Below are 72,089 nucleotides of genomic sequence, written 5' to 3'. Positions count from 1 at the left end.
TGTTCAGGCCTAAATGATGCAGCAGTGTCTCGTCTACAGTCAGTACAACACACAGCAGCAAAGCTCCTACACACACTGAGGACAGTGAACACATCACTGCAGCAGCTTCATGTTCACTGCAGAATCCAGTTGAATCAAATCTCTACATGTTACAGCTGCACTTTATATCTCAGAGCATCTTCTAGCTGAGACCCTCAGACCAGAGAATAAATGACTGTTTCAGGGTCAAAGGTCAGGGTTCAAACACAGGACTGGGTTTCACAGTTTCAGCATCAACACTGTGGAACAAACTTGCTGTCACTGTGAGATCAGCACAGTCAGTAAGGTGCAGTAAACTCCTCTGGATGAATCCTGCTCTGCAGATTCATCACTGTGGTCGGCCTGCCGCCAACAGCAGCTGGATCGCTGCTTCATGTTTGAAAGGAGCTTTATCAGTCACTTCATTATAGGAACAAGAAGGAAAAGAGGAAACACACTCGTATAAATGTGTGAATGAGGCGAGTATCAGAGTGCTCAGAGGAGAAAAGCTCCATATAAGAACCATTGTTCCCATTATTATTCGAAACTGTTCCAGCCTATGAAGCTGAACTCTGTGTGAACAGCTGACCTGTGTCATGTGACCAAGAGCACAAACATGATCTACTGTCAGATCAGGACACATCACAGTTACTGTGTTACTGTTTAACAGCACACTGCAACATTCACACGTTCATCTAACAAACTGGATTATTAACAGCTGCACTTTCACACGTTTCACTTTGATTCACTACAGATTCAGCAGACAGAGAGAAGTTGATGAGGAAACAACAGTTCAGTTCATTTCTGTCCTGGTTGATGAAAATGGCAGCACTGCTGAGGAGCAGGAAGTGGGGATCAGACTGAGTGAAGAGCTTTAGAGAGTTTGAGAACATCTCCCCTTCCTAAAAATCATCTCTCTGAGTATCTGCTGTGTTTGTGGAAACACTCCAACACACACCGCTGCACATATGAACATAGAAATGTGTGCAAAACAGAGCTGAGCTGACATTAAACATGATGGAGGATTTATTCACAAACACACAGCAACATTTACACACACATTACCTCTCTGCAGGACGACACACGCCTGATTTAAAGTGAACAAAAGCACCTTTAGACTTGTCACTCTGTAAGGACACAGAGCTGGGTGGAGGTCCAGGCTGGTTCCTGTGAATAATGATGGAGCAGTGATGTGAGTGCTGAGCTGTGACATGGAGAAGAGTCATGGACAGTTAGAGATGGTCATCTCACCTCTGAGCTTTGGTCTGGCTCTCATGTTCCCCACACAGAGTGCTTTTAGAGGGAGGGACTCCCTCCTCTCTGTCCTCACACTGATCCATGCTGCTCAATTCAGCTCACACACACTTTCTACCTTCACCTGCAGAGGAAACACAAATCATTCATGTGCACATCAGCTGAAATCCTCCTTTCCATCATGTGTGCTGTCCAAATATCAGCTGCTTCTTTCCTGCTTCATCTCAGTGTCAGCTGAATGCAGTCAGACAGCAGTGTGAGGCAGAGGAAGCTGCCATCAGCTGCTCTACTATCAGTCCACTAGATGGAGCCGTGAAGCATACACGATGCATTCACCGACACACACTGATTCACTGTGACTGGAAGCTTCAGTCAGTCCAACACGTGTGAACCACATTTTAAACATTTCAGCTCATCCTTGATCCAAAGAGGATCAGCAGAGTTAAAAGCTTCACACTAATTATTCCTGCTGAGTTTGCAGAGAACGGCACACACACTGATTCACTGCTAATGAGAAGCTTCTTCCATCCAGTAATTTATCATCCATCAGCTCTGCTGCTGCTCTCAGTCCTGGATTCTGATTAAACACTGAAAGCAGCTTTTTAACTCTTTAAGACCTCTTAGCGTTAGCTTAGTGTTAGCTTAGCGTTAGCATGCTGTGTGGCTAGCTTAGAGCTCTGCAGGTGTCTCGTGTGTAAATATTCGTAAAGGAGGTAAAAGGCTGTGACGTCATCACGTAGGCTTCGTCCTCTGTGGACTCTGAGTGAACTCACAAAGTACAAACTACAAGTACACAAACACGAACGTAGCTCAGAGTGGCGGACACACTCGGCCTCGTTGGTCCAGCTGTGAGTCCGTTACCGTGAACTATGGAGCGGCAGATTTGTGCTGAACTAAGCTGCACACAGCTGATGTTAGCCAGGAAAACATTACACACTTTAATGGAGAGACCGGAAATACAAACACACACAGTTTGTTGTGTGAAGAAATCAAACATGAGCTGAACAAACAGTAAAGTTCCTGAAGACAAACTGTTAAAGGAGGAAACAAAGCAAACTTACACTTTCGTCACACACCAACAACAAGCTCCACTCCACACCTGGACACTAAACACGGACACACAGGTGAGCTGCTTCCTGGAAGGAGGCGGGACTCCACCTGAAGCTCAGCACAGGTGGGAGGGCCTCAGCTGTGTGTGTTGATGTGTTAACTTTAAAAATATGCCGTCTGACTGCTCAGACTGAGTCAGAGTAAAGTTTACATGCTGACGTGTGGAGACATGAAACCTTGTTGTAGCTGCAGGTGTGAACACACTGATCCCAGATCAGCTTTTAGCCAAAATCCCTGGCCTGTTTTCATTCCAATTGTGTTAACCTCTTCAGCCCCACGCCCCCGGCATTGGGGGCAAAAAGGAGGAGATCACGTTTAATCGGTTATAACGCCGGTTGAGAAATATAAATCCAGACATGTGTGGTATCCACAGAAACCTCAGTATCTCAGCTAAAATGTCATATAAACCACTTCTACAACCACCAAACACACCGAAAACAAGCCGCGATTAAACGAGCAGTTACGTAAATGCGCAGAAGTCCGCTAAACAAACAAAACCGAACCAGAAATCCTTCAGACTTCATGTAACCGGTTAAAGATAGGCTGGTTAGCTCCCAGAGGTATCACTGACTGCACACACCAAGTTTCACCACGATCAGACCAAAATTCACTGAATGAGCCGCAAAAGAAGACCACAAAAACACACAGCGGCGCAAATGCGCTAAAACAGAAATTGGCTTACCGTCCCGATTTCCTCCGTTATTTTTGCCGGTGTTCCAGATCAACTGCCGTTTAGATCAACTGGCGTTGGTCAAACAGATGTGTGGCAGACTTGCGTTTCAGGAGCTGCTACCGACAAAACAGCAAAAAAAAAACGCCAAATATGTCATCCGTGACACTTGTGAGGTTATCTCAAACACACTCCGTCAGTCTTGATGCCATTGAACAACAAAATGTTTAAAAATGTCGCGAGTTTACCTGGTGATAGCCTCATGCTCGACACAATCGCGAAAACAGCAAACAATTAACACCACGCCGGTGTTGTTCACAGGACAGCGAGAATAAACGATCGGGAGACTCTTGTCGTCGTTATCGTTCCCCTCGCACGTTTTATTTCTCCGGTTTCAGCGTTTTATGCTCAAAACTAAAGCGTGCAGTTTACTTTGTGTGCACTAACATGGACTCGAATCAACCAGCACCACCTCTGGCCAAGTGCCACAGCCTACAGCCAGATCAACTTGTGACACACATCTGCAGCACGTTTGAATTCGTTTCATGCACAATACATGTGCACTTTTCAATTGTGTCTGTTTGTGCGTCATGCAAATAAACCTTTGAAATGAATGAAATTATATCATATATTTATTATTGGCCTACATTTGTACAAAATGCCAAATTATATACACAAAGTCATAGAAATCACCACTCCAACTGATTTTAATATTCTCTTTTTCCATAACAATGAAATACGCCTTGGACAAATATGACACATCAATAGTTCACTGGTGTTGTCACATCACATCCTGTAAGCATCTTCTGTCTGTGTCCTTTCTCTGGAAATGAATATCTCCAGCCAATATAGGCAATCCATCAACATGGCTGGAGAGTTGGTTGTTTTATGCAGCCATTTAAAAAGCTAGAATGCTTCTGTTTGATAGCTTCTAGTTCTTGTTCTTATACATGTAATACATTTATTACCAACATGAGAGTTTATCCGCTGGTCATTCGACATGACGAATGACTTCTAAAGTCTTAATCCAGCTCCAGCTCAGGATGTTGTAGATTCCCGTCAGTAACACTTTTGGTCTGCTAGTAAAATGTAGTTCTATTAATCTGCGCTCGATTACTCTTGACCGGAACCGGATGTAAGTCCCAAAAAACTGAATTTTGGAACAGAAATTGAATTCTAAAACTGAAACTAAATTGTTGTTAAAATCCTTTTAATTCTAAAACTGAAACTAAATTGTTGTTAAAATCCTTTTAAAAGGATAAAATACAGTTTCAAAGCAAATGAATTCATTTTCAAAATGTAAAATTCAATTTCAATTTAGTGACGATCATTTTCAAACCAATACATACATACAGTCTCAGGTGCTGTCTGATAGGTATGGAGCTGCAGTCAGCAACAGTAATGGCCTTAATTTGTTGGGTCAAGGATCGTCCAGTGTCTTGTGGGAGAGCTAACTGGATCCTCCAGCTCAGAGCTGGTGACTTTTTTCTTGGGTCTTCCACTTGACTTTTTTGTTCCACCACCCTCAGGATCATTTTAAGAAATTTCAGATGACCGTCTTACTGCGTCTCACCTCAGCAAAGACGTCACACTGTGAGAGACCCTTCTTATGCAGTTCAACACCCCGACCACTTTCAAAAAGGTTCTTAATCACATAACATGTCATATAAACTGAAAGTTACAGTGATTCCTGATTTCCAGTTTAGTTTTTAGCTTTAGTTGGAATATTCCTCCTCTGCCAGGCAGCCTTAGGCTGAGATTCACCCTGTCACATGTTTTTTGGGTTTTTTGCACGAATGCATGGTTCCATCTCTCAGACTCATGCAGTCCCAAATCATCACACCCTGCTTCACTGTCAGGATTCTGCATGTGACACTCTCGGACAATCATCTCATAGGGGATGGTCTCACAAAAGAAGACAATCGTCTCTAATAAAACCTCTGTAATTTACTCTGCTTCAATTCAGCAGCATCAGGTAATGTTCATTTGTTGATTAATGGTTTTCTTTCGTTTTTGATCGACTGCTGAATATTTTTATAAAATCATTTTTCTGTTTTAGCCTCAGCTACGTTGACACAAAGGCATCTGCTGTGATGCTTACACCTTAGATAAAGTCTCGAAAGTGTCTTTTTATAGTTATAAAAATATTCAAATGTACTGATCTATGATCTGAATTATACTATTGACTGACTGTGTGAGGCTAACAGTTACACAATCATACCAAAACTCTGTCCTGATAGTTTCCACTTTCTCTTTTGTATCACACATACTGAGACAAAATTCGGGATAAATAACCATGAAAACAATTTATTTATTCAGTTTAGAGTTTTACACATCATTATAATCACAGAGGCCGCTTCACTTGAATCGTCCACTTGATGGCGCAGTAGAGCAAATGAATCATTACAATGCTTCGAACCATGAGTCGACCAATTGGATGGAAAGCCTCAGTTCATCAGGAGGCTTCATCTCACCATCACTAGTAGTTACGGATTAGCTTACAAACACGTTTAACTTACCGAAAAAGTGCAGCGGGGCCTCGGGTCCTTCTGTCGGGTAGTCCAGTTTACTGAAGAACACCTCAGGCTGTCAGGTTAAAACAGTCGGTCGTGTTTTCGTATCGTAAACGCTGGCCCTCCTCTCAGAGCCTCTATCTGCTATTCCCGAACAGAGATACGCAAGTTTCTCCGTGACTGCAGCTGCCAGTCAAAGCTGTTATGATGACGTTTCACCCCAATTTAACATCACCGCGGTAGGAATTAGAATCAAACTTATGGGAAAGGAGACCCCTTGGACATCAATCAGCATGATGAGAACTATTGATAACAAAAGAAAGAATCTTTGGGAAAAAAATTATCTAAGGAGAATTAATTTATTTTAGTCTGACCCCAGTCCCGTCCGCTAACATGGAGGAGACGGGGTTTAAGACCTATACTGCAGCCAGACACCAGAGGGCGATAGAGACGTTTTGGCTTAATTTTTGGGGTGCTGTCGCGTCGTCCATGTTTCTACAGTGAGTGGTTCCAACACAGTGTGTTTGTTTTGATTTATGAACCCGGAAAATGGCACCGTGCTCCCACAATACATTGCGGCGTGACGTCAACTCCAAAGCCCTATTCCAACATGGAGGACATGTTGTAGTCCATCTTCTGCACGTACACTTAGAGAGACAAACTGTCACTTCTTATTTTTTTTTACTAACAGTAAATTAGTGGCTGTATCCCAATTTTAAGTGGCTGTATCCCAATTTTAAGGCCAATTACTTCACAGCGATGCGACGAAGGCTGTCCCAATTCAAAGGTGGCTCCAAATGCGTCCTTCATTTCCCTGAATTTTAAGGATGGGTCGGTGTATCCTTCGTGGTCCCATATATCCCAGGATTCCTTGCGCGGCGGTGGGTGTGGATAATTTTTCCCAAAAATATGGCGGACGGCTGAAGCGGGGAGGCCGAAGAGTAAACTGGGCTTTCATGAACTTATTCTCCCGGGACCTGAAGCTCAGTAAAGCACCCTTCCCACAGCCAAACCCATTTGTTCTCTAATATTTACCAATCAGCTGAAAGGAAAAAAAATCGGGTCAAAAGCCACACACACAAAAGCCAGGGAACCTCTATCTGTAACCAGGCCTCAACCAAAAAAAAATTGTAACTCGTGCAAAAAATTTTTACAAACACAAATCTTTTTCACATACACACAAATTCTTATCTGAAGATGCACAAACAGAAAACTTTCAGATATTTTTGTTTACAAGGTTACAAAACTCAGTTCACAAGTATGGATTTACAAGTAAAAAATATTTATGACCACACTTTGAGCCCACACTGGTTCCACAGCTGTTCTTGTTCACAGCATTATCCAGTTAGAGAGGAAACTGTAAAATGCAATGATGATGTTCCAGCGTCATGTTGTTGCTCCTCCCCCACATGCTTACCTGCCACAGTTTAACTCCACCTCTCAGACAGTCAGGTCACCTGATCTGCATGTTTTGCTGTACGATGACGTCATCCTGACGTTGACGAGGAGAAAAACTAGTTTTGTCCTGCAGATGAATAGAATAGAATTGTCACTACAGTTCTGCAGCGCTATATACATATGGACAGTATTAACAAAGGGAAAAAGATATATATATATATGTATAAAATGTACAAATATACAGGCCGGTTTGAAAAAAAAGTAATATATAATAAATAGTGTTGTGTATATACAGTTGGGTTATTGCACATAGAATTAGTATTGCACAGTGGTGGTGGTGGTCCATAGAGGAAGTGTGAAGTGTGTGTGTGTGTGTGGGGGGGGGGGCTGTGTTATCGGTGCATGTGTGAGTTCAGGGTGGTTATGGTTTTGGGGAAGAAACTGTTTTTGAGTCTGTGGGTTTTTGTGTTGATGCACCTGTAGCGCTTCCCTGAGGGAAGCAGGCTGAACATGTTGAAGCCAGGGTGGGAACTGTCCTTGATGATGTTTGCTGCTCTGCTGAGGCAGCGGGAGGAATAAATGTCCATCAGGGAGGGGAGAGGGCAGCCGATGATATTTTGTGCTGTCTTGACCACACTCTGAAGCCTCACTCTATCTGCCTTGGTGCAGCTGCCGTACCATACTCGTATACGTACTCGTGTATTATGAACCAAATGTATCCTGATACACACAGAGACCTGAGCTACAATCATCCAGGTCACTCAGGAATGAAGCTGCTGTCGGCTGGACTGAAGGAACCAGGCTGGAGACTGGACACTCTCAGGTATGAAGAATGTCTGATAGAGGAGGAAGAGCTGTAAACATTTCCTGTGTCCGTCACTCACTTCCTGTTTGTTTCCTGCAGATGACACATAAACAATCACACATGCAGGAATATTTTCAGGGACAGACACACTAGTCTAGCTGGATAGTACATGGATATTTATGTAGGGGTCTCCAAGGAGTCTGTTTGCAGGAATATCTAGGTCACAGGTGTACCTGTGTGACAGTAGTCCTGTGTCTATATATATGTACCATTAGATGTTATTGGAATGATTGTCAGCTTTGATAGTTTCATGTATGTTTAGCTGGACGGCTGTTTGATCCTCCACATGTTTAAAGGTGTCCAGTCCTGAGACACTGGGGGTGGAAACAGCTGTGATGTCATTGGACTGTCACAAAGACAGAAGTGCATGAAGTGAGCAGCCAAGGAGCCGCTGATGTTTTGGATTCAACAGCATTTGAAAGGTTGACACAGACACATTTGCACATAGAAAGCTGAATTTGTCATATGCCACAGTGAACTCACTGTTCAGTGTTTTTCAGGAAGCTTCTTAACTGCCTCTGCTGCCAAACAAGCAGCTGATGTCCTTGAGAAGAAGCTGAAGAAGTCTTCAACAACAAATACAGGAAGTGGACTTTCAAATACTAGATTCACTTTAGACTCACACAAGAAATGACTCAACTAGCTGTGTTTGATTGACTCCTTTGACTATATGAAAGCTCAGTGTGTGTCTGTACACAGACTGTTGTGTTGGACTATTATTCAGTTGTCTGCTGAATGTTTTCAAATGTCTGCATCTCAGTGTAGATGAGGCTGGGGGTCATGGGAGGCCACCATAGCAGTCTCTTCAACATCATGACATCATCATAAATGCTGCTGGACTCTCTGATGGGCTGACGGTGAAAAAGCCAAAAACAACACGTGATGTTTTTGAAGTTCTACAATGATCATTGTTCTGACAGCATTTTGAGTGGGAACAGTTCAAACTGAGAGTAGTGGGAGTTATTTAGTGATTGAAACAAGCTGAATGTTTCTGTGCACGAGGAAGATCAGCAGCTCAGCTGATCAATGAATTGACATCTATCAGTCATTTCATGAGATGAAGTCATCAGCAGACATTTGTTCTAACTGTGTGATAAACAGTGTTGGGCAAGTTACTTTGATATAGTAATTCAATTATAGTTACTAGTTACTTCTTCAAAAAGTAACTGAGTTAGTAACTCAGTTACAATATTCTAAAAGTAATTAATTACTTGGAAAAGTAACTATTGCGTTACTTTAAAAAAAAAAACAAAGAACGTTTAACCCTCTGGCGTCCAGAGTATAATTGGCCATTTTTTTACTACTCTTGATTTTCCCTCCACATTTCACCTTTAAAAACTATTTACTTTGCCTTGTTTGGTATCATTCTTTTTAGCGCAACCTCACGTGCCTGAATTTACAGTTATGTTCTCATTTTGTCATACTGTATAACCAGAATTGATCTAAAATCAAACAAAAAACATAAAATCAGAGTAGAAAAAGTTATATTTTTAATTGTAACAACCATAAACATGTTTAATGAATCATATTTCATAACTTCAAATGCAAATATTAATTGTCAATTTTAAAATCCTATGCACAAGTTTTGCAAACAACAAAGTTATTTGCATCCATTTACCTTTTACCCTTTTTTAAAATAACCATTTCAAACTATTTACAGAACAATCAGCTGTTCTGCATTCAATAAGATGCCACACAAATTATTTGTGCCACTCCAAAAGAATCGTTTCTGTCCACTATAAAGGAGAACATCACAGCCTGATACCTGCAGGTCTGACAGCAGCAGGTGTATCACTCCTGTTTCTACCTGGAGATAGCAGTCGCCTCATTGTTCTGACACACAACACAAAACTATACACAACACTACACACTAACTACACAAGACAACACATTAACTACACACTCCAAACACGCTAAACGTCACAAATCTCAAAACTCGCTCTCTCTCTTTTCCTGCTCTCTCTCTCTCTCTCGCCGTCACTCCTAAAACTTTTTTTTTGTTTTGCTCATAAGCAGAGAGCGCTTGCTAGCGCTAACGTGGCGAAACTATTGAGGAAAAAACGCCGCGTATATATTGTTTATCATGACTCTGGTTTTACGTGGCCTATCGACACAGTTTAGAAACTGGTATATATCACCTTGTTGCTTTGTCTTGAAGTGGTCATGTGATTGGCTTACCACGACTACTTTATTCTTCCTCAGTCAAACAGCAGCACTCATGCGATTGTTTTGCCCCCTGAGCTCCGGGTGTTGTGCTGGACAGTGCTCGTGATTAGCGTCCGCGGGAGCGCGCGCAGCTGCTTAAAGCTGTAGCGTCCAGAAGATGCGGTAAGCTGAACACAGCGTCAACCGTCTGTTTGTTGAAAAATAGTAACGGACCGCGTTTCCTTGTTAGTAACTGTAACGCCGTTGTAACGATAGGAATAGTAATTAGTTAGATTACTCGTTACTGAAAAACGTAACGCCGTTAGTAACGCCGTTACTTGTAACGCCGTTATTCCCATCACTGGTGATAAATGTCAGAACGTCAGGGCTCTGCTTTAGTCACTACTTGATGATCATTGGCTCATTGTTGAATCACGTGGCCCAGTCTGACCTCTGACCCTTTGCTGCAGGTCTTCTGTGTTATCTCCACTTTCATGTCTGATCTTCTGCTGTATCGTCCAAAATAAACATCTGAATCATTTCCAACACTTCAGCAGATCTTTAGTTTGGGCAGCACAGTACAAAATAACACATATTGTACTATACTGCCCACTTCCTGATCTTATTGGATCTGTGTGTGAGGTTGGTGAAGGAAACACATGTTTACTGAGTGAATCGCTGCCATTAGGAACTAGTTTTTATATCACAGCCTAGAAATCACACAGGACCATTTCTGCAAGTGAAAAGTCCTAATTGGAGGAAAATCATTGTATAGTTTGTGTGACTGTTGTTTGTAAATGAAGAATTGTCCCAACTACATGAGCTGCTGACCTTTGACCTTTCCTTTAGGTGCACAGAGGAGTCTGTAGAAACATCCAGAGGCATCTTGTGTACAAATGTGTTCAGACCAGATGTCAAATGTACCGTGAATGGATGCAATTGTGGATCGTTCCAATAAAATGAGACAGTTTTGTAAGTACAAGCCCACTACAACCCATCATCAACATTTTAAATTACATTATACATCTGCACTGATTTAAAGCACCACTATTTTATCCTGATTCAGTTTTTCCACCTTAACAGTTCATTCCTCAAATCAAACAAGATATTTGAACCTAAAAAAAAATGCATCAACAAATAAGTTTGTAATAAAATATTTATTTTTCAACTTTTCCAAGTGAAATCAAACAAGTGTATTTAAAACCAGAGTGGAAGCTGCTCATATAGAGTCCAACCCAGGCTCAAAGTAAGTTGAGTAGAGCAGCATCATCAAAGTGTCGGCTCTCTGAACACGGCACAAGATCGCCATCTGCAGGACAAAACTAGTTTTTCTCCTCGTCAACGTCAAGATGACGTCATCGTACAGCAACCGATTCCCTGTCTGTCTGGAACAAAGCATTTACATTAAAAAAGACATTTACAGAAAATACAAACACCAACAACACAGCTCAACATCACATGATATTTTATCATTTATTATATTATATATTATTATTGTACCATCAACATCAACAAATACCAGCATATTTTCTTTGACATTGAGTAGAGTGAACCTCTCCCTTGGTTCATTCCTGCTCGCAGCATCAGCTGACCTCTGACTTCCTGGTTAAGGTCTCTCAGCGTTGACTGGAACATCAAATTGGACTCACACCATGTTCTTGTAATGTGGTCTGTTTGAAGAGCATCTCTGGCCTAAACACAATAGGAAGAACAACAACATAAACAAACACATTTCCATATTAAATGAAGGCCTATGTAATTGGATATGTATATGATATGATATATATTCATCTGATGCTGCTTTGGATTTATTTTCTATTTTAGATCAACTTTGATCACTTCGAGCCATCTTAAGTCCGTTTGTTCTAACTTCTCACTCACTAACGTCTCCTTTGATTTCAGGTACCTGCTGTTCCCCAACTGCCCTGTAGGTGGCCTCAGTGTGCCTCAAACCATTTACAGATGATTACCTGTCGTTCACAGTTCATATTTAAATAGAAGACGTGGGACGTTGAAGCAGTTTAAATGCGCCCATCCATCCATGAACATGTAAGAAATCAAAATAAAGGTCATGTCTGAAATATGTAGAAATTATTCTGGCTGTAACAGTTTGGGTCAAAGTGCAGATGTTCCAGATGTTCTGCAGTCTCTCTGTGTTTCATGTTAACATGTAAATGTTGGACCAAAGTGAAGCTTTTTGATGTGACTGCAGGAATGTGAAGTGTAACTCTGAGCTTTAGGAAATGAAACTAAATGGACTTTTTCTCCTTTATTTATAGGAAAGTGAACAAGTGTTAGAGAAAACACAAACACGTCCTCAGAGGATCTTTATGTTCACCATTATTACTGTTTCCTTGTTCTGTCACAAACACACAACACTTCCTGCTCTCTCTCTGATGGATCTGATTGGCTGTTTCATTCACAGGAGGTCAGGGCGTCACACAAACAGCTTTAACTGCACAACGACACACTTTAAATCATCTACAGACAAACCTGCGTGTTTGATTTATGAAGAAATAATAAAGACGTGAAGCTGTCCATAAAGCAGCTTCCCACACAAACTCTGACACTTCAGCCACTTTAATTCCTGCAAAGCTGCGTAATAAAGAGCTGTGACTGCTATGAACTGCTTATGATGATTGCATGAAGCTCTCAGCTGAAGTTTCATTCATTTATTTTAATGTTAATGTCGCCTTTTTAAGTCTGTGTGAGGATTTTAATGAAACACATTAAAGGAGCTTCTTTGATTGGAACCAAATTCATGTTGATTTTCAGCCTGAAATGATAAAAAACTTTTTCTGTTTATAATCATCAACCTGGAGACTAATGAAAAGTATAATAGTAACAAAAAGCCTTTATTATTTGAGAAATGCCTGAATCTGCTCAGAGAACAGAGACAACACTGAGGAGTTGATGACAGTTTGACATTAACTGAATTAAAAACAAAGTGCTCTTATTGTGAAAATCTGCCTCCTACTTCTTTAAATAATTTTTATGCATTTTTTTAATCTCACAGTGAAACATTGAGGCATTAATCTGACACAGTTTCATCAGCAGCTGTGTTTTCACAGACGTTTCACTTTGATTTGTTCAGATTGAGCAGAGAGAAGTGGCTATCTGTGTGCGCACTGCTGAGAAACAGAAGTTCATTTCTGCTCTTCAGCCTCTGAACTCTCATCGTGAGGACTGAGTGAAGAGTTTCAGAGTTTTGTCTCACAGCTTTTAGCATCTACACAAAGAGCCGATTACACACTCTTTCTGAGAACATCTCCACCTCCTTAAAACAAACTCTCCTACTAGCAGCTGTCACAACCACAACAGGCAGAAGACTGGATTTATTCAGGTCAGATTTCATTGCTCAGATTTCATGCAGTTTGCAGTAAATTGTGTGTCACAGACTTTGTAGTTCACATTTATGTGACTCATTTAAATCTTCTCCTGAAAGTGAAACTCTTACAAACACATCAGGCCACAACCTGCTGCAGGTTAATGATTGATCTAAAGACAGCTGACCTTTGAGCAGGAACTTGTGAGTCTTTTATTGTGTTTAATGCTAACAGTGCTGAAGCCTGCACACCCACATCATATTATTTGTTCTCAGGGTTGTTCGGTGTGGCAGAGTTGGAAAAGAAACTTTCTGCAGGTTAGTTATTGATCAAACTAAAGTCATATCAAGGAGCTACTGGCAAGGAGTCAGAGCAGAGCTCAGAAATCTGAAATATATCAAAGTATATTAAAGTTAAAGAGTTTAGAGAACACTGTTTGGTTAGCTGCCTCAAAGGCAGATGACTCTCATTATCACAAGATCAGGTGAGATTTCAGATCAAGGAAAATCACTGGGGTTATCTGTGAAGAGGCAGAAAAGCATAGACGTGGTGGACCTTAAAGCCATTTTGAAAAGGTAAGAGTGAATCTGTCTTCATTCATCTACATGGAAACATAAAACCAAAAACACAAATCAATACAACCAAATCACTCCCAGTAGGGGTGGGCGATATAAACGATATACGATAGAATCGATTAAATTTGGTCAACGATAGAGATTTTGACTATACTGCTCTATCGCGATAGCGCATGTTGATGATGTCATCAAGCTGCACCTTTTTTGGTCGAAAGCATCACAGCGGCTACAACCATTATCATCTTGCGACAGTCATGGCAAAGAGATGAAGCACTTTTGAAATATGGGGAAAGCCAAAAACTGCGCTTCCTCCACTTCCGTAACATTGATTCATTAATGTTGAATTTTCTCGCAGCTGCTCTGTTCCCATGTTGTTGCAGTCTATTAATAACTAACCTCGTATAGTGGATGAATAATCTCAGTTGTTCTGCTGACTGAAGTTTGCCCCGTGTATAGCATCCTGCTATGCGATTGCATTTGTCCCTAACCACCAGAATCCCTCACGTTAACTTTTATCGAGTGGAAAAAAAGTTGGCGTTCATCCTCCAGCTTCACTGTGCTAATGTTATGCTAACATAGCTGTGTCGCTAGCAATCACGTAGCACAACATTATATACCAGGTAGTCCAACTTCAGTAACCCTGCAAACGCCACTGCTGTTTAGTTTTCTGTCTTCATTTATGTCGGAAGTGATAGCAGAGCTAACTTCCTGTTAACTTCTAACTCCGTTAAATTTAATAAATTCCGTTTTCATGGATGCCTGGATGTTAAACTTAATTGTTACACCTCGTAAAGCAGCAACGCTGATTATTTTATTAAAGATGAAATGATTTAGACAGTTTTTAACTCTCAATGTTCGTTTGACTTTGGGACCTGAAGTGGACGGAGTTTTGGACCCAGATTACTCTGCGAAGCTCCTCACTACGGCAACCGTAATGCTCTGACAATCCATCAAGCAGTGCGGCTTACCAAAGCTGTACTAAAACATTTTTTAACAGATTTCTGCTCGCCAAAATCGATTCGAGGTCAGTAAGCACAACCAGAATTCATACATAAGACACACTCTCGATTTTTGAGAAAATTAAAGGATTTTAAGTGTGCCTTATAGTGTGGAAAATACGTTATACAGAAGAAAAGAATATATCGCCATATATATCGTTACCGCACGTGCTTCAAATTATACTGCGATATGGATTTTAGGCCATATCGCCCGGCCCTAACTCCCAATTTATTTACAACGTTTGAAACATACAGTGTAGCTCACTCAAAACACCCCAAGGCCAAGTGAAAGTGCAGAGAGGGAAAAGATAATGATTAATGATTTATTTAAACTCATAACTGGGTGCAACAGCTGAGCTTTGACCTGTGAGCTGCAGCTTAAGCCTCTTTTATGGTTCAGTGTTTAATGTGTAAACTGTTTATCACTGCAGAGACGCCTACAGGCCATCTACTGTTCAAAAGTGAATTGTTATATATGGTGTGGCAGCTGATCTTTGACCTGTGAACTTCAGACTCTTGGTTGGTGTGAAGTGTTTAATCCTCATCTATTGAAGCCTGCAGACACACCCACACATCATGTGATTTGTTTTCAGGGTTGTTTTCAGTGTGTTGGAGCAGAAACCTGCTGCAAGTTAATTATTGATCAAATTAATATCACACAAGGTGCAGCAGCTGACCTTTGACCTGTGAGCTTCAGACTCTTTGCTGGTGTGAACTGTTTAATCTGACGCAGTCTGAAGACACAGACGACTGGTGACGGAGAGGAAGCAGCGGATTTTCTCTGTTTCTACACAGACCTGGTCCAGACAGCAGAGAGCTGCAGAGTGAAGACGTTCATGGAAGCTGAGTCAGTGCAACGTCCTCTTTGAATCCTGGATCAGGAAGTAAAGCCGGTGAATATCTGGTGTTTATATAAGGTTTCTGTCTTTGACTCAGCCTGCTGTCACTTTGTTTTAGAGAGAAAAACAGGTTTCAGATTAAATGGTGTTCCTGCTGCTCCAGCACTAAAGGACAGTATGGTGACCACCCTGATGCCTGTTTATAATTTCACCAAAGCGAATAAACTGCTGACTAAATGTTCTTGTTTTCAGAGGTAAAGGAGTTGAGAGGAGCAGATAATAAGGATTAAATATTATTCTTAATACAGGGTTCGTACGGGGGCTTGAAATCCTTGAAAATGCTTGAATTTAATGTTGTCTTTTCAAGGTTTGAAAAGTGCTTGAATTTCAGATGTGGTGCTTAAAAGTGCTTGAAAATATAACTGTATTTCATTCATAATAGATAACTATCTGATTGAATAGTTTTCTTATCAGATAGAGAAATATAATGAGTCGCAAAAAGCAAAAGCAAAATTTCCCGCCTGGGCTGCCTTGTGTCTGTTTCAATATGTGACCCCGCCCCTCCCTCGGACAGTCGGGGATGAGTGCGCTAACATACCTGTAGGCTGCTGTTTTAATTAATGTTTGATGGAAAACAACAATGGCGGAGTTTGCGTTCTCCAGTCGCATGATAGGTGAGTCCTAGTAAATAATTTTCCAGTACGCGTACGTTACACATGTTATTTTTTTTAAATTATGATTATTTTGCTAGCTATCAAACTCGCTGGAGAAATGATTGAAATGCACTGAGTGTGATGCAGTATGGCGCTTATGGAATATGCTGTGAACTTAGCTAACATTACTTAGCAGTAATATGAGTTCATTTACTCAAGTGAAAGCTTTAAACATTAGCCCGATACATAACTAGCTAACTTAAGGCTTTCTGATTAACCCTCTGGGGTCGACGGACCCAGAGTCTCCATTTCAACTTGGATCGAATGTGCGGACTTCAAGCTATATACCAGTTTTTAAATTGTGTTGGTAAAACAGTGTTTTCTAAGGAGAGCGCTAGTAAACACGCTTTGCTTGCGAGTGAAAAAAGAAAAAAACACTCATTCCCTATTGGTGGAAAAATGTACCATGTCGACCAATCAAAAAATGATACGGCAACATGTGGTATTTGGTTGTTTGGGAAGAGGGGGAAGTTTTAGGAGTGACCGGCGAGAGAGAGAGAGAGAGATAGAGAGAGTTTTGATACTGAGAGATTTGTGACGTTTACCGTGTTTGGAGTCGTGTGTTGTCTTGTGTAGTTAGTGTGTAGTGTAGTTGTTGTTTTGTTTTGCGTGTCAGTTCTACTAGTGAACGTCACAGTTGCTGCAAAAAAGCCACCAAAGGCAGATTGCAGTGTAAACGCTGAGTGACACACCTGTATGGGATTAGAACGATGCCACCTTATCCTATAGTCCAGCCAATGATGTGATTCACATTCATATATACACAGCTAATCAACATCGTTGACAGGCTATGACAGCGTCCTTATGTGCCGACACCGGTGTTTTAGCTAGCAAAGCGGCATGGCTGATGTGGAGTGAAGCCACATTAATGACAACGTGTACAACCATTGGAGATGTGAGCAGGACAGACGGACCGATTGACGGAAACAGTGTGGACTTTATACCAGTTTTTAAATTGTGTTGATAGGCCACGTAAAACCAGAGTTATGATAAAAATATATACAATGTTTGGTTTTCTTCCTGAATACTATCGTTGTTCATATTTACTGCGGGAAGAAACGCTAAAAACGGCGTTTTATAGGGAAAATGCTCGAAGCACTCTCCGCTAGTGATGGGTCGTTTGCGAACGAAATAGCTCTTAGAGCCGGATCTTTGAAGTGAACGACGCGAGCCGGATCCTTATCGCGAGCTGTGGGGTTTTTTTTTCTTTCTCTCACCCTCTCTCTCGCCCTTTTTTTCCGCTTCACTCTGCATGCGAGCCTTGTGCTTTGCGCTGGGGGGAGGGGCGGTAAGTACACTCAGTAGCAGAGGAACAGAGCGGGAGGGGGAGAGAGAGAAAGAGAGCCAGGGACAACAACGTCACATTAGAAAGGTATAGTAATCATCCAGAACTATTTTCAGTTGCAGATGATAAAGGAGTCAGAAAGTTTATTTATGCAGGCCCATATAACAGAGAATATGCATGTTCTTTTTGTTTTTCATTTTTTAATTTTTATTTAATTTATATATATATATTTAATTTAATTGCGTTGTGGTTTGCAGTGTTTAAATTTGTAAAAGGAAAAAGCTGAAAATTTAAATAGTTGAACTGTGACTAGTTGGTTTTTGTATTATATGATTTATTTATTACATTTGATGTGGAGTGAATAAATAAAAGTATATTTACGGTGACCCCCAGAGACAAAGCACGTAAAAACTCCAAAACACGTAAAAACTCCATAGCATGTAAAAACTCCAAAAAACGTACGAACTCTGAGGCACATACAAACCCTGAAGCACATACAAACTCCAAAACACGTAAAAACTCCAAAACATGTACAAACTCCGAAGCAAGTACAAACCCCGAAGCACGTACAAACTCTAAAACACGTACAAAAGACAAGAGAAGTGCTCCAGGATGTTAGGCGCAGTGTTGAGCTTTTGTTACCTAGTGGCTACACAAGCCAGCAAGTACCAACGACCGGATTTGGTGTGTGGTAGTAGCAGGTAAATGAACATTTTTTTTAAAATTATTTGATTATATATGATTGCTTGTGTATAAATACACAAACAACACACATATTCTTTCAATTGTGTAATTTAAGTGATCTAAGTAGCTCTGTTTTGGAAGTTCAGTTCATGCTAGACATGTGCCTTGTAGTTTGCACGTGTTTTCTCTCTAGGGGCCACCGCATATATTTATTGTTACGACTCAAAGGCCGCAACATAAAAAAAGTAACATTTATATATAAATAAAACCACTTTTTTTTTTACATTTGTAATTTCTTTTGTGCATAAGTTTATATTATTGTTAATAATAAATTAATTAAAGCAACAAAACAACCTGAAGAGCCGGTTCGGAGCCGAAAGAGCCGGCTCTTTTTAGTGAGCCGAACCGAAAGAGCCGGTTCTCTAAAAAGAGCCGGAAATCCCATCACTACTCTCCGCCTGTGAGCAAAAACAAAACTAAACCCCCAGCCTTTCCTATTGGTGGAAAAATGTACCATGTCGACCAATCAAAAAATGATATGGCAACATGTGGTATTTGGTTGTTTGGGAAGAGGGGGAAGTTTTAGGAGTGACGGTGGTGTTTTGAGATGTGAGAGATTTGTGACGTTTAGCATGTTTGGAGTGTGTTAGTGTGTTGTCTTGTGTAGTTAGTGTGTAGTGTAGTCAATAGTTTTGTTGTGTGTGTCAGAACAATGAGGTGACTGCTGAATGTTACAGGTGTTACAGGAGTGATACATCTCCTGTTGTCAGGCCTGCAGGTATCAGGCTGTTGTTCTCCTTTATCTCATAGTGGACAGAAATAATTTTTGGAGTGGCACAAATAATTTGTGTGGCATCAGATTTGATGCAGAACAGCTGATTGTTCTGTAAATCGTTTGAAATGTTTATTTAAAAAACACCTTGGCTGCATTTTTAGGTAAACAGCTGCAAAAAACTTTGATGTTTGCAAAACTCAGTAAGTATTTTGCAGACAGAGAGTTACAGGACTCCCTCCCAGACCACAGACTCATACTCATAATACAAGTCAGAGCTTTATTTTTAAAAAATAAAAAATAAAAAATAAAGTTGTGTTTTCAAAATTGGAGTTCAAGTTATTTTTACTTCCAATAGTGTTCACATACTACACAGGTCAATGACTAGATTTTTTTAAATTTTCATTGTAAGTGGGCTAAAGCAGTTAATTAAAAGTAGTCGAAGATAAATGTAAATGCTGTAATTTGATTATTTTAATAAACCATGTAACTTGGATGGATTAGATGCTGGCGTGACCACAGTGCACACGTCTGATGTCGCTCACAGTGGTCCAAGGGATCGCTTAGGGAGTTTGTGTGTTCGCTCAGACACGTGAAACATTAAAGGGAACATTGGCGGTGAAGGGGAATGATAAGACTTACTGTAAATATAATTATCTATGTATTGAAAAAGCAATACAGAGCACATTGGGCTGAATATGGAGAGGAAGCATCACAGTACAGCGTCACTGAAGCCTTAAAGTCTCTGATATGAGATGAGAAATGAAGCAGCCAGAGCTTTTTCATGAGTGGAATCCACTGTGACTGTGAGCTGCTGCTACAGCCTCCAGATGAGCCAGCAGCTCATCCTGCTCAACATTTTCTCACCAACTTTAATGGAAGTGTGATGTTTTCAGCTGGAGTGATGGTCAGGGTGGCCTCCCTCTCCTCTTCTTCTCCTCTTCCTCTTTCATTTGTAAAGTCAGTTCTGCTGCTTTCATTCATGTGGAAGTCCTGTAGCTGAGTTTGGGAGAGACTAACAGCCTCGGCAGCAGAGGGGAGAAAGGCTGTAACACCACCACTTTACTCTGTTCTACCTGTCACATCATTTTATCAGGAAACATAGATATGCTCATGTTTTTAGTATGTTTGGCTTGAAAAGCTAAAATATAAGAAGATTAAATGGTGCTCTTTATTATCGTGTTGGTTTGTTTCCTGTCTCTTGGATGGAGCCCAGCTGTGCGTGGCCCCTGGGCCTGTGGTCAGAGTGTGTGCTGGATAATCCGGCCCAGGATGAGGTCAAACTGAAATGGGATTAAATGTCTGTCACATATTTGAGCCTAATTTAAAAACATCCTTCATAAATATTGAATAATAACAATAATAATAAAGGGTCAGAAGATGACTTGTTGGAATGAAAATGAGCTTGTAGTTTGTCTGCTTTAATAATGTGACTGGAAAAAGGTGTTGGACTTCAAATATGTCCATTTCTTTCACATTTCACCTTTAAAAGTGAAGCCATGTTGTTCCTTGAAGGAAAAACACGACTTTTTCATGTTTTTATGATAAATGTACAACTTTAATGGGAAATATTCAGAGTTTTTTTTCTCTTGTTTGTTTGAAGCTGCTTCCGGTTGGTTTTAGCTGTTTGGAGTTTCCATTTTCTAAACTTCTACATTCTGAACCTTCTTCAGCTCTGAACAGATGATGAAACACTGAATGATTTCAAGCTCACACTTTGTCTAATAAACTCACATCTTTTATTCTTTATACAGATTGGTGGACTGTGGTTTGTCAGAGATCAGCTGTGATTATCTGGCAGCAGCGCTGAAGTCCAACCCCTCGTATCCCAGAGTGCTGGACCTGAGTGGACACTACAACAACCTGCAGGATTCAGGAGTGAAGCAGCTGTGTGTTCTTCTGGAGAATCCACGCTGTCGATTTGAAACTCTGAGGTCAGTCACCATGTTTTAGTTGTGAATATGACGTGAAAGTTGTGCTGACACTGTGGATCGGTAGGCCCACACACCTCTATACAGGAAGTCTGGTTCTACTCTTTGTAGAACTTCTGATCCCTGATCCTCTGAGTCTGACTCAGTAGATAATGCAGAGTTCTGAGCTGATGTGGGTGAGCGGACTCAGGCAGCCTGACAGAGTTGATGTCCATGTCTTCCCTGCTTGTCCTGATACACATAAACATGAGTATCTGGTCAGTGGTTGTTGATCAATGGTCATGAGAATTTGCATAATTAAGATTAAGGAACTTACCTCACAGCCCATTGTTCCTTTAGTGGGCTGGTGTCAGTCATTATGTTTTCAGTTTTATTTATTTCAGTTTTCAGTTTTATTTGTCATATGCAAGTTAGCACAGGGTCAACATCGCAATGAAATGTGTTTGACGAGCAGCGGTCTCTCAGCAGCATGATAGGAAAAAAAAAATATAATAAAATATAATATAATAAAATAAAAATAGAAAAATAGTAAAGAGCAAAATATTAGAGAGACATGGTAAAAGAGAAAAGATGACTAAATATATATGTATCTATAAATATAAATATATGTACACTAGTGATTAAATAAGAAAATCTTGAAAAGAAATATGACGGGAGGGCAGATGGGATATTGCACAGGAATGAGCAGCAGAAATTTACAGTATTGCACTTTTTAAATATAAATTACAATAACAATAAAATGTGAAGTGACCAGTGCAGATTAATCAGAGTACTTGTGAAGCTGCAGGGTAGCTTCTGAGTCCTGTGTTGTGTGTGTTTAAGTGTTGTGGTTGAGGTGTCGTATGGCTTGGTGGTAGAAACTGTTTTTAAGTCTTTTAGTCCGAGCAGACAGACTCCTGTAACGTCTGCCAGATGGTAACAAGGAGAACAGCTGATGTGCTGGGTGGCTGTGGTCCTTGATGATGCTGTGTGCTTTACGGAGGCATCGCTGGTGATAAATGTTCTGAATGGCAGGAAGCCTCGTGCCAGTGATGTGCAAATGTACTGTTTATAAGATTGAAACCTGCAGTCAGCTGAGAGTGAAGAAGTCACTTTGATCAATGACAACATTTTTCTCCTACAAAACGCTACGTCCAGATGAACAGAATCAGCTTTTGGAGAAACCTGAGTATCCTTGCAGGTCAGATCTTGTTAGTGCAGCTCTCCTCTAGATTTTAGTGCTTGTTAAACTAGGATGATTTTAGGAGCCTGGACCGCAGACTCCAAGGGAAGATATTACTTGGAAAGACTAAACCAACCTATTAGAGGTGATTGCACTAACATAGATAAATACTCAGATTTAAACCTTTATTGTTTCACAAAGGGTTAAAAAGTGAATGTGCACAGAGAGGTTGGTGGTGAGATGGGCACTTCCAGCACTGTAGATGTGTTCCAGTTCAGTGTTCATGGAAATAATCCAGAGGGCAGGATTCCTTGATAAATGTCACATCTTCTTAAAGTTATAATCCACAGTAAAAAACCTTGAAACTAGCACGTTCACTTTAGCACAATCCGTTTTAACCCTTTAAGACCGGTCGGAGCGGGCACGCTCCATTTTGTGTAACTATTTTTAATCCCTGTAGAACTGGAACGACGTAAGCTAGCGCGGTATTTTTTTTATTTTTTGCATATGAAACCGGAGGAGTTGTACTTGCATCTTACAGGGTTCGTACGGGTGCTTGAAATCATGGAAAGTGCTTGAATTCTAATGTCCTCTTTTCAAGGTTGGGAAAGTGCTTGAATTTCAGATGTGGTGCTTAAAAGTGCTTGAAAATGTAACTGTATTTCATTCACAATAAATAGCTATCTGATTGAATTGTTTTCTTATCAGATAGAGAAATAAAATGAGTCACAAAAAGGAAAAGCAATTTTTCCCCGCCTGGGCTGCCTTGCATCTGTTTTAATATGTGACCCCGCCCCTCCCTCGGACATTGGGGATGAGTGCACTAACATACCTGTAGGTTGCTGTTTTAATGCTTTTAATGTTTTTAATGATGGAAAACAACAATGGCGGAGTTTGCGCTCTCTGGTCGCATGATAGGTGAGTCCTAGTAAATAATTTTCCAGTACGCGACGCGTACGTTACACATGCTATTTAAAAAAAAAAAAAAAGATTATTATTTTACTAGCTGTCAAACTGGCTGGAGAAATGATTGAAATGCACTGAGTGTGATGCAGTATGGCAGCGCTATTACGGAATATGCTGTGAACTTAGCTAACATTACTTAGCAGTAATATGAGTAATTTACTCAAGTGAAAGCTTTAAACATTAGCCCGATACATAACTAGCTAACTTAAAGCTTTCTGATTAACCCTCTGGGGTCGACGGACCCAGAGCCTCTATTTCAACTTGGGTCGAATTGTGTTGATAGGTCACGTAAATCCGATGGGTTTTTTTTGTTTTTTTGGGGGGGACGGGTCTGAATACAACAGTGGCGTTTACTCCGGGAAGAAACGGTAAAAACTGTGTTTTTTATGGAGAGCGCTAGCAAACACGCTTAGCTTGTGAGTGAAAAAAGAAAAACACTTCCCTTCCCTATTGGTGGAAAAATGTACCATGTCGACCAATCAAAAAATGATACGGCAACATGTGGCATTTGGTTGTTGGGAAGAGAGGGAAGACAGAGAGCGATAAAGAGAGAGAGTTTTGATACGTGAGAGATTTGTGATGTTTATCGTGTTTGGAGTCTCAAATTAGTGTGTTGTCTTGTGTAGTTAGTGTGTAGTGTAGTCGTTTTGTGTGTCAGTTCTACTAGTGAACGTCACAGTTGCTGCAAAAAAGCCACCAAAAGCAGTTTGCAGTGTAAACGCTGAGTGACACACCTGCTGTCAGACCCGCAGGTTTATCCCTGTGCTGTCCTCATCTGTGTTATAGTGACACAAACTATTTTTTGGAGTTGCATAAATAATTTGTGTGTCTTCTTATTTGATGCAGAACACCTGATTGTTCTGTAAATAGTTTTGAATGGTTATATAAAAAACGTCTGAGTCTTGGCTCCATTTTTAGGTAAATAGTACCAGATAACTTTGTTGTTTGCAAAACTTGTTCATATTTTTTAAAAATGTCCAATTTCTATTTGCATTTCAAGTTATGAAAATGATTCCTTAAACATCCTTGTGGTTTTTACAGTCAAAAATATCACTTTCTACTTGTATTTAAAATTTTGTCTGAATTTAGATCAATTGTGCTGACACATTATGTCAACATGAGATAATAACAGATTGGCAAGATAAACAGTTTTTAAAGGTGAACTATAGAGGCCAAATCAAAAGTAGTCAAACGGCCAATTATACCCTGGACCCCAGAGGGTTAACGGCTAAAAGCAAAGTTGTCACCAAGTACTGTTTATATTTGTGTGTATTGCTGCAGCTTTTTTAAGTATTAATTTGGTGCCTTTGGGTGAAATAATGGTAATATGAGGGATCCATATGGTCACAAAGAATAGCCTCTTGTTTCTGTGCTACCAAAGTTCCCCGGCTTTCATTCAAAATGTGTTTATGGTCAGCACCTACACATTAAACTACTTAAACAGTCAGTGCTGTTCTCCATGCCTGTCTGACTTGATGTTGTTAGCACAAACACTTTAAAGGTGATCATTTAGGACTTTAGCAATAATACACACAGCAATGTAGTTAGCAACAAAACAGTTTTATTGGGAAATAACTTAAAAAACAAACAAACATCTGTCTCCTATTTTTTTGGCACACAGGAAAGAAGCATCACTGTCTAGACTTATTTCTTTATTTTTGGGGGCTGGAAAAGCTTAAAAACGGATCTTGAAAGTGCTTAAAAAGTGCTTGAATTTGACCCTGAAAAAAGCGTACGAACCCTGATTTTATGCCATCAGCTTGTCCTAGGTCATGGTTTCCTTCCACATATAGCTTTGCAAAAATTCCATAAAAATGGTAAATGGCCTGTATTTGTAAAGCACTTTACATATCCAGTCATCTACCCATTCACACACACATTCACACACTGGTGATGGCAGCTACATTGTAGCCACAGCCACCCTGGGGCGCACTGACAGAGGCGAGGCTGCCGGACACTGGCGCCATTGGGCCCTCTGACCACCACCGGTAGGCAACGGGTAAAGTGTCTTGCCCAAGGACACAACGACCAAGACTGTCCGAGCCGGTGCTCGAACCGGCAGCCTTCTGGTTACAAGGCGAACTCCCAACTCTTGAGCCACGATCGCCCCATCGCCCCAAAAAGCATTTGTAGCAACAAAAACATAATAATCTTCCAGAAACACGCTTTGCCGGTCCGATCAGCTGTTCGTAACACTTCCTACGTTGGAGTAGACATCAGTGCGAACTATCGCATGTCTGCCATTACCTGCCCGAAACCGGAAGTGATGTCATTTTTGTGGAAAATGTAGGGTTTTTGTTTTGTTTTTTTTTACCTCCAGGGCCTTATAAGCCTATACTGGTGTTTTTAAAAGTTATTTTTTACTTTATGACTTTCTGTATCGTTTCTGGGATGCTTAGAACTCAAACTGCACTGCTGGAAATAGTTTATTTTGATGCATATGCTTTTTTTTTGCAAATTTGGATTACAATATTTATTTCCATTTTTTCTGCAGTATATAGAAATTGGTGTATTTCAAAAATAAAACTGTGAAGACAGATAAATGTCCTGTTGTTGTAAACTATTTTTTGCAACTTTTTTGTATTTACAATTTTGAGGGATAAACCTCTTAAATTTCTCTAACTAGAAATATATGTAAAAAACAAAACAAAAATGATTTTCAATTTTTTGTAGTTTATTGCACTTTTTTGCAATTTATGTAGTTACTATGGACTTAAAGCATACATATGATTAAGATTTGGGCTATAATGGTTGTATTGATGTATAGCAACTTGAAATGCTCCCAAAAATGGCACTACGGTATGTGAAAATATAAAGATAAGCTCTAGCGGACTTGGTTCTATGGTAGGTCTTAAAGGGTTAATCCAAACACCTTTCTCTTTAAACTCTGTGAGTCACAGTATATCCAGTACAATCCTCTTTTTCACTGAATCACACACATTCAGACATCAGAGTGTCCTGTGTGTGCTCTCATTCACTCGTATGGCTGAAGTCTCTTTGTACAGAGGTTAACCTCAAGAAATCACATGATAGGGTGGGGCTAGGTTTCACAATGAGCTCACCCAAAACCTTTGCTGATTGTGACCTACACCCATTTTCACACCCTAGAAATAAAGAAGCTTCTTGGATGAGAGGTGAAACGTCTTCAAGAAACTTAAAGAAGTCCAGATGCCTTTTTTTTCTAAGCTCTTTAGATGACTGAGAACCTTCACAGACACCTCATCAGTGTCACTCACAGAGCTACCAGCTCTTTCCTAAAATCACAAAGCTCTTCATTGAAATCAATGATATCAAAGCTGGAATTAAATGAGTCCTACTCTTCTGCTGACTCAGCATCACGTTCATCTTTTGTCCTTGTTCTGCATCCCCACCATGGACTTCATTCCTTTCTAAGCCAGCCTTGAGTGTCCTTTATTCAACTCATCCTCTGCTTTAATTTTAGACCTGATTTTAGCTGCTTTATCTCTCTTTCGACAAGTTTCTGTGCCTCGATCTTTTTCTTCTCTCCCTCATAACAAGACAGTTTCTTCTGACTGAGAAGATGTTTGAGTGATTTACTAATCCAGGGCTGATTTTTGGGGAGTTCCTGTTTTCAAAGCAATCCCCATTTTTCCCAGAAAGAAATGTAAGTAGAAATAAATGATCTAAGTGAGAACATGAGCCTTTAAAAAAGCTATTCTGAGGCTGCTGCCATTGGTCAAAGCCTCAAACAAAGCTCTGTAAGTAAATATGTGATTATAGCTTTAGTTTTTAAATGTTTATTCTAGTTAACACAGATCAGGTGGAACAATTGAAATAAAATATCAAAAATATTAGTTGGTCATCGGTATTCAGTTCGTTCAATACTGAATACATTGGAGCACAAATTGTCCACATTTCTGAAATATTTCTGGGTGTAACTGTTACCAAAGTGCAATTTAGACCTGACCTGTGGTTGTTATCTAAGTGATAATCATCAAGTCTACTAAAACAAATGCAAAATAAAGAAATTTGACACATTTTGTTGATATCAAAAGCACACTGAACAATTCAGTGTTGTTTTACTGCTGTTCTCTCCTCACTTCTTCTCCTCTGATTCTCTCCACATGTTGCTCTGCATAAGTGTTCAGTTTCCTGACAAAAACAAGATTAAATATTGCTAAATATAATAGTAGCTCATTACACTTCAACATAAGTGTTTTATTTTTGTAATTGTTTATCTGTTATTTTTCAGACTGAGTCACTGTGACCTGTCAGAGAGAAGCTGTGAAGCTCTGTCCTCAGGTCTCAGCTCTCAGACCTCTAATCTGAGACAGCTGGACCTGAGTAACATTAACCTGAAGGATTCAGGTGTGAAGCTTCTGTCTGAAGGACTGAAGAGTCTACACTGTATACTGGAAACTCTCAGGTGAGCTCAAGCATTGTTTTTTCATCAACTGACAGAATTAGCAGATTAATAATAAGGCAGTCCTCTAATAAGAGGAGAAGTGGAGGTGTTTTGAAGGGCAACATACTCTTATGTTAACAAGACAGGAAGTAGTTCCTGGGAACTGCTTCCTTTGTTATTGTGTAAGTAGAAACATGATGGTAAAACAGTGATGATTTTGCAGAGGTGAATCCACAGCACACAACACAACAATGCTGTTGCGTGCTGAAAGCAGACTTCTCACAGATTCTGAGACTGCAGGTTTCATCACTGTCCAACCAAAATTCACTGAACCAGCAGTAAATGAAGGTCCAAAACTACGCTTCATGTTAAAAAACAGATGATCAGGGGGATTTGTGTTTCCATCTTTTTTGTGTAATCTGTTCACCTGCTGTTTTAGCTGTTTGGTGGTTGTTGAGATGGTTTTGTGAACTTTTAGCTGACATTTCTGTAGATACCACACATATCTAATTAGTTTGTATAGCGTGAATGGCCATACCGAGGTTTTTAACAGTAAGAAAAGTTGTAAAACTTAAGAAAATATATTTAAAAGTTCAAAACCGTCTACTTCTGGTTGCTGGTGGTAAGGAGCAGATCAAACGAGTAAAGAATTACGTTATAATTATAAATGGCTTCAACAGCACATTCAGGTCTGTGAAACTCATTCAGACACTGAGCCGATGCTCTGTGCTATATGCATATATTTCTGCATCTCTGCCATTCAGACACACTTTATATATAGTTTATTTTATGTAGTATTCAATACTGAAATGTACATTTAGTCTTTTTAAAGGCAGCAATTTGTATTCAGTGTTTTCATAAAAGCCTTATTTTTATCCATTTACTGCTATTAGGAAGAACACACGTGTAGTTTAAGACCTGGGCAAGTTTGAAAACATTTGTCCTTCGCAATGGAAAATGGGTGGAAATAAAAATGGGTATCACTTCATCCAGCTCCTAATTTTTATCAGTTCTGCTCTCAGCGTCTCCTGTATATCTCCTATATAAATTCTGCACTCAGCTTTGTGGTCTCCAATATCACTGACATGCAGCCAGATGCTGCTCATTTTGCCTTTTCACTCTTTTCTGACACGCTTGCATTTCAATACAGCTCCCTGTTTCTCTGTGTACCTGGTCTCTACCACTACCCTTGCTGTCTATCGGACATTTCCGTCTTCTTTCACATAATGGTATGATCCCAGTCTGTCTCTTAGTGTTTGGCCACATGGTTTGCTCATCAGAATAAAATCTCAGTCGTGCTCACATTGATTATCAGCAAGTCTGAAAATTCATCAATATTTGACATATGAAATTATCTCAAGGGCTGGATTTGGCCCACGGGCCATATGTTTGACACCCCTGGTTTACACAGTTTGGTATTCAATGTACAAGTGAGTTAGCTCTCAGCTAACTAGCAGACAAGCTAACTGGTGGGACTGCATCAGACACTCAGACTGGTTTTCTTTGTGGATGATGATGTATTCTCACACTGATCCTTCATGCTGATGCTGCCATCCACCCACTGCTCCTGTATTCCTCATCATCATCTCCATCAGCCCTCACAATACTCCACCTTCATCAGCTTCATGTTCAGGAGCCTGGATGGACAGTAATTCTTTCCATGGGTTACGGTGGGACATTGAGAGCTGAAGTCAAACTGCAGTGAGAAATGAAAGACTGATTCATTTCTATTTAGTCTTGTGATGTGCAGCTTTGTTCAGAGCATTAAGGCCCAGCAAAGATTACTGAGGTCATAGAGTCACTGATGAAACCTGTGTGCTTATAGAAACTGAAACCAGATGAACCAGAATAGAAGGACATTAAAATGAAGTGTCAGCTACACAAAGGCAAAGCTGTTCAGTTGTTGCTGTGAGTTATTTAAATGGAGGATGGAGTCAGACTTTAAGCTGCTGGACTCACTATATCCTGTTCTCCTCATAGAACCTTGGGAGGAGTTTTCCTTAAATGCAACTCAGGTCAGAATAATGACACTCAGACAAGTTTGCAGATTAACGTGCACGGGTGGGATCTCAACGGAGACTCACCCTGCAGCAGTTATCAGCCTTTATTTATAGGCAGCTCTTAGCAGCACATTTCAGGGCGCCACCCCTTGTTAGTACAAAACAACTCCTTACAAGGTGATAAGCATAAAACCTATACGTTCAACTGTCACAACAGGAACTGGTCAAGCTTATCTCAGCAAACTCAGCAAGGGTGAGGTTTCCTGTGGCAACTTCCTTATACAAGCATTGTCATGAAACACAGTGAAAATGAAGCTAAACAACTAGGGATTTTTAACTACAATAGAGCAGAATACATATAAAAATCCTTTTACATTCCCTCCTGTTTTAGCTCATTTAAACACGTTTCACACTTTATTTCAGAACATGTTCTCTTGCTCATAGCATTTTCAAATATGTCATCATTATGTGTTACTTATATTGCAATCTATCTTTACAGGTCGTCTTTACTATTTTCTTTCTACAAATAAACAATTTCGTTTTCAAAGTTATCCTCACTGTTACTCAGATCATTTTTTTTATCCATTGGTACAGAAACATAAGCTGTCAATGATGTGGAAATCATCTTAGAAATCACCTTCCTGAGACAGGGGAGAATACACAGAATAAAAAGAGTCCTATGAATATTAGACCTTTATACAGCAAAACAGTCCACGAGCCACTTAACAACCTTTTCCACCAGTCAGGTGGTACAGAGGCATAATCCTGTGTTTGTACATCTTACAGTTGTTTCAGTGTTTTTAATGCTTCTGTCATGTTGTTGGAGTGTACATTGTCAGGTATGTATGTGCAACATGTGGTGATAAATAATACACATAATCCACCTTTTCCGGCCAGTAATATGTCTAGAGCCACTATGTGCTGCATTACTGAGATTCTTAAAGCATCTATTTCCTCGTTTTGTGCTCTGTCTTATTTTCCATGAAGCGTTCAGGAAGAGTCCACATCTGTAATTCAAGGTTTCAATTCTCAGCGCATTTTTTCCCTGTGCCCACCCAAGGAAACAGGGCATGAAGTACTTTCTGTCCAGTGGTCCAGAGTTTGAATTCCTGTGGGACATCGGAGCCCCATATTCGATCGTGTGGTTCTGGACCGGTGTCAGTTGAACGCCGTCGTCTGTTGCGTTGGGGGGCAGCATGTAGTACGTTTTTGGTCCACACACCCAAGCTGTCCCCTGGACCCAGTATGTGCCACGCTTAAAAGTCATAGCTGCATCGGCATTGTCCTTCCAGACTATACTGCAGTTCTTGGTTCGACCAAGTTTTGTCCTTCCGTATGAGAAGTCGAAACATATCGGGTGACGTTCTTCACTCTGCAAGAAAGCTGGAAATGTCATTATTCTTTTGTTTGACACGTTCACCCTGTGCACTTTGTCACACGTCCAGTTTGTAGCTGTTAGGTTATTCACGTCGTAGGTCAGCAGTGAAAACGCTAGGGCTCTCACTATAAACGTGTCTCTACTGTATGTGAACAAGTTCCATTTATGACTTTCATGTGAATGCACATGCTCGTTTCAAGTGACGGAACCTTCCCATAAATAGTTGCATGGACAGAAGTTGCAGGCATGTGTGAGTAAACAAAACAGTTCTTTTCTGTCGTGCGGTTGTATACATATCTGTACCACGCGTTGTTCATCTTCTTTCTTTCGGGTGAGTGTTAATAAACTCACCAGGAGTACAATACTAGCCACTAGGAGGACGAGTGTCTTCATGATGACCAGACACACCTGTGACCTCTGATGAGTAGACTACTGGCAAGAAGCAAGAGGGCGGGGTGTACCCGATCAGCCCTCCCTTCACCAGTAGATCACCAGGAGTTAGGGGTGTCGGCGTCTAAATGTCTAGATTGTCACTCACTTTCTTACAGTGGCTTTGATGAATCCAGGATGGTCTTTCTGCTATTTTACAGGCAGTTGGTGTGGTGAGTAGGACTTGATAAGGACTCTCCCACTTTGGTGAGCTCCAGTTCCTTCTTTGGAGTACTTTGATCAGGATCCAATCACCTGGTTTCAACCTGCAAGACACTGGAGAGATATCATTCGGCAGTTTATTGTTCAAAACAATATCCTAGTAGTTTTGCCATCCATTCTGCCAGAGCTGTTTCTCTGACAGATTTGTCTAAAGGTTCACTTTTTGCAACTGAGCTTTTTTCTCACTGGGTAAACCTCTGGCCATTTTGAGAATACGTCTATAATCACTAGAGCGTATTTTGAGCCTTGACATTCATTTAGTTCAATAAAATCCATGTGGATTGTATGAAAAGGATAAGGTGGTGTGGGAAAGTTACCTCTTTTTGATCTAAGGTTTCCCTGTGCATTATGTTTTTGGCAAATCATGCATGTTCTGACAAATTCTTTTGCTGAATTTTCAAAATTTTGGGCATAGAAGTGTTTAGAGAGAATATCCAACATTCCCCCCTTTGACACATGCGTTGAGCCGTGTGTCACTAATGCTGCTGTTTTTGTGTAAAGATTTTGGTAGTATCGGTTTGCCATTACAAGTCATCACATCATTATGTGTCACTGTGATCCACAAATATGAGCACGAATGTGTTTGTTTGTTTTCCTATTGTTTCCTTAAACTTACTAAGCAAACAAACAAAAACAAAACAAATTGCCTATGGCATCAAGGTTTTGCGTTCATATTAATTGAGTGTAATCTGCTTTCTTCATTGCAAGTGTTTGTTACAATAAGGTTTAATTCATGTATCTTATCACTGAGTTCTAAACTATCTCACTTTTGACTCTTTCCAAAAATAATTTCACATATAACAATTTGAGTATGCGTTGTCTGTTCATTAATATAGTTGTCAATCATTTCTGTCATTATTTTGCTTTCTTTTGTTTATGACATGGCAGACATCTCTAAACAATCATGAGTTCAGCCTTCAATTTAAACCCAATTATACCCTGTATCTTCGCACTTGCACTTTCCCAATTAATCTATGCTTTTGACGCTGTACTCAAGGTTCCAGGTTGAGAGAAATCCACCTGTATTGACACACTAAAGCATACAATTAATATCATTTTCATTACTTTGAGTGTGAGAAGTTGTCATTTACATTATTTTTCTTAAAACATTCATTCGCTTCATCTTCTTAGAGTTTAACTCGTCTGTTTCTCTCTGTGAGCTGTCTTGACACACCACAGGCACACATATTTCATGTTTCTACAGACTAATCAAACTCCTTTTTCTTTTTTTCTTTGTATTCATAGTCTATAAACCCTGTTTAATTCTACTAAACCTTGATCTACAACCAATACACCTTTATGTCACGCTCACACTTCTAAATAGAGCCCTTTCAGACATCAGGAATCATCACACACACTGCCTTTTCTCTCAAACTTCCACTTGTTCACTCACTCTACTATGAACCTTTGTAGTGTTATTATTACTTATTTCTTATTATTTTTTGTACAAATCACACCCAATCACTCAAAACCTACTACTCAGCATTCACACAGTTAAAATCACTCAAAATATGCTTTCATACGAGTATTTTAGACATGCTTTTCATAATCAGAAACCTCTTAATCATTCTCACAGCACACACATAAACTGGACGGAAAACTCCAGCACCAGCAGTAACCTCAAGAGAGGTTACTACTAAAAGATATATAGTGGACACTTACTGCACATCCACAGTAATGAATTCAAACTCTATTTATACGATTGTAGTGAGCAAAACCAGCATCTCAGTCACAGGCATTTAGCAACATTTGCAAACAATAGTTATAAAGCTCAATAGCACTCTAAACCAAAAGCAACAATCTCCATGCGCGTCACCGCTCCTCATTAGCTTGGTAGTGTCCACATATTTAATTCAGCTTCTCAATCTTGTAGCTTTAGCTGTTGTATACAGGGTTTGGCTCATTAGTTGTTAGTAAAGGTTTACTCTTCATCTTAACAAAGTCTCATCTAAGATGAAAGGTTTACAAGCAGGTCAAGTGTCTCTATGCACCTGATTAGATTTGGTATTTTCTTTATTTTCTTCATCTCATATATCGTTGTATTGAGTTTGAGCAAACCTTAAGCTTGATTTAGACTACTTTTAACAATTATCCACCTCACATCATAACTGACTCAGGTGCCTCTTATGATTAATATTATGTCATTATTAATGGTATTATTATTGTTTTTTACCTGTTTTTATAACAGCAATAGTATATTACAATATTTATTAGTATATCACAATATACTACTATACTACTAATATACAATAGTATATTATTTTATATTTCATATATATATTTTATTATGTATCCATCAAGGGCCGGTGTGATCTGCAGCTTCACACCTTCCCAAGCTGGAGACATTTACCTTTTCACACTTTTCTTGGCTGAAAAATGACACAGCCGTAATATACCTTATGCATCTCTCTTTTTTATTTGATATATTTTCGTGTGAATTATCTGGATTTATGCATTCTATTCATTCTAGGCACGTTCGTCATGCCGACTATATTTCATTGTTAATGCCAGTTTACAGGTTGTTATCCTTCCAATCATTAGTTTGAATACATTAGATAAGCTCTAATTTTAATTTAACCTTTCGTTTATTCCACTTCATTCCTCTTTACAAATTTTAAAATATTGCAATTCTTAAACACGTTTTGTTTTTCTTTTAGGATTCTTTTCAGTATTTATTGCTGCTTGGAGGGTTTCTTTTAATTTAGTCAATACAGAGGGGCTACATTTTCCCTCCCATGTGGGACATTTATGTTTTTTTTATTTTTTTATTTTTTTTTCATCTACATGCACTAATTTGTCCGGCGCCTGGACATTTTTTCTCTAACCACTGCTCGTCAGCAGTGGGCTTTGAAGCTTCATTACCCATTTTAATCTTTTACAACTACACAACTGCGGGATGTTCTCTGGCACGAGAATCGAGAGAGGTAGTTGACACGGCCTTCTACTTTCAAGCTATTCTCAAAAGCGGTGTCAACTTTACGTGATAAAACACAACCTGTTTCTCTCTTTTCACCAGTACTTGGGTGGCCAACAGTAAACAAAATAGTGGAATAGTTCAGCCTCCTTATTGTGCTGTAAAATAAACTTATTCCACCAACAAAAATAAAACAACAAACAACAAGGCCTTTTCAACGCGTACTACGTTTTACGGACGAGGTTTATCTAAAAATGCTTCCAGCCCTTTTTCAGGCGACCATGAACACTTTGAATCACCATTAATGGCATTGTTACAGCAACATTCAATCATGAGTTCAAAAGTAGTGTATTGTGTACTTATTTTAATAGTACTGCAGTATGAGAAGTGCAACATTCATTGTGCAGAAACAAATCAGGTGCTTTTAACAGCAGTATTCCCTTTAACACAGCAGCAGTTCAAATATTTCTGTCAATCTGAGCTGAAACATGAATCTAATCAAATCAAATATCAAATCAAAGTTATTTGCCTCTGCCAGGTCGTTAATCAAGTTTGTTCCAAACAAAGTTCCCCTCAGAGTCCAGAGACACCATCATAACATTATAACAGGCAGCTTTGATCAACAGCAAGTAAACATTTATAAATGTGTGTTTTCAGAACAGGAACCAGCAGAACTATTTTTCTGTTATCAGGTAGCAGCACAAACGCTCATCAGCTCATTTACTGTGCAGGGACTTAGAGTGTGTGAAGTGTGTGTTTGTGCTGGATTTCCTTTGGAGAATCTCAGTCAGAAACAAGACAAAGAAAAACACTTTCAGTCGTCCAGGTTGAGTTGACAACATGAACTGCATTTATCTTCCTCTGACTTGACATTTTCTTCCTCCTCTGCACCGAGCCAGCTGCTAAGACACAAGCTCATTGACATTTTCTGATGATAAAGAAACTCTCTTCTTCTGCAGAGAACAACCTTTCACAGGTACTGTCATGGTCCCAGGACTTCTGACCTGATGTTTTCAGTTTTGATATTCTGTATTAAGTTCATTCATATTCTTAAGATTTTCTGTTTCTTTATTGTTTAGTAGATTGTCCTCATGTAGTGGCCCTCTGTGTCTCCCTTGTGTAACTGGGATAGGTTCGTAACATAAACCTATTCGCTGGAACGTTCAGGACAATTTGCTACACAGCAAAGAACAAGACACAAGTAGGCAAAGTTCTTTGTGTTACTCATGCATGAGGAGGCCTGTCTGGAGCCAAGTGTCGTTCCACCCACTTGACCACCGTCAGACTCTCAGCCAGGTTCCACATAGCACTCCTTTTATTGTGGTTACATGAATATGCATAGGGTCATTAACATATAACATCTTACATAGGTATACATGTGGACAAAGAATACCTTGTGTGTGTATATGTGTGGGGTCAAGATGTGACCCCGTGAAGACTCCCCAAAGCTGGTGCCAGGAGTCTAGCGGTACATCTGAACAAAAGGCTCTTACACTCAAACAGATATACGTGTATTTGCTATACCATATATCAGCAAGAGAAGATATGACCTCTCCTAGGAGGTGTGTGATCTATGCCAGAACACTCTGAAGAGGAGTGAACGGACTCCCCTCTTCATGCTACACAGAGTTGTTACAGACCTCCTAGGATGAGACATTCTTTCAATATGCCACCAACTATATACTTCTAAACACAGATGATTACATGTTCCTCAATACAAATGACAATAATAAAATATAAACCCAACAAACTGTGACGTTAGTTCTAGTTTTCCTCACCCCGTCATGTGCTGCTCCTTGTTCTCTCTCCCTCCAGGTTGCCTCTGTGTACTTCTTGTGTTGCGTTGAAGGCTCGTGCATGGTGTCAGCACTTTCAGTTTCTGTGTCCTTCCCTTCCTGTCACATGTAATTATCCTCAGCCGTGTGCTTCCACTTCCCTCATTACCTTCTGTGTATTTATGTCAGAGTCTCCCTCTGTTCCGTGTTGCGTCGTCCCTCATGCTGTGTGAACCTCCCTGTGTTTCCCCATGAGTTTAGACTAATAATTTCCCAGTATGGTTTTGTTTTGTGTAGTTTTGTTTTGCATGGATCTTTCTTGCCAGCCAATAAAGCTGTGATTTTGAGTCTGAGAGCCTACATTTTGGGTCCACACAGCACTTCCTGACATGTACAGATGTTGCAACTGTGGCCAAGTACTTGTGCTGCATGTTTGGAGCAGCACTCTAATGGACAGGCCTCTGTACTGATGGTGGGCTCTGCTCTGTATCCACCACACTGTTCTCAGCTGAGTCTTCCTCCTGGGCCCTGTTTCAGAAAGCCGGTTTAGAAAACTCAGAGTTAAAAATGATACTCAGGGTTGAGTAACCCCGAACTGTCCAACTCGGAATATTCGGTTTCAGAAAGGCTGATAACAATTAGTTCAATCAACGCGGAGTTGCTTTAACCCCAAGTTAAGCGCGCGCATAAAGCCCTGATTAGTGGAGCACAGATTAAGCGAGTCACCATGGAGACGGAGGGAAAGAAGGCGCGGTCAATGTATTTTACAGAGCTTGAGGCCGAAATTCTGATGGCAGCATATGCCGATAACATGCAAATTTTGCGAAAAAAAGTAACACAGCCTCAGCTGCAAAAGAAAGGGAGCATGCATGGCAATACATAGCCGACAGAGTCAATGCGTGAGTGTTAATTTAAACATTGATCTAGGGATTTCCACCCATTTAACACGTTATTTTATTATATTTCATTTTATTTTTTATTTTATACATTTTATTTTGTGATGTGATGTGAGCGCAGGTGCAACCCAACAGGCCCCAAACGTTCCTGGCAGCAAGTAAAAATGAAATATAAAAAATGTAGAGGAAGAGGGTCCAGCCACTTCTCCAACAAACCTTTCCTCAGTAAGATGTTCAGCACTGATGCACAACCAACCTAAGTAGGCATGTACTATGAATGTCAATGCTATTTTCTGTGTTTCAATAGCTCCCTGTAAAGCAGCTGTACAAGACCTATTTGATCAAGAAAATAAAAAAATGCTTTTTGGAAATGGAACACTTCAAGCAGCAGAATGGAATGTGAGTGCCATCTATACAGCCAATCACGCCTGGGAACCCTGAAAATAAATGTAAAATCTAAGTAGTAGTTCAAGTATCACCACATCATGAATTAAGTTTTGTTCATCCTGATACCTGCAATTTTGTGGAATCCCTCTTTGATAAATCTTGTGGGTCTATGACCGGGGAACACCACAAACGAGTACAGGAGACGTTTCAGTGCAACTGTAACATTCCTGACTGCCCGACAGACGGTAGCCTTGGAAACGTGCTCAGCGTCACCAATATTATACAGAAAGCTCCCGTGTGCAAAAAAACGAAGTGCAATACAAATAATATGTACAGAACTGAGAGAATGTCCGCGATGTGTCACATGAGCAATATAAGGCCTGAGGATGTTATTCAAATAAATTATGGATTGTGCTGAAAAACGGTAACATTCACAAAGAAAATCATCAGGAAATGATAAAATGTAATCACTCTCTCCCGGCGGAGAGCTCTGCGGAGAAATTGGGCTTCAACATCTACTGGCTCTTCAAGTAAGGGGCACGCCATGTCTGACACTTCCTACAGTCAGGTTTCTGACAAAGAGGCGGAGAAGGTCAGGGTTAGTTGAAGTAAACCTGCTAGGGGGCAGGTTAGCTTCACGGAGTGTGTCGTCATAGTAACTCACCCAGAATTAATCTAAACTTGCTTTGTGAAACCGAAAACCCAGAGTTTTCGTTAACTCAGGGTATACTTACTCAGAGTTTGCACTAAACCGGCTTTCTGAAACAGGGCCCAGTTCACAATCACACTCTGATGAAGCACCAATAGGACGAACTTTTTCTCTGGTGGCTCGGATGTTGTTGCTTTCACAGGTTTCCCTCCAACAACCCTCTGTTCCTTCAGTAAGTTCAGTAAGATCTGGGTAAACACTTGAGCTCCTTGAATCTGGCTCCAGTGCAGCATCAGTTTTCACATATACAATGTTGCTTGCGTGTCTCCAGGTCTGTTCTGAATGTAGACTTGAATTTGACCCTGTAGGCGTGGTCATCATCTGAGCTCTCCATCACCTGAGAGAGATGACAAAACACAGAATCACAGAGCATGAAACCAACTTTTCTCCTCCCAGAAATTCATTCACAGACCTGCAACAGAAACAAGAATCAAAGATTCAAATGACGTAGAGCAGCGGTTCCCAACCTTTTTTGCCTCACGGACCAGTTTATGCCCGACAATATTTTCACGGACTGGCCTTTAAGGTGTCGCGGATAAATACAACAAAATAAAACTAGTACCGGTACCGAAAAAAAGAAGATTTATTCATAACACACGTGAAAAGACCCAGGAAAACCGAGTTAACGATAAAAACAATAACAAAATAACACTGAAAACCGATAAAAATCCTGAAAACCACACATTTCACACCTGAGCCTCAACTCTCGCGGCCCGGTACCAAACGAGGCCCGGGGGTTGGGGACCGCTGACGTAGAGCATTCATTTACTTATACACACAAACATGTCCTCTACATACAGAGGCTGTTTGTCTCTCACACACAGGACACTGAGAAATACATCATGTTAAATATACCTGCAGGGTTCCAGCTGTGCACTTTGTCCCTGTCAGCTGTGATTGCCATGGCAACCTTGGTGTTGTGCGCGATGCAGGGACGTGTTCAAAGGCAGACGTCTGGCAGCAGCATCATATTTGATGCACTATCTGTACTGAGTGTGCTGACTTTATTTCAAATGTCCCACTGCTGTGCAACATGAATCACATGTTCTGCACGTTTCTGTAACTCCCAGGTAACCATGGTTACCCAGCTATGTCCAGTAGTCTCCAGAGAGACCAACAGCAGGTTCATGTTGTAACACCGTGGTTTTCGTACTCTCTCCTTTTTCTACAGCTCATGTATTCTTCTTGTGATGGTGCATCTTAAGGGAAGGCTCATACATGCCGTCATTTGTTGGTCCTAAGAACGTTCCTCAGACCAACTTCTTCAATCAACAGCGTGTAATGCATTAAAGTGATACTTCAGACATGAAGTACTCCGACGATAAAAAACTCAACTTTGCATCCAGATAACTTTAGTTGTATCAACACTGCCCTCTGGAACAGTTTAAAATGAACATTACAGCCACAAACATGAATCAATTTGATTGGAATTCCACGTGAAAGACCAATACAAAGTGGTGTACACGTGAGAAGTGGAACGAAAATCATACATGATTCCAAACATTTTTCACAAATAAATAACTTAAAAGTGGGGTGTGCGTAATTATTCAGCCCCCTGAGTCAATACTTTGTAGAACCACCTTATGCTGCAATTACAGCTGCCAGTCTTTTAGGTTATGTATCTTCCAGCTTTGCACATCTACAGACTGAAATCCTTGCCCATTCTTCTTTGCAAAACAGCTCCAGCTCAGTCAGATTAGATGGACAGCATTTGTGAACAGCAGTTTTCAGATCTTGCCACAGATTCTCGATTGGATTTAGATCTGGACTTTGACTGGGCCATTCTAACACATGGATATGTTTTGTTCTAAACCATTGCATTGTTGCCCTGGCTTTATGTTTAGAGTTGTTGTCCTGCTGGAAGGTGAACCTCCGCCCCAGTCTCAAGTCTTTTGCAGACTCCAAGAGGTTTTCTTCCAAGATTGCCCTGTATTTGGCTCCATCCATCTTCCCATCAACTCTGACCAGCTTCCCTGTCCCTGCTGAAGAGAAGCACCCCCAGAGCATGATGCTGCCACCACCATATTTGACAGTGGGGATGGTGTGTGCAGTGGTAGTTTTCCGCCACACATAGCGTTTTGCATTTTGGCCAAAAAGTTCCATTTTGGTCTCATCTGACCAGAGCACCTTCTTCCACATGTTTGCTGTGTTCCCCACATGGCTTGTGGCAAACTGCAAATGGGACTTCTTATGGTTTTCTGTTACCAATGGCTTTCTTCTTGCCACTCTTCCATAAAGGCCAACTTTGTGCAGTGCACGACTAATAGTTGTCCTATGGACAGATTCCCCCACCTGAGCTGTAGATCTCTGCAGCTCGTCCAGAGTCACCATGGGCCTCTTGGCTGCATTTCTGATCAGCGCTCTCCTTGTTCGGCCTGTGAGTTTAGGTGGACGGCCTTGTCTTGGTAGGTTTACAGTTGTGCCATACTCCTTCCATTTCTGAATGATCGCTTGAACAGTGCTCCGTGGGATGTTCAAGGCTTGGGAAATATTTTTGTAGCCTAAGCCTGCTTTAAATTTCTCAATAACTTTATCTCTGACCTGTCTGGTGTGTTCTTTGGACTTCATGGTGGTGTTGCTCCCAATATTCTCTGAGACAACCTCTGAGGCAGTTGTGGAGCTGTTTTACAAAGAAGAATGGGCAAGGATTTCAGTCTGTAGATGTGCAAAGCTGGTAGAGACATACCCTGAAAGACTGGCAGCTGCAATTGCAGCAAAAGGTGGTTCTACAAAGTATTGACTCAGGGGGCTGAATAATTACGCACACCCCACTTTCCAGTTATTTATTTGTAAAAAATGTTTGGAATCATGTATGATTTCCATTCCACTTCTCACATGTACACCACTTTGTATTGGTCTTTCACGTGGAATTCCAATCAAATTGATTCATGTTTGTGGCTGTAATGTGACAAAATGTGGAAAAGTTCAAGGGGCCGAATACTTTTGCAAGCCACTGTAGAGTTTAAATATGTGTCAGTTCCAGTTTTAGAGCTCTAAAGTGCAGCTATCATGCTAGGAATATGTTAGGAATAGACAGTAACACTGAGGTCAAATCTTTGTTTTACCACTCGCTGCATTCTTGATGTTCATGAATTCAGCAGGTTCATGATTGTCTGCAGCATTAATCTCATATTTCCATCTAAAGTGTTGAATTTGACTGTTTGATGTTCTTTATGATCTCTGGCACAAGTTCATCTGTAGGCTGAGCTCAGTCCATCCATTTAGTGAAATGATGTTTAAAGGTCTCCTTGTTCTGTGAGCGTGCACAGATCCTGAAAGCAGAAAGCCCGGGTTAACAGACAAATGATCATCACTGTGATGATGCTCATCATCTCTGACCGGGATTTGAGGTTTTGTCAAAGCAGCAAAGAAAGCCTGGCTATGTTGGACTGGGTGTGGAAGCAGCTCCCAGTTTGAGTTCAGGAGACAGACACCCTCTCTACTTTGAAGATCAGCTTCAAACTTTCCTTTTTGATAAAGCTTATAGTTAGAGCTGGATCAGGTGACCCTGAACCATACCTTAGTTATGCTGCTATAGGCTCAGGCTGTTGGTGGACTTCCCATGATGCTCTGCTTTCTTCTCCAATCCCCTCTTTTCACTCCTGATGCTTTTATATGTCACTACTGCATGTCCTTAACTTGTGTCTTCTCTTTCCTTAGTTTGTGTTTTGTTCTTGTCTCTCTGAGCTCATCTCTTCTCTTTCCCCTCACCCTGCAACCAGTCATGGTAGATGCTCCTCCTGGAGCCTGTTTTCACTGGGAGGATCTTTGTGTCAAAGGGAGTTCTTCTTTCCACCATCACCAAGTGCTGCTCACAGTGGATTGTCTGATGTTTGGGGCTTTCTCTCTAATATTCGAGGCTGTTACCTTACACTGTTAAACAGCTTGAGATGTTTTGTGTGTCTGCAGGCTGTCAGGCTGTCTGATCACAGAGGAAGGCTGTACTTCTCTGGCCTCAGCTCTGAGCTCCAACCACTCCCAGCTGAAAGAGCTGGACCTGAGCTACAATCATCCAGGAGACTCAGGAATTAAGCTGCTGTCGGCTGGACTGAAGGACCCAGGCTGGAGACTGGACACTCTCAGGTAGGAGAATGTCTGACAGAGGAGGAAGAGCTGGAAACATTTCCTGTGTACTTCCTGTTTGTTTCCTGCAGATGACACATGAACAATCACACATGCAGGAATATTTTCAGGGACAGACACACTAGTCTAGCTGGATAGTACATGGATATTTATGTAGGGGGTCTCCAAGGAGTCTATTTGCAGGAAAATTTAGGTCACAGGTGTACCTGAGATAGATGCCACTGTGTACCTAATAAAGTGTCAGCCATGTGTATATTTCCCATGCTGTATGTCCACAGTCACAGTGACAGTCAGTGACACTGACAGAAGGATGAAACAATTCTGTGAATCATTTCAGTCTGTGTGCGTGACAAAGAGGCAGACAGGAGCAGCTAACATTTGGAAATGGAAGCTTAAATAATGACAAACTCTACATTCACAGCTGAATTCACAATAAATTTGTTCTCAAGTTTACATTTTTCTGTTATTGTTCTCAAACAACAGAATGAGAACGAAATATTGATTCTAACAGGGCCCATAAACAGCATTAGCTTAGCAGCATTAGCTTATCAGAGTTTCCATCATGGTCACACAAATCCTTAGCAGAGCAAAGTGGCCTACTTAGCAATAGCTGCTGAAGTTGTAGAAAGCAAGGGAAAACAGTATTAGCATTAGTATTGGCATTAGCTGCTAATGGCAGCCTACTTAGCATAAACCCTTCACATTGTTGTAACGCAAGGGAAAAGAGTCACTCATGGCAGCCTATTTAGCATTAACGTCACATCATTATAACACAAGAGTCAAGGGGATTAGTGTTAGCTACTAATGCTTATTAACCTCAAATTAGCTTTAGCTGCTAATGGCGGCCTACTTAGCATTAACCCCTCACTAATATAATGCTAATTCACATCAAATTAGCATTAGCTGCTCATATTGTTATAAGGAAAGAGAAAACAGTATTAGCATTACTTGCTAATAATTTTTTACCCCTAATTAGAATAAGCTGCTAAAAGCAGCCTACTTAGCCGCTCACATTGTTAAAAAGTAAGTGAAAACAATATTAGCATTAGCGCATAATGCTAATTCACGTCAAAGTAGCATTAGTTAAATGTTAAAGCTAATGCTTTGTCATCTAAAATTAGAATTAGCATTAACTCTTCACATCGCAGGGGAAAAGTTTAAACTGAATAAAAAAAATTGTTCACATTAGCTACTCATATTGTTAAAAAGTAAGAAAAAACATTGTTAGCATAAGCGGATAAAGCTAATTCACCTCAAATTAGTATTAGCTAATAACGGCAACCTACTTAGCATTAGCTGGTCACATTGTTATAAAGCAAGAAAATATGGTATTAGCATTAGCTACCAATTCCTGTTCACCTAAAATTAGCCTTATCCACTAATGGCAGTCTACTTAGCATTAACTCCTCACTAATATAATGCTAATTCACATCAAATTAGCATTAGCTGCTACCATCAGCCTACCTGGCACTAGCTGCTCACACTGTAGCTGTGTCCCAAAACGTCGGCTGCATCCTTCGGAGGACCCGGCCTTCGCGGTCTACGTGGGCCGGGTCCTTCGAAGACCGAGAAGGCCGGAAGTGCGAGGCTGTGAAATGGGACGGTCTAGCCTTCAGATTTGCGTCACCGCTGTGTCGGTGGAGTTTAATAAACTCGGCCGTCTGCTCCTTGCTATCTAAAATATAACAGGACACTGGCGTAAATTCTCGACCGTCTCACACTTCTGTTTAATCAGTTTTCTTTTTGACGTTTATTCAGCTGTGTGAAAATCCCGGAGGATCCCACCCGATGGGTTAATAAAGTTTTATTTAATCTAAGAATCTAATAACTTTGATCTCAGCCAAACCGATTTACTCCAGAACAAATAAAACACAGAAAAAAGGCAAACACTTACATTTTTAAGTTATCCGAGTGACTTATATATCATGTTTAACCTGAGTAGCGAAAGAGCGGGGGTCTGAAAACGATGAAGCCGGGAGTCCGCTGCTCTCGCCGGCTCGAGCGATCATTGAATCCCCCGGTTTGCTATCGCGCGGGTGGGTAACAGATGTCTCCGAAAATGTCGGCGCACTTTTGCAAATATGCAATGTCTTGATAAACCAAGCAGATATTTGAAATTTATACCGCCACTTTCTCGCCTGAAAATATGTTAAAAGTTTATTTTGTGACCCAGAAAGATTAATAAGACTAATTTTAAAACTTAGTAGCGGCCGCCATTGTTGGCAGCTGAAATTTGGCTGGACCGCGCTATGAATTCTGGGATATGGTGGGCCACGAAGGACACGCCCAACCCATTCTTCAAATTCGGGAAAATGAAGGACGCATTTGTCGGCTGCATTTGAAGGAGTCGATGAATTGGGACAGCCTTCGTCGCCGGGCTGTGACGTAATCGGCCTTCAAATGCGGCCTCCGGAGGATGCAGCCGACGTTTTGGGACACAGCTTGTATAAAGGGAAGGGAAAAGTATTAGCATTATCAGATAATGCTAACTCACGTCAAATTAGCATTAGGTAATAACAGCAGCCTTCTTAACATTAGCTGTTCACATTGTTATAATGCAAGGGAAAAGAGTTAGCAGAAAACGATATTAGCATTAGCTGGTAATAATTATTCACCCCTAATTAGAATTACCTGCTAATGGCAGCATACTTAGCATTAACTCCTCACATTGTTATAATGCAAATGTGTGTTAGCATTATCCGATAATGCTAACTCTCATTAAATTAGCATTGGCTAATAACAGCAGTCTTCTTAGCATTAGCGGCTCACATTCTTACAATACAAGGGAAAAGAGTTTGCATTAACGGATGATGCTAATTCGGGTGAAATTAGCATTAACTTGTTATGGCAGCCTACTTAGGATTAGCTGCTCACATCGTTATAATGCAAGGGAAAATAGTTAGCATTATATTAGCTACTCACATTGTTAAAATTGAAGGAAAAATAGTATAAGCTCATATTGTTAAAATGTAAGAATAAACATTGTTAGCATTAGTAGATAAATTAGCATTAGCTAATAACGGCAACCTACTTAGCATTAGCTGGTCACATTGTTATAAATCAAGAGAATATGGTATTAGCAATAGTTGCCAATGCTTATTCACCTAAAATTAGCATTGGCCACTAATGGTAACCTATGTAGCATAAACCTCTTAATGCTAAATGAAGTTAATTAATGCTAAATAGGCTTAACTGAAATGAAAGTAGTGTTAGCATTAGCTGCTGAAATTGTTAAAAATTAATAAAAAGTAAGATAAAACATTGTTAGCAGTAGCGGATAATGCTAACACACATCAAATTAGCATTAGCTCATAATGGCCTACATACCTAGCATTAGCTGCTCATATTGTTATAAAGGAAGAGAATATGGCATTAGCATTAGCTGCGAATGGTTATTCACCAAAAATTGGCATTAGCCACCAATGGTAGCCTATTTAGCATTAACTTCTTAATGCTAAATGAAGTTTTGAAGGGAATTGAAGGGAATGTAGTGTTAGCATTAGCTACCAAAAGTTAAAACTGAATGAAAAACAGTGTTCACATTAGGTACTCATATTGTTAAAAAGTAAGAAAAAATAATTGTTAGCATAAGCGGATAAAGCTAATTCACCTAAAATTAGTATTAGCTAATAACGGCAATCTACTTAGCATTAGCTGGTCACTTTGTTATAAAGCAAGAAAATATGGTATTAGCATTAGCTGCCAATTCCTATTCATCTAAAATTAGCATTAACCACTAATGGCAGTCTACTTAGCATTAACTCCTCACTAATATAATGCTAATTCACATCAAATTAACATTAGTTGCTAGCATTAGCCTATCTAGCACTAGCTGCTCACATTGTTAAAAGGGAAGGGAAAAGTGTCAGCATTATCGGATAATGCTTACTCGCATCAAATTAGCATTATCTAATAACAGCTGCTCACAATGTTATAACGCCAGGGGAAAGAGTTAGCATTAACGGATGATGCTAATTCATGTCAAATTAGCATTAGCTAGTAATGGCAGCCTACTTAGCATAACTCCTCACATCGTTATAATGCAAAGGAAAATAGTTTGCATTATTTGATAATGCTAATTCATATCAAATTAGCAATAGTTTATAACGGTAACACACATCACATTGTTAAAAATGAAGGAAAAATAGTATAAGCATTAGCTACTCATATTGTTATAAATCAATAGAATATAGTATTAAAATTAGTTGCCAATGTTTATTTACCTAAAATTAGCATTAGCCAATAATGGTAGCCTATTTAGCATAAACTTCTTAATGCTTAATAAAGCTAATTAATGTTAAGTAGGCTTAACTGAAATGAAAGTAGTGTTAGCATTAGCTGCTGATATTTTTAAAATGTAATACAAAGTAAGATAAAATATTGTTCGCAGTAGCGGATAATGCTAACTCAAATGAGATCGCACATAAGTATGAATCGAGATCGCGATTTTCTAACGATTAATCGTGCAGCCCTACTATCTGTCTATCAAAACAACGGTGTGGTTTTTCTCAACAGCCACATTTAAATCAAACGTTATAGTGGGGTAAAACAGAGACAAATATGAAGCAAGGTGCAGTCAAAAATAAGCCACTAATAATAACTTATAATATTCAAATTCCCACTAAGATGGATCAATTACACAATACATATTTAAACAACTTTAACTTTTACCAACATGGCTGAAAATACTATTCAGTGTGCAGCCTCAGATCATGAACTCATTATACACAGAAAACAAAAAATATACATTTACACATACCTAAAACACAAAGTGGAGCAGCAAAATCAGTGTCACACAGCAACAGCACGCCTCTGCTCATCCCTGTTTAGCACAAGTAAGGAACACATAAACGGATGGTGTAACGGATAAAAGGCAGTTCCAATTACTATTTTCCTCGTTCAAAGTAATCAAAAACACTTTGGGAGCTTTTAGCCAAAAGAACTAATACTTATTAAAGAAAAATACACCAAATTTAAGCGTATAATTTAATACAGGGAGAGGAGCTACGGAAAGTGTCCCTTACCAGTGTGGAGTCCATGCAGCTCTGGCTGAGAAACCCCACACATGCAGCATGTTTACAAGTGGTGTCACACTGATTAATGCCCTACTTCAACAGTGACATGTGGAACCTCAGTTTTACAAAAATTGAATTTACACAATAAAAAAAATAAAATACATATAATACAGTTTTGAGAATGTTCACACTCAGTATATTATATCTCAGCTACATTTAAATTAGCTACTCATGTTGTTAAAAAGTAAGAAAAAACATTGGTAGCATAAGCGGATAAAGCTAATTCACTTCAAATTAATATTAGCTAATAACGGCAACCTACTTAGCATTAGCTGGTCACATTGTTATAAAGCAAGGTGATATGGTATTAGCATTAGCTGCCAATTCCTATTTACCTAAAATAAGCTTTAGCCACTAATGGCAGTCTACTTAGCATTAACTCCTCACACATTGTTAAAAGGGAAGGGAAAACGATATTAGCATTAGCTGGTAATAATTATTCACCCCTAATTAGAATTAGCCGCTAATGGCAGCATAATTAGCATTAGCTCCTCACATCGTTATAATGCAAATGTGTGTTAGCTTTATGGGATAAAGCTAAGTAGACTGCTGTTATTAGCTCATGCTAATTTAAAGTGAGTTAGCAGTAGCTGCTTACATAGTTATAAACCAAAACTCACATTGTTAAAAAGATTGTGTGCATGCCAGAGCACTCTGGCATGCACACAATCACACAACTTGGGGTCATGAGAGCGGTCGTACCTTCTCTTACTGATTTATGGTTTAGGAGGACACCTACTCTGTGTCTGGTTAAGTATAAGAGCCCTTTGTTAGGGGGACCGCTGGACTCTTAGCACCAGCTTTGGGGTCACAGGGTCACATCTGGAACACACACACACACACACACACACACACCTACACTATGCACAGACTGGTACTCTTTGTTAGGGTTAGGGTTACATGTATACCTCATGTAAGAACTCATATGTCAATATGTTCCAGCGGTGGCTCTGTGCTAGACGACCCATCACCAGCTTTTTCCAGCTTTTTCCACTGGTTACCAGTACGTCGTAGAATCCACTTCCAGATCTTGTTGTTTGTCTTTAAATCTCTGAATGGATTGGCTCCATTTTATCTCTCTTTAACAAAAATAATCCAAGCAGAGCCCTCAGGTCTGCAGATAAGCAGCTTCTGACCAGAACTAGCCGTAAAAACAGAGGTGAGCTTTATCGATCGCTGCAGCCAAACTCTGGAACAGTCGCCCTTCACATCAGGTCGTCACCAACACTCGACATTTTTAAAACCCGGTTGGAAACACATTTGTACTCTGTAGCTTTCAATTCTGACGAGTCTTTATAGTAATTACTGTGTATGTTTCCTATTTTATCTCTACTCTGTGCAGCACTTTGGCTCAACCTGTTTTTAAATGTGCTGATAAATAAATGTAGATTTCTTTGAATAAAACAGTGGAGCCGAGCTTTGAGCTCAGTGTGTAACAGTGTGTGTATGAGAGCCATGTAATGTCCATGTGTGCATGCTGACTGTGCTGCTCTGACCCCTCCTCCTTTCAGGGTGGAGCCTGCTGGAGTCCGATGGTTGAGACCAGGTCTGAGGAAGTGTAAGTGTGTTTTTAATGGGATTCATGAAAACAAAGCAGCACACATTCAACCATCTTCATCATGTCAGGAGTCATCATCAAAGTGTCAATCAATGAACAGATGATGGATCAATAACTGCAGCTGGATTGTGTTTGTTCTCTCCATCAGATTCCTGTCAACTCACAATCGACACAAACACAGTGAACACAAAGCTCCAACTGTCTGACAACAACAGGAAGGTGACACATGTGAGGGAGGTTCAGTCATATCCTGATCATCCAGACAGATTTGATGGTTGGCCTCAGCTGCTGTGTAGAAATGGTCTGACTGGTCGCTGTTACTGGGAGGTCGAGTGGAGAGGAAACGTTTATATATCAGTGAGTTACAGAAGCATCAGAAGGAAAGGAGGCAGTGACTGTGTGTTTGGACAGAATGATCAGTCCTGGAGTCTTTACTGTGATTATAATGGTCCTCGTCATGTCTGGCACAATAAGATAAAAACATCCATCTCCTCCTCCTTCTCCTCCTCTGTCTCTAACAGAGCAGCAGTGTATGTGGACTGTCCTGCTGGCACTCTGTCCTTCTACAGAGTCTCCTCTGACACTCTGATCCACCTCCACACCTTCAACACCACATTCACTCAAACTCTTTATCCTGGGTTTATGTTCTGGTCTCCTGGTTCCTCAGTGTCCCTGTGCTGAGTGGAGTGTAAAGAGTGTCTCCTGTTAGAGAAACACTCTGACTGTTGAACAGATAGTTCAGTCTGTACATGTCTGTCTCTTTCACTCACAAACACGTTTTCAGATTCATGGATTCAATCAGTTGATGTTTGAAACTCTTCTAAATGATTCCTTGTAAACTTCTTCCTCTTCAGTCACAAACAAACAGGAAGTGATGTCACATGTGTTCCTGTCCACACAGCAGATTGAGTCTATTGCTGACAATCAGTGATGTACAAACAGAGTGAGCATTTCTGAGGCCCAAAATAAACTGAGTACACAGCAAATCCAGCATGTCCAAATTAACACTGTCAGATTTGATTTCAACACTATTAAAGTGTCTATATGGGTCCACACCAGAGAGTGTTAATTTAACTCTTTTTGGAGAGTTGGTAAGTTAACTCTGATTTAGTGTTAAACACCAAATCTTTCTGGAGTTGATAATTTAACACTTACTAATGCTAACTAGGTGTTAAGAGTTTATATATTAACTGTCAAAGAGTATTTTAGTTTAACTACATAAGAGTTATCTTCTAATTAATTCTAAAAAGTGGAAATTCTACTGTTCTGAACTTCTAGAAATTCCTTTGGAAATAAACATTAAAAAGATGCAATGGTTTTTTAAAAACATTTATTCTGAACTGTGCACCACAATTGCAAAACATTTTCTGAAAGATGTAACAATGTACATGTTCTCACTTTCATTAGAATTTTGTTTGTCAAAAGGTCTGACATAGGTGAGCTGGTAAATGCAAATAAATAACAGCATTCTCATCACTTATTTCTTCAATACAATATGCATGTCCTTCATTCATCACTTAGTGGAACTTCAACGCACTTCTGCTCTCCCCCATATTCCACCTTCATATTCACGGCATATTCTGTGTGGAGATTGATTAAAAATTAGTTGACACTAATTAATTACACAAATAATCCGGTAATCATTTGCAGCACAGTAAAAAAAGGAATACTTTTTGAGCCATTACTTGTGTATTTTCCCAAAAGACAAGGACAAAGACAACAGGTAATACTGAACTAAATTTAAAACCTCAACCTTTTTCATTTTTACCTAAACCGTGTGCACAAAACTCTGGAGGGATCAAAATGCTAACGTAGAACCCAGTCAGGACATATTTAGAAAAAAACGAGCAAACAGCAGCTACTGCTTTTTGCTCGTTTTTTGTTTTTTTTTTAAGGGAGATCGTTTTCAGGCTTCAAGTAGCACCATTATACCAACATTTCACATTCTAGACATTGTTTTAGGTGTATTTAAGTTGACCAAAAATTTGACTGAAAATTCACATGCAAGCTTTTTTTCCAAGGCTGTAGTATTTGCCCGCAAACAATACATTTCAGCTAGCTAAAACAGAATATTATGCTATCACCAAGCAACATGGCTAATGCCTTTCACACAGCTTTGTCTCAACTCCAAAGAGCCACAGAAGTAAAAGCTAATAATAATAAGTGAAACAATCTTTGAAAAAATGACTTACCAAGCATGGCAAACTCAAATATGAAGAGCAAAATGTTCTGAAACGGCTTCACTTCAGCTTCGATTGGAGTGCTGGGGGCGGAGTCTGTGAATTTACTCTATTAGTGTCATAGCCCCTCTAGGAGTTCGGAGTTAAGAGCTCAAGAGTTAATGTTTCCATTGTAACACCTCCAGATTTGACATAGAAACACTCATTTTTAACACTCGGTTTTAACTACTATAATTTTACACCTCAGAGTTATATTAAAGGAATGTGACTCTACTAAGAGTAAAATTAACTCTACTTTTGCAAGAAGACTACTAACACCAATACATTTAACACTTTTGAATTTGCTGTGTAGTTCACTGAATGAACAATGGACTGTGAGCTCAGTTCCTTCATCATTAGTATGGATTATATATGTATATGTATTATATTAGTATCATATATATCAGGTGCTGCTGGTTTCAGTCATTGTGCAAATGTGCTGTTTGTAAGGTTGTAAAGCTGCAGTCAGCTGAGACTGAAGAAGTCACCTGATCAGTGAGCAAACGTGAAAACGTCCAGATGAACAGAATCAAGCTTTTGGGATCAGCCAGCAATGCAGCATCATTGTTGTTCAGGTTCAGAGGTTTGCAGGAATGAACTGATGACCAGAAACAGCTGCAAAGTCCAATAAAATACCAGCTGGAGTTCAGCTGCATTTGAAGAAGTCAAAGAAAAGTAAGGATGGCAAAGGGCGATGTTTTCTTCCAAAGAACTGAAAACATGGTCGACGCCTCATTAGAAGAATAATCTGGACATTTGTGAGGAACTCTAACCAAGAAAGCAACACAAGAAAGCAACGTCACACAGATCCAACAGACAGTTTCCATGACTGGAAGTGTTCAGTGTAAAAATGCTACATTGCATTATTGCATCCTCTCACCACAGGAGGTGCTGTTGGCACCACTGATTGCTGATCAGCTGTTCTCTGATGATCTGATTGATCCTGTGAATAACGGGACTCACTGAACTCTGTGACACAGTGAAGATTACAGAGTTTAACATCTGACTGACGTCACACAGACAGAAGGATGAACCAGTGAGGCACAGAACACAGTTACTGGAGATACTGGATCAGCTCCATGTGAACCTCTGATGGAGAAGCTGCTGACCCAGAGAAACATCAGGACATGACAGGCAGCTGCACTGATCTAACAACATGTAGCAGAGCTGATCTATGTTAGAGGATCTATCACAGCAGCTGAAAGTCCAACACTGGATACCAGCTGAGCCTGTGCTGAGTGTTACAGGAAAAGAAACACTGACACTGGTAGACACAGTGATGCTGACTGGGGCACAGAGCTGAATGATGCAGCATCAGTGTTTCAGTCTGACTGACAGAGAAACCTGTAGCTGTATCTACATGTGAGGCAGAGGCCACACAAGCAGGTTTCTATGTTTCACAGTGACTGAGATCTTCAGTGGGGGTGGACATGCTCCTGTACAGACCTCTGAGGAGAACCAAGGTGCAGTCAAAGAGTCCAGTCTGTCCTCACAGATGTGAACATGTGGTTTCATCAGGTCTGCTGTCAGCTAGCAGGCTCACATCAGAATCACTGTTCCTGAAAAACACAGTCTGTGTGACATCATCAGTCAGCTGATCGTCCCAGATCTGAATGGTTTCTGTCTCTACTGAGGAAGTCAGAGAATATCACTGAGGTGTGGATCAGGTCTGAGTGACCTGTGGAGGGACAGCTTTAAACAGTCCACAGGTCTCACGTCCTGCTCAGTCTGGTAGCAGATACCTCGGATTGTTCCAGATGTGCTGACCTCACCAGCAGCAGCAGCAGCACAGCTGTGTGATACGATGAATCTCAGTTATTGATCCAACACACAGTAAATACAAAGATCAGGATTTATGAGAGTAATCATTATGAGTCTGAACACATGATCACTGAATGTTAGTCTCCAAAATAATAAGCTAACACAAGCAAACACAGCTTTCAGCTCTTATTTTGAAACTTCTTTAGAGAGCTGTGATGTGAGCGTGCCTGGCTCTGAGGCACTTGGGTCAGCCTCTGTTGTTTAGAAGTGTTAACCATAGAGTTAACCATAAAGCACACCCCTCCTCCCCTTTTCTTGCCTTAGTCCTTCGTTCGGTCTCTCCGGTAAACAGTGAATCCATCCGGCGTGATGGCACAGTCGGGGACGTTGGGCTCCAGCCATGTCTCTGTGAAGGCCAGAACACAGCAGTCCCTGATGTCTTGTTGGGGTTTAATCCGAGCTCGTCAAGTTTGTTGTCAAGAGACTGGAGATTCACGAGCAGGATGCTGGGCAGAGGTGGTTTGCTGTTTCTCTGAAAGGCCGTTAAACATGACACTCTCACACATGCTCAGTAGTTTTCCTCACAGCATCCAACAGTTACAGTTTCTCAGCAGATGTCAAGTTAATTGTCTGTGAAGCCATTTATTTCTTTAAAAGTCTGAACACTGTACACATTTCACAGCAGTCATTGTGTAAACAGCTGGAACCTGAAAGTCCACCACGAGTTTCTCTTTCTTTAAATTAGAGGTTTTGTTAAAACTCATCATTCACTTCCTGACTCCACCAAACAGCTGCTGAGATGACAACGATACAGGTCAAGAAATGTCATCATCTCAGAGTTCCTCACCTGCTTCCATCATGTCCATCACGAAGATCCCAGTAGAAGCTGAATGCATGAAGGTCAATTTGTAAAGTAAAATTAAAACTGAAGGCTCTGCCTCCCATTCTACTTGTGAAGATGATGTCAGATTTTTTCTAAACCTTTAAATGTTACAGTGTTTCAATTTAGTTCAGTTTTATTTAAACAGTGCACCTCAAGGTGTTTTGAACATCACTACTGGGCAGTAATGCAACCTTGGTCTGCTCACCATCATGACCCGACACACAGTCCTGGAGAGGAATTGCAACTCCCGATAATATCGTCCGTGGCTCTTCCCACTGCAGGAAGCAACAGTTTGATACCAGTTATAAATACAAATCAAATCATTAAAAATAATATCAAACTTTCCCTCCTTCATACCAAACTTGTCACTTTCCCTTCAGGAACCTAAAAAGAGTCCAAATTGACCTGGACTGGTGGGCAGGTGCTGGGTTCAAACTAGATGGAGGCTAAATGTAGTCTTAAGAAACTGATCAGACACAAATCTTAAAACCAGTCCTTTTGTTTTATACTTGCTTCATGGATTTAGTAGTAATGTGGCAGCTGTGAAAGACAGCACAGAGGCACTAATCATGGCAGCACAGGAACAAGCTCTGAGCACAAGATCCATGGAGGCTGGGGTCTATCACACCAGGTAAGACCACAGGTGCAGGATGTGTAAAGATGCCCCTGAGACAATCCAGCACATAACAGCAGGGTGCAAGATGCTAGCAGGCAGAATGATTGCACTGGGATCCTGTGAGACTTCTAGATACAGAAGGACAAACTGGTGATGGTAACCAGCTGGACATAGTGATGGATATAGCTATACCAAGCAGCAGACTTTATATTGTATATCCTGCCATAAATTGTGTATGGTATGATTTATTAAGGTATGATGGAGTGCCTTCTTTCACATTCAGACATGGATTGATCTTGAGCTAGGCGGATGCCGGCCCCCAGTCTGCATATTGCCTGGTTCATAGAGTTCAGAGCTATAATACAGAGTTCCAATGTGGAGAGTCTTCAGTCTGTATCAACCTCAGCACCACCAAAACTGGTCTATTTCAGACACACAGATGTTTAAACCTTTGGTCTGTTAAGCTTGGCCTTCAGCAGGAACCAAAGGCAGTGATAAGCACCCGCTTTACACGTGTAGCTGTACATGGGTCTGCAGCAGAGTCCCTCTGTGCTGGTCCTGGGCTTTCTGTTCAAACTTAAACATTTAGATCCTGAACGACCTTGTGTGTCCTTGCTTGAACGGCCATTTGTATCAGTTAGTGGGACTGAAGGCAAAGGATTATAATGAAATTTATTTTGAATTATTGATAATTATGTGATTCTCAAACCAGAAACCCTGGATGACCAGCCAGATCCGCACACTTCTCAAAGCCCGGGATGCTGCCTTCAGGTCGGGCGACTGAGTTCTGTACAGGTCTGCTCAACCCGATCTGAAAGAAGCTAAGACGGACCATAAAAGTAGCATAGAGTCCCACCTGTCCAGCAACAACACACGGGGGGTGTGGTTGGGCATACAAGACATCCTAAACCACAGAGGCTGCACTGTGAAAACAGGAAACTTAAGTGCGCCACTGCTGAAGGAGATAAACACTGGAAGTAGAAGTACTGAGCATCTCCATCATAGTCAGCATTGGCAGTGAAAACAGGTACTTTTACAGATATTCAGATAAAAAACAAAAAAAGAAACATTTCAGATTAATATCTCTGAGAAATCAAACTTCACCTTCATTTTTCATTGATATATTTAATCCCCATGTAGCTACTGACAGTCCACACAGTGCTCAAATGTGTTTTTATTCATCAATATACAACAGATTATTTTTTTAAATTCATGTTTAGCTCAGTTGATCATCATGTGAATGCAGAGAAGCAGGAAAGGAGGAGGGCTGAAACTGCACGTCAGAGGTGATTTCACAATTGTACTGATGCTGTTGTGTGTATAAAGAACGATCAGCAGCTTTCAGCCAAACGCTGTCTATACACACGTAAGTATACAACTGCTCACACAGCATCTCTGTTTGCTCTTTATGTTCCTTTAAATTTGGCAAAAAATGACCCTTTTTTACCCATCTTGAGGTGATCAATTAAAAATCATTTCTCGGTCCAGCATGTTGTACAGTGTGTTCCCAGGCAAGTTTTTTGGGGAGGCAGAGAGCATAAAATCTTTATCAGTAGTTCAATTCACAGGTACCTTAATGTGTTTGTGGTTTAAGGAGGAAGAGATGGAGACTATGAAGACTCTGCTGAAGGTTTATCTGCTGCTGCTGATCGGACCTCCCTTCACTCTGGTGATGCTTCATATTCTCTTTTGTGTCCAGTCTGTGTGAAAATGTGCTCTCTGCTGCTTTTCAGTTTTTCACACATTTATTTCATCACGTGGGGTCAAACTTACTTTTTAGCATAAAGTACAAAAACATTCAGAACAATTCAAGTTTAATTAGCTATACTTTAAAAAAACACTAACGATCCGTTTAGTAGCAAAATCATGTCATTTTATTATATCTCAGAAAAAACTGTAAAAGTAGACAAAGTAGTAATGCTACAGCAGTTTCAGCTACCACGCACCTTCCTGATTTCAAACTTTTAAAACAGATTTTAAATCTTTCTGTTTACTATTAATCTTTTAACTTTGATGCAGGAACAATCAGTGGTCCAGTACATCACCGAGCTCCAGGTGTCTCTGGATGAAGCTGAAGAGACGTATCTTAGCAGTCAAGGTTTCATCAAAATCGATGTTGATCTGAACAAAGGAGCTGAAGGAAAATACATCTACCTTTGGTACAAAAAGGCAGCAGCTCACCAATCACCAGGATTCAGCTTACATTCAATGATGGCATGAGCAGGGGTCTGATCACTGCAGGTTACCAGAAGATTAACAAGAACCTCAATGCCGGAACAAGCGGAGACTACATCTACCTGTGGTACTACAGAGGTAAGTCAGAGTACGATGTTCCCATTGTGAACCTTCATGTCTCTATAGGAGCAAGAGAGGAAGCCCAGATGTTTGCATTTGGATGGGAGAGACTGGCCTGTGATCTGAACCGGAAAGCTAGAGGAAAATGGATCTACCTGTGGGTGAAGAGGGAGAGACCAACCTACATCTGTGACATCACTGCCAATGCTGACTATGATGGAGATGCTGACTACTTCCAGAACGGCTACATCAGAGTGGATGAAGATACCAACAGAGGCGCAGGAGGATCCTTTGTCTTCATCTGGTACCGTCAGACCACTAACTCTCAAAGAGCCATCACAGATCTGCAGATCTCCACTGATGATATAGACGAGATGTTGTTTCAGTATATGGGCTTTACAAGGGTAACTACTGATCTAAGCAAGGGGGCAGGAGGAAGTTACGTGTACCTGTGGTACAAGAAAGACTCCGGTCTTCCCATTTGGGCGGTTTCTGTGATCGTCAACACAGCAGCTGTGGAGCAGTACAGATATCCCAGGGTCTTCATTAGACAAAGACACCTCAACAGTGGGAACAAAGGTAATACGCTGTACCTGACCTTCAGTTCGTTTTAGTAACAGAGCTGGGAATGCTCACTGGGCAGAAACCAAAGAGTCTATGGTGTTCCTGTTTAACCAGTTTGATTGTTTTTCTTTCCTTTCTGAAATGATGTTCACCCACTGTGATCTCAGATCTTTGACTCCAACAATGATCATTGATCCTACAATCAATCTGTTTGATTAGCTCTGTCTCACTGTATTCTGATGATTGTCTCTGTTTCAATAAAGTCTGTTCAGCATATGAAATATCTTTGTATCATGTGTAAAAGCTCGGTGCGTGTCAAGAGAATCTGAAGAAGTGAGAGAAGAGAGCAGCTCAGCAGGATCACTACATGACTTCATTTAGCAGAAACTTCACTGTGTGGACATCACGAGTTTACTTCTCATTATTCTCTGTGTCAGGGTAACAGGACAGCTAAAGAATGATTCACAGGTACCAGCCCCAGAAACACCGCCCCGAGGCAGCCACCACCCTGAAAGGAAGAGCAGCCAATCACCGATACTCATGAGCATGACAGACCTCTGTATTACTGGAGCTGTTAATGTTTTACTGATATTTTACTTTTTATTAACATGAGTATTATTGGTAGCAGTAGTTGTAGAATTAGCAGTGTCGGGTAATTTCCTATAAAAACCAGTTCAAAAAAGGATGCACGCTAAGAACAGTTACCACATGAACCATTATACACACTCCAATATATCTAATGTTCTAACACATGACAAAAATTCTATTTTTTTATTTTTTTTAACTTTATTTTGTACTTTTCCAAATTTATAGTACATGCAAACAAAACTATGAAAAAGGAACACAAAAGAAACAAACTAAAAGGTATAAAACACACCTAATCTGTGGGGGAAAGAAAAGAAAGAATAATTATACACCTGTATATAGAGATGGGGCCAGGGAATACCCAGCACTAAGGTGACATTGGATGTCCTGGTGGTTTTTGTCCATAAAACTACTCATCTAAGATTAACACAAAATTATTATTCTGTGCTTGATGTGCCTCACCTTTGACCCTGGCTTTTCCCGTCTGACTGCACTAGGACATATTGCCACCTAATAAAATAACACATTGATTCCTGAAATTCCTGTTGGTTTGAAAGTCCTGCGTTTTGGTCCTGCATCCACCCTGATCATGTATTTCTCTTTCATTCTGCTTCCTCTCACCTGTTTCTCCGTGTCTCCATGGAAAGAGCACTGAAACACCTGAAAGACATCTGTGTAAACGAGGACATAAATGGAAGACTGGGCTGGGTGAGTGGGACAGATCTCAGTACTCACAGTTCATAAAGACATTCAGCTGCTGAACAGCAAAACATTCAAACATGGGCGACATCTGTGTTTGATGAAGCAAATGAAAGTGTTGCTTCAAGGACAGAGAGCTGATAAAGCTCTGAGGTCAGCAATGGAAATGATGAGATTTGGTTAGACTGACAGATGAAGCTTCACATTCATTTTCCTCCATGTGAAGCTTAGAAGAGAGAAACCACCATCCAGCTGAGCTGCTGTTTATCAACCATTTCATGTTGTTTGTAGCACAGAGTTCCCCAGTGGAGAGTCAGAGTGCTGTGTGGCTGTGATGTGACAGCATCAGGTCACTAGTTTAAATATTCTTACTGTAATTTTGATTCATGAAGCAGCACAAAATCTGTAAACTCATCTGTAACTATTGTGCTTGTTGCACAAACTCTTTGTCCATGTGTGAAAGCTGCTGTTCCTCTGAGGATTCACTGATTTGACCTTCAGCACACGTCACTGCTGCATGAGCTGATCTGTTTATAGTGAGCTGAGCTCCCAGCTGTTCATGTTCACTCATATTTACTGTGGAGGCCGTCATCACTGTTGATGATGTCACATCCTGTGTTGAAGGCTCTGAGCCACGGTCAGATGGTAGTGGTGCTGATGGACATTCACACAGAGTTTAGGATGAGTATGTGATTTTTAGAACATCAGCTGGTGCTGACACACACTGTGTGTAAATGTGTGTGTGTGATAGGACACACAGCAGCTGTGTGTTTTGAGCAGGTTATAGACGGCTGCCACACTTTTGAAGGCAAATGTAAGTTATGACACGATGTTCAGAGCCAGATGAAAAACTGAAGCCGAGTCCAAATAAAGTGAAACAAAGTGCTGCACTGGACTCTGATCAACAACATGACAGGAGTACCAGGACCACACCTGCTCACTCCCTCATGCTCTCACTGTGTGCTGGATGGAGACAGTGAGCAGTGCTGTGAGCAGACTTTATTGTGGAAGATAAGATGTGAGCTCACAGCTGTGCAGGGAGAGCACACAGTGAGCTTTTGCATACATCAGCATTTCCACTGAAGTGATGAAGCAGCTTTGAATGTGTGTAAATGAGTCTAAGCAGCAAACAGAGATCAGTGAATGAATCTGCTGACACACAGAATCCAGAGCAGCAGCATCATGGAGAGGATCCTGCTGTGTGTCTGCTGCTTCTCAGGTAAGTCCAGCTCTTTATCGTCTACAACAGCACTTATTACTCAGATCAGTCTCAGCCCCTGATAGGCTCAGAGTCTCAGATAGACTCAGAGTGTCTCTACAAACTGACCCAGTCAAACGTTTTCCCTTTCAGGCTGGTTTGTCTCCACATGCTGTCCCCGTCAGTACCACTATGTTGATGATGCAAAGACTTGGACTGAAGCTCAGAGCTACTGCCAACAGACTCACACAGACCTGGCCTCCATCGAGAACACTGAAGAAATGAAGCAGCTGAACAGCACAGTTTCATCTGCCGCTCACAGCTCTGAGCTCTGGATCGGTCTGTACAGTCAGATCAGGTGGAGGTGGTCAGATGGGCTCACAGGGAGTGGAGCTGACTACAGGAACTGGGACACTTCTGAATATGAACCAGATTTTTACTCTGGGGTTCAGTTCTGTGTGTCCTCTTTAGAAGGAAAATGGTGGGATTTTCAGTGCAGAGAGAAGCTCCAGTTTATTTGCTACAGAGGTACAAAAAAAACCTACATTTGATTTTAAACTTTTAAACTTTAAACTTTGATTTCACTGCATTATTCCAAAGAAAAATATCCATTCCAAAAAGTGGATTATGTCCAACTAGACGTTGCGTTTTCAGTGGGAGAAACATTTCATCATCATCATCATCATCATCATCAGCTGACTGCGGGTTTCCCAAACCTTATAAACACCTTTGTACAAAGGAAAAACTTATACAATGCATAAACAATGGGCTGTGAGGTCAGTTTATGATCATTAATATGCAAACTGTCATGACCATTGACCAGCAATCAAAGACCATTTCATTCGGTGGGCTAGTTTCAGTCATTGCATAAAAGTACTTTTTAAAAGGTTAAGGAAACCTGCAGTCAGCTGAGACTGAAGAAGACTTTTGGATGATGATGAACCGTTTCTCTCACTGAAAACATCCAGATGAATACAATCAACTTATTGGATTTCCTTATCTCGATGATTGAGCATGTAACAAGACAACACGTTTCTACGTTTTAACTTTCAGGATCACAGATGAACCATGATTTTGATTTGGTGGATAAAGAAATGAGCTGGTCCGATGCTCGAAGGTACTGCAGGGAGAACTTCTTGGACCTGGCCACTGTCAAGAACCCCGGAGAGAACCAACAAGTCCATGAAAAGGCTCAGAGTAAAAGGGTGTGGATTGGCCTGCACAGAGAGCCACACATTTACTGGTCTGATGGCACAAAGTACTCATTCTCAAACTGGGCCAGTGGGATGAACCCGTTTAGGGGTATGAGTAAGATCTGTGCAGCTCTGACTCGTTCAGGAGAATGGAAGACTTTGTCCTGTGAAACAAGATTACCATTTGTCTGCTACAGCCTCCCTACACCTGGTGAGCTTTCACTGTCTTTCCTTTATGGATCACAAGCAATTTTACACACGGTGTTGTGCAAAAGTCTTGACCCACCTGTAATTTCTGCATTTTCTGGAGAGAAATGGGAAACAGCTGCAGACTTGACTTAATAAATCGCCCAAAATGGAAATATAGTATATATAAGGTAAACCCTCAGAGAGTTCAAGATCAAGTTATTTTATGCTTGAGTGATTTGCAGGTCAGAATTAGGTGGCTTAACAAACAAACAAAAGAAGGCTTTTGCATGGGGATGTATACTTAAGATAACAAATAGTAGATGAAATGCACTTAAAGCATATGTTACAGGCCTTCTATGGATCCTGTTTTTAAACAGAAAAGCAGAGACAGGAGACATGAGCTGCGTTCGGATTGGGGAGTTATAATTTACAGGGAAGGCGCCGGGGTGTGCACAGTGAGATGATGGAATGTGATATGGCACTGGGGAAAGTAATGTACTATGGTGGCATGGTGCAGAATGTTGTGTTTGGTGACTTGTGCACTTCAGTCCATGGATGCACACAGAGAGGGCTGGCCAAGGGTGTCATATGTGAAATGCGTAGCAGGCCGTCGTTCTCCAGGAGACCTCCTTAAAACTGATTCATTAGTCGGTGGGGTCACGTTAGGTGTATACTGTGCCCTTTCTAAAAGCGGCAGTCCAACTTCCCCTTCGTCGACTCTGAAAGGCACTTTACTGACCCCTGATTTCTTTACCCTCTCGTATTCCTCCTCTCCAATGTTGTTGTTCTGTTCAGTGCTTTGGTGTCTGCCATCTTGTTTCATTCCTGTTTCCCTCAGTGCATTTGTTGCAGTTCGTTCCCCCAATATTGTTGCTTCTGTCCCCTGAGGTGTTCCACAGTTGACCTCAACTATTTCCCCTGAGGGTATGGATACAGGTATGAGGAGCATTCCCTCTTGTGGCGATGCCACTCAATTACATCTTCACAACTTTAAGTGAAGCAGCTGTCCGTGTATTTCCTGTCGGGTAAGAAAGCCGACACTCACTGATTCTGATGCGTCGGGTCCTCACTTTGTGTTTACGTCTTCATGCAGAATCCGTGTACCTGCTCTCATTTACGTTTTTAGCAATGTGGGCGTTGTCGAAATTTTGTGAGGTTTAACCTGAGATTCTAGCATTTTGGGCAAAATAATTTAATATTTAAAAATCAATTCTGGATTTTAATGAATCGATATCGCGTTATTAAAACTAGAATCGATTGTTATCGGAAAATCGATAATTAAAACCCACCCGTAGTCAGTATAACCCAAGGTGAAAATGTCCAAATTGTGCCCAATTAGCCATTTTCCTTTCCTGGTGTCATGTGACCTGTTAATGCTACAGGGCCAAGGTGCAAATGGGGAGCAGGTGTGTTGAATTTGGTGTTATTGCTCTCATAGGCTGTATCCCAATTCAGGGTCTGCAGCCGATTGGGTCTTCAGCTCATACAAGCGAAGTGTTTTTTCGAAAAAACGCTGGAGAAGAAGGAGGAGAGAGGACGGATGGCAGCGGCGTCTGCTGGCAAACTTGGTTGGAGCACTGCCAAAAATTCGAACCTGGTTGGCAGTCCACCTGTGGTGGCGGTTGAGCACGACTGTTCCGTGAGTGGGTCAGCTGTGGGCAGCTGGGAAGACTATGGTGATTTTGATGAAGAGGAGGAAATGCCTCTGGAGCAAGTGCAAGGTGAGCAGAGGAGGGAAAAGCGTAAAAGAGGTGGGAGCAGTGGTGGTAGGGATGATTCTTTAGAAGCTAGAGAGGGAACGAGAATATTTGTTGTTCTGAGATTCAATGACAGAACACAAGTCCTTATTAAAAAATTGAGTCCGTTTGTGTTGACAGCTGAACTTAACAGTAAAGTGGGTGATATAGCTTCTGCTAAAGTACTCTCAGATGGTTATCTTCTTGTGCAGTGTGTGAATGAAGAGCAGCTCAAAAAGGCTTTGAACTTAAAACAATTGGGGAAGTTTAAAGTAGAAAATGCTGGGCAAGTGGGTGCACAGACGGGGGGTGGATGCAAGGGGGTAATTTCTGGGGTGCCCATTAGTGTGAAAATGGATGATCTGAAAAGCAAAATCAAAGGAGGAAATGTGATTTCTGTGGTCAGACTGAAAGCAACAACAGAAGGACTTAAGGTAGACAGTGAGAGTGTCCTGATACACTTTGAAGGAGCAAATCTGCCAAGGAAAGTGTTTTTGGGTTTCATTAGTTATCCAGTACGAGCCTATGTTCCAAAACCTCTGAGGTGCTTTAACTGTCAAAGGTTTGGACACCTAGCGAAGAACTGTAAGGAAAAGAGGAGATGTGCTCGGTGTGGTGGGGATCACGAATATGGGAAATGTGGAGATGGAGTTCAACCAAAGTGTTGTAGTTGTGGTGGAAGTCACAGTGTTGCGTATGCTGGATGTGAGAGGATGAAACAAGAAAATCATATTCAAAAAGTGAGGGTGGAGAAGAAGATCTCCTATGCTGAAGCAGTGAGGGTGATGAGAGTGAGTGAACAGGTCAACGTTAACCCAGGACAGGGTGCATCTCAGGATCAAGGAGTTACCCGGCTCAACACGAATACTATGGTTATTGATAAGATGGCATTGGTTACATTCATTGCAGGAGTGATAAACACCACAGCTGATGTGAGATCTAAGCAGGAGAAAATTCGGCTCATTGTTAAGGCGGCAATTAACCACTTGGGGTTAGTAGGACTGACATGGGAAGAAGTGAGGGACAACCTCAATTATCAGTCAAGTCAGGAAACATGATGTTCTTTTATGTAATCATGGTACTTATTCTTCAATGGAATGCAAGGAGTCTGTTGGTCAATGGCCAGGAGTTGAAGCATTTCATCAAACTCCTTGATGTTAAACCGGATGTCATTTGTGTACAGGAAACTTGGCTTAAATCTTCTTTGGATTTTGTGTTGTGTGGGTACAAGATAATAAGAAATGACAGGGACCGTGGTGGAGGGGAGGGTGTGCAACGTTTGTCAAGCAAGACATTCCATATAGACTCCTGGGTAAAGGCAATGATTTGGAGTATATTGCTATTGAGGTTTGGGATAGGAATGACCCAAATGTTATCGTGAATTTCTACAATCCTTGTGCCAGATTGGAGCTGCCGCGTCTTCGTTCGATTGAAGGAAGTGACTGTCGTAGAGTTATTTGGTGTGGGGATTTTAATGCCCATAGCAGAGTGTGGGGAGGTACACGCACGGATAAAAATGGTAAGGTAATTGAGGAATTGATGGATACATGCAATTTGGTGTGCCTGAATGATGGTAGGGGGACCCGGTGTAATGTTGTTAATGGAACAGAGTCAGTTTTGGATTTAACTCTAGTCTCAACTGTCCTTGCAGGAATAAGTCAGTGGACCATCAGAACAGACACTACCATAGGCAGTGACCACTATCCTGTTTTCTGTGATGTTGGAGGGCAGATACGGGTGTCTCTAGGAGAGGTGCATAAGAAGTGGAGTTTTCATAGGGCTGACTGGACAAAATTCCAAAAACTATGTGAGGACACGATCGGCACAGTTGATGAGTCTGGTAGCGTTGAACAAATGAATAATCAGTTTATTGAAGTGCTTATGGTAGCCGCCAAGGCCTCAATCCCGACCAGTAAAGGCATGGCAAGTAGGACTTTGGTGCCATGGTGGACAGAGGAATGTCGAATTGCTGTGAAGGAAAGGAACAAGGCATTTAAATTTCTCCGAAGAACCCTTAACACGCAGGCTCTGATTGCATACAGAAAAGCAGTGGCAGTGGTCAGGAGAACAGTGAGACAAGCTAAGCGGAGCAGTTGGAGGTTGTTCTGTTCTAAAATAGGAAGAACCACTCCAGTGGGGGAGGTCTGGGGCATGGTCAGAAGAATGGGAGGTGACCGGCGGGAATGGGATTACCCAGTTCTATCTTCGGGCCAACAGAACTTTGTAACAGCTCAGGAAAAAGTGGAGGTTATGGTGAAAACTTTTGCTAAGATTCATAGCTCTGATAACATCTCAGTGTTGGGAAAGGACAGAATGTGCCAAACTAAAGCACGATATTCGGAGGATTTAGCAAGAAAGGCGCACATGGACAGTAGTCTGGATGCGGTGTTTTCTCGGGAGGAAATGGTGAGAGCGCTTCAAAAAACAAAGCCCACAGCCCCGGGAAAGGATCAAATTTGTTATTTAATGTTGAAGCACCTTGGTACGAAAGCGCTTAATAAACTGCTGTGTTTGGTTAACACAGTTTGGATTAAGGGTGAGCTCCCAAGTACTTGGAAGGAGGCTGTTATTGTGCCAATAAGAAAACCCGGGAAGGATCCATCTAAACCAGATAGCTACAGACCAATCGCTCTTACATCAAATGTGTGCAAGTTAATGGAACGTATGATAATGGCAAGACTGTCCTTTGAACTGGAAAGAAAAGGGGCTTTAGCCAATTACCAAAGTGGTTTCAGGACAGCTCGGAACACGACTGATGCTATTGTTAGACTTGAGAATGTTGTTAGGAAAGCGCAGGCCAATAAAGAATCTGTTTTGGCAGTGTTTTTTGACATAGAAAAGGCATATGATATGTTGTGGAGGGATGGGCTTTTAATCAAGTTGCATAAGTTGGGTATTGGTGGCAGGACATTTAATTGGATCCAAGACTTTTTCTCTGGTAGGAAGATCCAAGTGCGAATTGGGTCTACAATTTCTAGTCAGTGCACGGTTGTGAATGGGACGCCACAGGGCAGTGCGATTAGTCCCCTGCTTTTTGTTATAATGATCAATGATGTTTTTTCTGATGTTCCTGAGGGTATTGGGAGGTCTTTATTCGCTGATGATGGTGTGTTATGGAAAAAAGGAAGAAATATTGAGCACCTAGTGGGCAAGGTTCAGGAGGCTGTAAATATGGTGGTTGCGTGGGGATTTGACTGGGGATTCAGGTTTTCGGTGGAAAAAACAAAAATGATGTTCTTTACCAAAAGACAAGTGAGTGAGACTTTGACATTGAAACTGTATGATGAGGGAATTGGGAAAGTGAGCTCTTTTAAGTACTTAGGTGTTGTGTTTGATTCAAGACTGACATGGAGGGAGCATATTGACCGGATTGAAACCAAATGTAAAAAAGTTGTTAATGTTATGAGGTGTGTAGCTGGGAGGGGTTGGGGAGCAAGCTCTTCTGCTTTGAAAAGACTTTACCAGGCATTGATTAGATCTGTCTTCGATTATGGGTGTGTGGCATATGGTTCAGCAGCTCGTTCTGTGTTGAGACGTTTGGATGTTTTGCAATCGGAAGCCCTTAGAGTGTGCTGTGGAGCTTTTAAAACGTCTCCAGTCAGTGCCCTACAGGTGGAGATGGGAGAAATGCCCCTGGATCTTAGGAGGAAGCAAGTATCAGTGAATTACTGGGTTCATCTTGGTGGTCATGGTGATGCACATCCTACAAAGGAGGTACTTTTGGAGTGCTGGGAGTATGGAAAAAGTCAGAAGGTTCATTTTGGAAAGGTGGGGAATCAGTGGGCTAAGGAGTGTCATGTGTATGAACTTAAAATATGTCCTGCAGTTGTGTTCCCTGTGGTTCCTCCATGGTTATTGGAGACCCCTCCTGTGGACTGGTACTTGCTGGATCTGAAGAGGAAATTGAAAGGAAAAGTCGATCTTGTGTCAGCATTTCATTTTCACAGCTCGAATGAATACCCTGGGTATATTCATGTGTTCACGGATGGTGCTAAAAGTCCAGATACTGGGATTACAGGGTTTGGAATAGCAGTTCCATCCAAAAATACTGAAATAAACAGACGCACTTCGGATGGCCTTTCAGTGTACACAGTTGAAATGGTAGCAATTTTGGTAGCATTGAAATGGATAGAGTGTTCAAAACTCAGGCAGGTAGTAGTATGTTCGGACTCAGCAGCTGTTCTTTCAAGTCTACAATCATTTTGTTCGAAGACAAGGCAGGGTATGCTGTTTACTATTCTGGAGACTATAAGCAGAATAAGGTGTTGTGGTGGCAATATTCACTTTCTTTGGGTGCCAGCTCATGTAGGAATCAGTGGAAATGAAAAGGTGGATAGGTTGGCAAAAGGAGCATTGACTAAACATAGGACTGAGATGGAAATTAAAAGCAGCGGATCTGAAGCAAAGGGTATTGTTTGGAGGCAGGTTGTTCGGGAGTGGCAGGAGCGGTGGGATTCAGGGAGTAAGGGCAGGCACTTGTATCATTTTAAGAAGGAGGTGGCAGGGTGTAGGTTGTATGGGGGTGATAGGAGAGAAGAGGTGGTCATTACCAGGCTTAGACTGGGACATTGTGCGTTAAATAAAACACTACAGATGATAGGAGAACATGAGACGGGGCTTTGTGGGGTGTGCCAGGAGGAGGAGGAGACAGTAGAGCATGTAATACTGCGGTGCAAGGGTTATGATGTGGAGAGAAAAGTTCTGCAGAATAGATTGAGGGAGCGGGGAATCGGGGAATTTAATCTGAAGAGTGTGTTGGAGGGTAGTAGGGCACAGGTGAGGGACTTGGTGGGGTTTTTGAAGGCTATAGGTGTGTATGAAAGAGTGTGAGGGGTTTTTTTTTTTTTTTTTTTTTTTTTTTTTTTTTTTTGATACAGATTGTAAGCTCACTGTCTGATCCATACTCCGGAACAGTAGGAGGCGGTAATGCTCCTTTTACGTTGGTTGCCAACCGCCGTTAAAAACAAAGAAGAAGAAGAAGAAGAAGGGTCTGCAGCCTTAGAGGCTGCATTTTAAGGCCGATTACGTCACAGCGGCGCGACGAAGGCTGTCCCAATTCAAAGGCTGCTCGAAATGCAGCCCTCAAATGCGTCCTTCATTTCCCTGAATTTTAAGGATGTGGCGGTTTAGACTTTGTGGCCCAACATATCCCAGAATGCATAGCACGGCGGTGGGTGTGGATAATTTTGCCGTTAAAAAAAAAAAAAAAACGGCGGAAGAGGGGCGTCCGAAGAGTAAACTTTTAAAAGTAAGTACTGAATATTATGTCACTTATTTATGTGCAAATGTTTAATAATGAAGAACATTAAAACATTACTGTTGGCCACATGTCGGCAGAGTTATGTGACATTAGTGATGTTTGTACTAACTTGGTTTTAAAGCCTTTATTTTAAAATATACACCGTTCAATATGATTTCATGAATATTTAAAGTAAGCACTGAGAGAAATTTAGTAATGCCAACATATTAAAAGAACAATATTTGTCTCTTATACATAATACATTTATATATACAGTGTCAAAGGAACCTGTCTTTGAGTGAAGATTTAAGGTGACAGGAAATATAAATAAATGCAGCTTGAATCTTTACTGAAGCTCAGTATTTGAAACAGAGTTCATTCACTGCTGTAATAACTAATAATGATTGAAATAATAACTTTAATATTGGCCAATTATATTTACATTACCGAAGTGAGATGACTTTAGTCTCATGAACAACATTAGCTAATTGTTATTTACTAGCTAATCTTAAATGACTGTTCAGTACAGAAATGAAGCCCAACAATCATGTTTCACAGTCCCGTGGTCTCAGCCTCAGATACTTATTAAATCAAAGCTCATGTAGAAACAAACAAACAAATGAACAAAAGATTTTCTCCTTCATTTCTGTCAAATAATGCTGTATGAAACGTTTCCAGCTGTTAGTGTCATGGTTGCTAGGCAACCTGGGCAGCGCCATGAAGGCAAGACCATCCCATTTCACAAGCCTCGCACTTCCGGCCTTAGCGGTCTTTGAGTACGCGGCCCTTTCTGGACCGTTAAGGCTGCGTACTTTAAGGCTGCAGACCCTGAATTGGGATACAGCCATACTCTCTCATACTGGTCACTGGAAGTCTAACATGGCACATTATGGCAAAAAATTCTCTGAGGGTCTGAAAAAAAGAATTGTTACTCTACATAAAGATGGCCTAGGCTGAAAGAATTTTGCCAACACTTTGAAACTGAGCTGCAGCACAGTGGTCAACACCATACAACAGTTTAACAGGGCAGGTTCCACTCAGAACAAACCTTGCCACGGTCGACCAAAGAAGTTGAGTGCAATTGCTCAGTGTCATATCCAGAGTTTGTCTTTTGAAAATAGATGTATGAATGCGTGGGGGGTCAGCCTCTTGGTGCTCAGACCATACGCCACACACTGCATCACTTGGCTGTTATCCCAGAAGGAAGCTTCGTGTGAAGATAATGCAAAAGAAAGCCCACAAACAGTTTGCTGCAGACAAGCAGACTAAGGACATGGATTAGCTGTGGTCTGATAAGATCAAGATAAACTTATTTGGCTCTGATGGTGTCAAGAATGTGTGGCAGCAACCAGGTGAGGAGTACAAAGATAAGTGTGTCTTACCTACAGTCAAGCATGGTGGTGGGAGCGCTGGTGGCACTGGGGAGCTACAGTTAATCGAGGTAACCACCAATGCCAATATGTAGTGTGACATACTGAAGTAGATGAAGCAGATCATGATCCCCTCCCTTCAGAAACTGGGCCACAGGGCAGTATTCCAAATGATAACAACCCCAAACACACCTCCAAAAGTTAGTGTGGGACAAAGACCATGTTTGTGTGAGACAATGTTAAGGATGAGAGGAAGCTTAAAAACACATCTACACAACAGTCAGACACACTGCAATTAATTTTAATAAGGTTTTTAAGAATGCATTCTAAAAAGGAGCTCGTCTTTTTGTCAGCCTCGTTTTGTGCGAGAGACTTGTTCATTTCTCTAAACCAGATCACATGAAAATGTGGGACATTGTCTGGACCTGTGTGAAATGGAGAATGAGGGCTAAACATGCTCTGCAGTCCCACCTCGAGCATTCGCTGCTCCCTGCAATCACAGCAGTAGCAGTGATGGTTTAAATCAGCTAGGAATCTCCTTCTGTGCTTAAATGCATAAATATGATGGTGGCTTCATTTAGCTTCTGTTTCTGTGTCTGCAGTAAAGCGGCAGGTAGTGAAGCTCACAGTACATGTGGAGGACCCTCCTGTGGATCTGAATGATTCTGCTGTGAAAGCAGAACTGCTGACAAGGGCAAGTTCCCACAGTCCACCTTTACACTCACACCGTTTATATGTATATCAATTTCCTGATTTTGAATGAAAAGAAAAGACATTGTGGCTGCTGTCTGACAGGTGAAGGAGCAGCTGAAGAAGAAAGGAGTGGGTGGAGTCAGTGTGAGGTGGAGAGTGCAGCCGTATGGGAAGCTCTTGGCTGGAGATGGAAGAAGAAAGAAGACTCTGAGAGAAAAAGAAAAATGTTTCAGAAGCTTTTCTGCTTGAATCATGTGACAGCCAATTAAACTTTATTATCCACACGTCATTCTCCCAGCTGTGTCAGAGCACAGATGTGGGCTAACATCTGTTTTTAGGCTCTTCTGTCACAGTGTTTGTGGGCGTGGCCTCTTCTTTGGCTTTCATACAGATAAATGCAGACGTGTTTGTGAGCTACAGGTTTCTGCTGACACATGTTCACTTTTGGAAATCAGAGGGACAAACATGCTCTCCAACAGCTGGTCACCCCAGTCACCGTGGAAACAAGCACAGGAAATACAGCAGGCTGAAACTGTCTTGGTCCTGGCTCTTTGAGTTTCTGGACTTTGTGTTTATTATTAAATATTTTCTATGTGATTATTAGTTTGCTGATTGTTTCTATTTCATCTTCGTGTTATTCCTCAGTGTTTCAGTCTGGAGGGTTTATTTCCAGTTACTGTTGATGTTGCTTTATTTTATTCTTTCACTGTTTCCCGTCTCATCCTCCTGTGATAAGTTCCTTCATGTGGACTTTACCTTCAACACAGTTCAAGCCCACAAACTGGTTAATAAACTCAGCAACTTAGGACCCAGCAGCTCACTGTGCAGCTGGATACTGGACTTCCTGAGCAACACACCCCAGAACGTCAGGATGGGAGCCACACCTCCTCCACCCTCACCCTGAACGTGTGTCCTCAGTCCCCTCTTATACTCACTTTTCACCCATGACTGTTCTCCAGTCCACACCAGTAACACCATTATAAATGTGCTGATGACACCACCATCATAGGACTGATGGACAACAGCGATGATTCAGCTACAGAGAGGAGGTTCAGCATCTGAAGCAATGGTGTGACGACAACAACCTGCATCTGAACACAGCCAAGACCAAGGACATGATAATCGCCTTCAGCAGAACAAAGCCATCTGGGCACTCCACCCTCTACATTGATGGAGGAGGTAGAAAGGGTGGAGAGCTTCAAGTTCCTCGGAGTCCACATCTCGGCCGACCTCACCTGGTCCACAAACATCTCCCACCAGGTAGGGAAAGCACAACAAAGGCTGCTAATTAATTTCTACTGCTCCACCATCGAGAGCCTTCTGACCTCCTGCTGCACCCTCTGCTTCAACTGCTGCACTGTGGAGGACAAGAGGAAGCTGCAGCGCGTGGTAAGGGCAGCAGAGCGGCCAATCGGCACTTCACTAACCCCCCTCAGAGACATCTATACTGGCAGCCTTCAGCAGGAAGCATCATCATCATCATCAAGGACCCCTCCACCCTGGACACTCACTTTCCCACCTTCCCTCTGGTAAACTCTACAGGTCCAACAAAGACAAACAGACTCAGTAGAAGTTTCTACCTCCACCCTGATTGAAGGTTAACTGTGCTGTTAACACTCATGGACACTTGCACTAGATTTATTTCTAACCAGTATTCATTACAGTAGAATTCCTGCCTCTATTTATAGAACTGTATTCTTTTACAGCAGCAACCAGCATTCCTACGCTTACTCAATGTGCAATCCCACCAATCACAGAGCACCTTATACTGACCTGATCCTCCTCTTTACACTGTACCTGCAGATATATCTATATATTTGTTTCTGTATAGAA

General features: G+C 41.0%; 3 protein-coding genes and 2 long non-coding RNA genes across 10 annotated transcripts; 3 read left to right on the top strand and 2 right to left on the bottom strand.

Moving 5' to 3' along the window:
• The first annotated feature begins 13,686 nt into the window (after positions 1-13,686).
• LOC112845538 (ribonuclease inhibitor-like) lies at positions 13,687-42,680 on the top strand. Its single transcript, XM_025904955.1, has 5 exons — positions 13,687-13,874; positions 20,920-21,099; positions 27,438-27,611; positions 42,210-42,290; positions 42,662-42,680. Exons 1-5 carry the CDS (start codon positions 13,759-13,761, stop codon positions 42,678-42,680), a joined length of 570 nt encoding a protein of 189 aa, XP_025760740.1. The 5' UTR covers positions 13,687-13,758.
• LOC112845544 (uncharacterized) lies at positions 36,913-38,052 on the bottom strand. The gene is made up of 2 exons (XR_003218384.1): positions 37,718-38,052; positions 36,913-37,641 (listed from the first exon to the last, which is right to left on the bottom strand). It is a non-coding gene; the product is annotated as an uncharacterized LOC112845544 (long non-coding RNA).
• Positions 42,681-49,210: 6,530 nt separating the features above from the next.
• Positions 49,211-57,635, top strand: LOC106097455 (uncharacterized). 6 transcript variants are annotated; one of them, XR_002061611.2, is made up of 4 exons: positions 53,095-55,522; positions 55,742-55,861; positions 56,090-56,164; positions 56,515-56,657. XR_002061611.2 is itself a non-coding variant. In XM_025904960.1 (3 exons), exons 2-3 carry the CDS (start codon positions 55,736-55,738, stop codon positions 57,402-57,404), a joined length of 774 nt encoding a protein of 257 aa, XP_025760745.1. In that variant the 5' UTR covers positions 53,095-55,522; positions 55,716-55,735; the 3' UTR covers positions 57,405-57,635. The 6 variants fall into 6 exon arrangements, 1 of the variants encoding a protein (XP_025760745.1); XR_002061610.2 differs by having other exon boundaries at positions 55,716-55,861; XR_003218378.1 differs by lacking the exons at positions 53,095-55,522; positions 55,742-55,861 and adding an exon at positions 49,211-49,244.
• On the bottom strand, positions 56,852-58,502 carry LOC112845542 (uncharacterized). The gene is made up of 2 exons (XR_003218381.1): positions 58,402-58,502; positions 56,852-57,862 (listed from the first exon to the last, which is right to left on the bottom strand). It is a non-coding gene; the product is annotated as an uncharacterized LOC112845542 (long non-coding RNA).
• Positions 57,817-71,401, top strand: LOC109201559 (C-type mannose receptor 2-like). The gene is made up of 7 exons (XM_019357323.2): positions 57,817-57,933; positions 58,587-58,647; positions 59,802-59,857; positions 59,990-60,364; positions 60,890-61,240; positions 70,166-70,257; positions 70,359-71,401. The coding sequence occupies exons 2-7, from the start codon at positions 58,631-58,633 to the stop codon at positions 70,503-70,505; spliced, it is 1,038 nt and encodes a 345-aa protein (XP_019212868.1). The 5' UTR covers positions 57,817-57,933; positions 58,587-58,630; the 3' UTR covers positions 70,506-71,401.
• The last annotated feature ends 688 nt before the right edge of the window (positions 71,402-72,089 follow it).

The sequence above is a fragment of the Oreochromis niloticus genome, unplaced genomic scaffold (genome assembly GCF_001858045.2).
Source record: "Oreochromis niloticus isolate F11D_XX unplaced genomic scaffold, O_niloticus_UMD_NMBU tig00007819_pilon, whole genome shotgun sequence".
Taxonomy (NCBI): Eukaryota; Metazoa; Chordata; class Actinopteri; order Cichliformes; family Cichlidae; genus Oreochromis; species Oreochromis niloticus.
Note: the sequence above shows the minus strand (reverse complement) of the source record. Positions and strands in the feature narration are given on the sequence as shown.

Coding starts and splice junctions, on each gene's coding strand:
- LOC112845538 (XM_025904955.1), top strand. CDS start 13,759: ATGACTCTCATTATCACAAGATCAGGTGAGATTTCAGATCAAGGAAAA. Junction 21,100..27,437: donor TGTCGATTTGAAACTCTGAG/GTCAGTCACCAT, acceptor GTTATTTTTCAG/ACTGAGTCACTGTGACCTGT. Junction 27,612..42,209: donor TGTATACTGGAAACTCTCAG/GTGAGCTCAAGC, acceptor GTGTGTCTGCAG/GCTGTCAGGCTGTCTGATCA.
- LOC109201559 (XM_019357323.2), top strand. Junction 59,858..59,989: donor GTGTGTCTGCTGCTTCTCAG/GTAAGTCCAGCT, acceptor TTTCCCTTTCAG/GCTGGTTTGTCTCCACATGC. Junction 70,258..70,358: donor AAGCAGAACTGCTGACAAGG/GCAAGTTCCCAC, acceptor GCTGTCTGACAG/GTGAAGGAGCAGCTGAAGAA.
- LOC106097455 (XM_025904960.1), top strand. CDS start 55,736: ATGCAGAGAAGCAGGAAAGGAGGAGGGCTGAAACTGCACGTC. Junction 55,778..56,672: donor GAGGGCTGAAACTGCACGTC/AGAGGTGATTTC, acceptor AAAGGCAGCAGC/TCACCAATCACCAGGATTCA.